Genomic DNA, 72089 nt, shown 5'->3' on the forward strand with positions numbered 1-72089 from the left:
GACAATAAGATTCTATGTCACTATTTATCAAGCAGTCACCTTACCTAAGGAGCAGTAGTCATTCTTTTTCCTAGTCTAGCTCTGGGACTGCTGGGACTCTAGACTGCCCTTTCCAAAACATAAAGCAGTAACCCTGCTGCCCAAACACTGGCTATGATGGGGCAGCTTGGGATTCAGTAAAATTCCTCTTGGGACCTGAACAACCTTTTGCAGGCAAAATTTCAGCAAAGTGAGTGCACTGCCATAGAAAGTGCTGTCTCATTTCCTAAATACAGGCTAAAGAAAAGAACCTAAGCCAGTCTAAACATCAATGCAACATCATTAAAGTGATGTAACAAAAATAACTCTGGCTTGAAGACACAGAGATTTAAGTGAGACTGGAATAGGCCTTTAATTACTTCCATTTTTACTCTTAGCAGCCTCAACAGGACTGAAATAGTTCCCTTCCTCCTCTTCCCACTGTGTCAGTAGGACAGCGCCATGCAGGAGGATTCACACGCTCCATAACGTTGTGCCTCCTTAGACAAAACAATACTTCCATTAGCTTTCTCTCCCCTCCCACAGCAGGCATTCAGCGTGGATCAGCCATACCACAGCCAAAACGAGAGGCAGGCAGGTGGGTTTCTTTTCTTGTCTCAGCTCTGTCCCTTTTCTCCCTTCCTTTTTCAGAGGAGATGCAGATGGCAGTCACTCCCTTTGCTGTGTGTGTGTCTAGACGAAAAAACTCCCCACAGCTTGTGCAATTTCCTGAGCTGCCTTCTGCTCACCTCCACCTCCTCATTTTCCTCTTTATCTCCTTCCCGTATTCTTCATGCTGCTATTGGTCCTGTGGAAATGAACACATCAAAGCCATAAGTAGTCTTTTCTTCACTGCCCCTGTGTCCTATCTCCCCCTTCTTCCTTTAACATTAATATTAATAGCTACTGTACCTTTCTTTACTGTTGCTTTCTTCTTGATCCTCAAAGGAGTAAGCCTTTTCTTGGACTTTCTGCTGCAGCGAACACTTGTTTGAAGGAATGCTGGGGCATGCTGGGAAGCACAACACCAGTGATGCCTGTGATACAATATTGGGCCAACCAGCAAAGATATTAAATGCTATTGTACTTATCGGAAGAGTCAAGCATGCTTTTATCCCTGCCACGTACAGCTGGATATTTTTTTCCTTGTTGCTTTCCTTGCAAAAAAATAGCTTTTTAATCGATCCGAAATCTACAAGGAGAAGAAAAAAGTAATTTCTTTCCTATGCCCTCCTTGATGCTATTCCTCAAGGCTGTTGCCTGAAGAGCAAAGAAAAAGCACTGGGTTTAAGCCTGTCGTCAAACCACATACACACAAATACACACATCACCAGCACCCCCACCACTGCCATTAGTTAAGGCACTGATTTAATGAGCTATCCTGCCCTACAAGGTTTGCTCGCCTGTTGCTGGTCCCTGGGGCTGAGGGCTGAACTCCTCACTGTGCGTCAGCCCGGCTCTCACATTTGTATTCTGTGATGTGGTTGCATGTCTGGAGTGCTGGGAAGAAATCCCCCAGGTTTGATTTCACTTACACACGTATAATGGAAAAACAGCAGCACACAGTGAGTATGACATTCCAGCTCCATGGGGGCTGCACGCAGTCCACGATGAAGGTTACTGCTTAGGATCACAGCGGTGCCCAAAAGGCAGAAGGTGAATTTCTTGATGTCATTGTCACAAGAAAGAGGTACCATGGTAATAACAAAACTCACTGTAACCCTCAGAGTGAGTTATTCCAAGCATGATTTCTGCCTGGACAGATGTAAAGGTTATTATTTGCTCCTGTCTTGACACTAGGGATCCACTCCCTTTGAAAGCAACTATTTCTTTACTGAGCAGAAGCAGACCGTACGTGTGGGGCAGGAGGAATTGAGGCACTCAAATAAGACTCTTCTTACACTTCTTTGGCAGCACATTCGGCAGCTGGACACAGCAAGTAACCCCCCTCCCCTCTCTCCAGAGCTCCTGCTGATGTGAAACCAGTTGTTACAACCAGTGGGAAGACATCCATGTATTAGCTGGAGAATGGACTGAGGGAGGTCCAGAGATGGACTGGTGCTGTCTTTCAGGTTATGGCCCCTTCCTACCTTTCCCCTTTCCTTCTCCAGCAAAGCCTTGTGCAGGCTGATAGGCAGAGACTAGCTGCCCCTTAGTCTTAGCATAGTCTGGGGAAATCTCCCTTACCCTGATAAAAGTCTGCAAGACTGAAATGCAGCACTTGCACCATAGCAACAACTTGAGAAGAAAATTGGTGGGGGGAGAAAAGCAATACACCGAGTTATGGACTGAAGTGATAGGACAAGGGGTAATGTGTTGAAACTTAGCAGAGGTTTAGATTGGATATAAGGAAGAAATTCTTTACTGTGAGGGTGCTGAGGCACTGGAATGGGTTGCCCAGGGAAGTTGTGAATACTCCATCCCTGGCAGTGTTCAAGGCCAGGTTGGACAGAGCCTTGGGTGATATGGTCTAATGTGAGCTGTCCCTGCCCACGGCAAGGGGGTTGGAACTAGATGATCTTAAGGTGCTTTCCAAACCTAACTGTTCTACGATTCTATGATTCTACGATTCTATGAACAGGAGAGAAACACCAAGTACTTGTGCAAAAGCCCACTGCAACCAAAGGAGCTACAGATTGCAGACCAATCAAAGGAGCTACAGATTGCAGACACACAGGTCAGGATCCTATTACCATGTTTTTGGAGAATAGAAAACCTCATGCAAGAGCAGCCTTATGTTCAGCAGCAGCAGTCTCAATCATTTCAGCTCCAGCCAGCAGCACCACAAGGCTCTAAAGGAAGAATGGGGAATTTTTTGCCACAAGAGTCACAAGAGTCATTAGTCTCAACAAGCAAAAGGATGTGGGGTGGGGGGATCTATTTGCTTGTCATAATCACCAGTGTAATGATATAAAGCATGTGCAGCAGCTTCTGAATCTAATGGAGATGCCTTGTGTTTGCAAACATGAAACCTAAATGAAGTTTGAGGTGATGATCAAGGGATACTTCTGGGATCTCTGCAGGAAACCTAATAGGAAAATTCAACAAAAGTCATATGCTTTGCTCCCTGCCTACAGGATTCAACCAAAGGTCTCTGAACTGCACCTCATTTCCACCATGGAATTTTAAGTAATTATGGGGATTTGTGGCTTCCTTACCAGCATGTCAAACACTTCACATCACACTCAGAGTGCTGGTATTTGCCTTGCACTTCATTCAGTGTTGCAGGGGTTGGTTGCTTATCCACACATACAGAACCTCAGTGGAAGGGATCAATTTACAGGCAGTTTTTGTCGCAAGGGGGATAAACATTTCTCTGGAGGGTCTTGCAGGTCTCTGCAGCACTCAGGAGCAGGAGGCTTTGAGTCTGAGTTGTCTTTAGATGTTCTAAACTACTTCACAGGCATTAACTATGCCTATTTCATACACACAATCCTACCTTAACCAGCTCCCCTGAGCGACACGCATGGTGTGTGAGCTTTTCTGCATATTCAGCTGGCAAGGGACAGCCTGAGGAATCTGCACTGCTCCCACAACTCTTTTCACATTCCTCATTAGAGAGCCTGGATTGACAGAATAAAAACAATAGCCAGGAAAAAAGTCTAGGAGCAGCAAGCAGAGCTCCAGGAATCAGACAGGAACTTTGGCACAGGCTGCTACAAAGGTTGCCCACTCTTGCCACTGCAGCAATGAATCCCTGGCTACCCTACAACTCGGTGATGAGAAGAGCGTGCCTTTTCTCACCCCATTGCTTTCTTAGACTCCATCATACCCTGACATTCAAGGCTTTGCCATGGAGTGCAGAAGTCACAGAGTCAAACCTCCTCAGGTGGAGGACTCCAAACCTTCAAATCCTACCTGCTGAGTGGGTGCTCTCACCACTACATCAGCAGGCAAAATAGGAGCAGAAGTATTGTAAGAGTCTTCAAATATATGACCTTAATTTAAGAGAGGTTTCAAAGTCACAGAGCAGACAAGCCCAGATGACATATCACACACTTCTCTCTTGCGTTGTATCTTGGTTGTGCATCAATGGTCAGCACATTAGATGTTGTAAATCACATAGTTAAACATCTATTTTCCCCACCATTCAATACACAAGGAATTGAGGAGTTGCTGAGTAATGTACTGAATTTACACAAATTTTACTCTACTGAATTTAAAACACTGTAAATTCCCAGAGCCTGAGGCAACTTGGAGAAGTTGCAGTTACCCCATTGTCATACAATTCTGACATGAAGCACTGCATAAACTTCTGTCCATCTTAAGGAGTACTTAGGTCCCTGTGTATAGCTGGTCATGATATAGTTTTTCATTTTAAGGGGAATCCTTATATATTGGAAATCCACCCTGGTTTCTACCAGAAAAAGGCATGCAAGTCTTTTACTCAAATGCACACTGCCTTGTATGATGCAAGGATTTCAGTGGCCTTTGTCACATCTATTCTGATCTAACTCCACTTTGCGTATATTGAGACAGCAGCAGATTTTTCTATGGCCAGTAGTGCACTGACAAAACAATAGAGTGTACTAGCACAATTTTCAAAATGATCAGAAATAAGCTGAATAAAAAGGATATTTTTGAGTAAAGACCTTAATAAATGGCATGCCAGTTTCTTCTTGGCAATTCAGGAGACAATGCCACAAATTCTGATAGAACACGAACTATGCAGAATCCTAAAGATGAACACTACAGCACAGTTAGTGCTATTCAATGTTGACAACCAATCATGGACACAAGTAACTATTCTAGATGTTTTTAAACATTATCCAAGAAGATATCACTGCCCTATTAAATTTTGTTTACACCAGTTGATTAAGCATTTATTCCAAGTTCTTATTAGTCCTGTGAGTTACTGAATAAAGCATTTACCTTGATTCAGGAACCTGCATCTACAAATCTTACTTACTGGGTGACTTTCCCTTCTCTGATTCAGTTTGTGCAGATATAAAACAGGGCTAATGATAATGACTTCCTTAGAAATGCCATTAGGGATTTACTAATAAGCTAATTATTACTGAGGAATAAAACTTTATGTGAGGAACCATTTATTAAAGCATCCCCATGGCTTATTCACACTCCATAAGCGATTTATGAATGGTGCCTTAGAGGAAAGGTTGATGAAAAGTGCACCAGTGCTAAAGCAGCAAAGATCCAATGCTCATGGGCACATGCCCAGCAAATAGGTGTGCATTGAGGCATTTTGTGCACAACTTCTCAGTTCTTCATCTTTTTGTGCCCCCTCAACCTTCCTCAGCTGTTGCTTTTGCTGAAAGAGGAGGTGGGGAATACTTTATGGAAGAAGGACTGGGATACTATGGGATACTAGATGGGATTCTTTCATGTTCAATCTTGTCACCAAATGAGTGACAAAACACTGCCCCTGCAGTTGTTTCTGCAGCATTATCCCTATCAGTAACAAGGGAAAGGATGAGGAGGAACTGTGCTTGGAACAAGTGTATTGCTTGTAGATGGAAGGATCTCTCTCATTTGGCCTGGAGCACACACCAGGATCTTTTAGACCATGACAGTGGTGAATACTATAGAAAAACCTCATCTTCCACCTTATTTTGCTTCTGCATGGGCAATATGAAATGTTAATAATGTATTTCTTTTTCCTTCTTCCTAGCAACCTCTTCAAAGGCTGCTCTTCATCACACACTCCCATTTAAGCCTCCGCAGAGCACTTCGCTTGCCCAGCTGCAAAATTTGCTTGGGCTGCAAAACTTTGAGATCTGACTGGGTGCCAAATGTGGCTCTTTGGCTCCCACCATCCCCTCAAATGAGGATTTTATCCTCCATATTTACTTCTAAAAATAGGAATTCATCACTGCAAATTACAGTAAAGTTGCAAGCTGAAAAACATTTGAAGCACAAGTAGTGTTCTCCTCTTCCAGTTGCAGGGAATGATGAGGAAAGAAACAGAAAGAGCCAGTAGATAAATATCTGGCTCCAAGGCTGGTGTCACTGGCAGAATTTTGGGGGTTTTGATCATGGGTCAATGTACCTGACAGCAGGCCTGCTGGTGATAGATGGCATATGCCTGTCCCAAAGAGGGAAAATGGCCTTTGCACAAGGGTCAGCAGGACTCACTGGAGGAGCTTTAACTACATTTGAAGGGGGACAGGAATAAAACTAGGCTTGCTTTGGAGCGACACGCCAGTGTTTGAGGGGAGGTGTGCTAGTGAGGTCTTTCAGTCTGCTTTCTCAGTGGAAGTGGGGATGGAGATCCAGGTGGCCGCAAAGACACAGGAGTTATTGATGTGCTATAAACCATGGAAGTACCTGACAGTTGTTCATGTAGGAACTGGAGCTTCTCTCCCCAGAAACTTAGCAGGATCAACTGAAGTGCATCTACAGCAATGCACACAGCTTGGGCAACAAACTTGAGGAGCTGGTAGCCATTGTGCAGCAGGAAAGCTACAACATAGTAGACATCATGGAAACATGGTGGGATGATTTGCACAACTGGAGTGCTGCGATGGATGGCTATATACTCTTCAGAGGGATAGGCAAGGAAGGAGAGGCGATAGGGTAGCCCTTTGTGTTAGGGAATGTTTTGACTGTCTAGAGCTTGATGATGGTGATGAAAGGGATGAGTGTTTATGGGTAAGAATCAGAGGGAAGGCCAACAAGTCAGGTATTATGGTGGGTGTCTGTTACAGGCCACACAACCAGGATGAAGAGAAAGCCAATGGCATACTGGCTTGTATCAGAAACAGTGCAGCCAGCAGGAATAATGAAGTGATTGCCCCCCTGTACTTGGCATTGGTGAGGCTGCACCGTGAATACTGTGTTCAGTTTTGGGCCACTAACTCCAAGGAAGACACTGAGAGTGTCCACAGAAGGTCAAAAAAGCTGGTGAAGGGTCTGGAGAACAAGAGCAGCTGAGGAAATTAGGGTTGTTTGCCTGGAGAAAAGGAGGCTCAAGGGAGATCTTATCACTCTCTACAACTACTTGAAGGAGATTGTAGTGAGGTGGGTGTCAGTCAGTCTCTTTTCCCAGCTAAAAAGTGAAAGAACAAAAGGAAATGGCCTCAAGTTGTGCCATGGGAGGTTTAGATTGGATATTTGGAAAAAAATCTTAATCGAAAGGGTTGTCAGGCATCGGAACAGGCAGCCTAAGGAATTGGTGGAGTAACCGTCCCTGGAGCTATTTAAAAGGCATGTAGATGTGGTGCTTAGGGAAACAGTTTAGTGATGGACTTGGCAGTGTTATGTTAGTAGTTGGACTCTATGATCTTAAAGGTCTTTTCTAACATAAATGATTCTATCATTCTATCATTCTTCTACAGTTCAGCTTTTTTAACTGTCAGAAAGGACTCTAAATAATGTTTGGTCATTGTCAGCAATGAGCAACAACACATGAATATAGCAAATAAAGACAAGGAGGAAGAGAATCATTATGTGCTTTGGGTAATGCCAACAAATGAAATTCTTATTCCTATGGCTAGGCAGGTTGTCAAGGTGTACTGTAGGCTTGGTCTCAACCAAATCTCTTGTTCATCCACAAGTCCGCCATTGACCATACCATACCCTAGGTGACACCGTTGGGAGGTTATTAGACATGTCTGTGCATGGCAGGTCTCCTTGGTATTACTCTAGGGATTTTCCAAAATGGTGAATGCAGGCTGGATAATGACAGGGAGCTACTGGGAAGCAAATCCTGCTGAACTCCCCTTTCTTGTGCAAAAATATAAACATAAAAAATAATCATAACATTTCAAACGCTGAAGGGCCTCTTCCCTTGCATACAGTAATCTGTTACTGCTCATTTAATGGCAATTGTGTTCAAGGGCTCCAGCTGACAAAAACTGCATAGCTGCAGCAATGAATGAAGCAGTGCCAACCACTACAGGATGCATTCTCAAGTCATACAGGATAAAGATGGTTGCGACACAAGGAACAAGTTCTTGTAGTCAGATAACTGATACATGAACATATGAAAGGTGCTATATGGCTTTCACCCATCTCTATCTTACAGCCAAAGGTCAGGGTCAAATTCCAGAATTAGTGGAACAAGAGGAAGAAAGCTAATGAAGTCAGTAGTCTTGTGTATTAAGTACTGAGTAAAGAACAATGCTTTCTTAGCTGAAGTGGGAAAAAGCATGTCAAGGGAAGAAGAAATCGAAGCTACTGAGGATCAGTATGTTCTAAGGGAGCTAATTCTTCCCAGTCTTGATCCTGGCCTTCTCTTCATAGCCAAAAACATTACCTCAAACTTTGTGCACTGAATCTTCACAAAGTGAAATCCATAGCATCGAACTGCAGGAATGATGAAGGTGGCTCAGATGTAACCATGATTCATTTCAAAGTGCTTACGTATTGAATAGAAACTGACACTCAGCTTCACTGTAAAACATCATCCTTTCAAAGCTCAGTGGTATGAGAAGTGCAAAGAGGGTCTGGCTTTTCACAGAGGCTTTATGTTTTAATTTGTTCAAAGATGAGCAGACTGCTTATTGGGAATGGCACTTTGAATGGGAGGTGGTTGGGCAGTGTGCAGGCAGGTTGGCTTTGCAGCCACACACTGGATAACTTCCTCCCAGCAAAAGAAAGAAAGGCTCTGATTCTCCTTTCATTTACATCAGTGTAAATAACACATGGACTATGCAAGTCAGCATAGAGAATCCAGCTTCAAGAACAGAAAGAGCTAGTCCAGAGAGAGAGAAAATGTGTCATCCTGAAACTCTGCTGTGCAGATGTTTCTGCTATTACAGATGTCTTGTACAAAGCCCCCAGTGGCATGCAATTTACATCTAATCCGGCCTAAGTAAGGACTGTTGTAAGAAACGCAACTGCCTTCTTCCTTAGCTCACTGATGTGGTGAGCCCCCATTGCACTGTCAGAAGTCCCCGCAGCACTCGTGGTAAATGACTGGGGAGGAATACTTCATACAAACACACAAGACAAATCATGTTAAATATTAAAAGTGAAGAAACAAACAGCTCGACTGGGACTTGAAAGAATAATAGCGGCACTCTGTGCTTTTCACTCACAGCTTACGTTCTCATGGCTGAATGACTGCTGAAAATACTGAGGGTTTGATTTGGCAAATCTCTCACATGCAGAATCCCTGGGAGTTAAGACCACTCTGTCCTAACTGTGCCATTCTTACTCTCTCTTTTCATTGTATTTCTGATTCCCTCTTACCACTGCAAGAATACAGACAAATAGCATCTGTGGACAAACCCTAGCTGGCATCTTTTCCACAATATAGCTGTTTACATTACACAAAAGAACTTGACTAAAAGTGCAAATTCCCTAAAGCTGGAAATCTGATTCAGGTTCCCATCCAGGTCTTCTTTTTTTTTTTTTTTTTTTTGAGAGAACTGGTTTTCTATGCTTTGTAGTCTGAAAGCAGTTGCAATGGTTTCTGCTTGAAGGTTTCCTGTCATGGGGAAATTACCTTTGGATAGCCATGGCCTTAGTCATGCATTCCTCTGACCATGAATAGTTTTCTTACGCTGTATTTACACTGTGCTAACCACAGTAAAGCTGGGGCCTCTGGTCTCTGCTGCAATGCACATCATCAATAATACCGAACACTCAAATCAGTTGCTAGGGAGCTAGGGCTTCCACAGCTATGAATGGTTACACCAGTGAGCCTTCAAGAACTGGCATCATCTCTCACGGAGGGGTGAGGCACAGGGAATGTGAAGCATAACTCATTTGCTAAGGTAACACCTGGATATACCAGAACCCAGCCTTTATAAGTATGCCAGGAGGTAAAACATTCTGCACAGACACAAACAGGTAATCAAAGTTGATATTATCACCAGACCTTCAGGAAATGTATGTCTAAAACCATTAGCTAAGGCTCCACCCTATCTCATTCCTCCCACTTTATTTGCTGTCCTCCACTATGATGACCACGGAGGCAGAGCTGAAAACCCACACAGAACCCCGTCCTGTGCAGATTGGCAGGGTTGGCATGTAATGTGCATGTTCTAGCCTGTTCCATGCTGACCTACCACTGTGATGAAACCTTGCATCCTGCCCCTTCTGGGTTTTGTAACTAAAGGGCCTAATTTCACTGTAGGTGTGGGATGATGTGGCACTACCAAAACGTACGAATAGGTGTTCCTTAGGCTCTTCCAACCTGAACATCAGAGCTCTGTGTAGTTTTGGGGAAAATAGGCACATCCTCCTGCAAGTGATGGTTATCCTCATTCCTCAATCCTTTTTCCTAGTGTTTGGGGAGTATCAAAATACTCCAGACCCTCAGTTCCCCTTACTGGTCCAGCTCCAGCCTTCAGCATCCAGTCTACATGTGCACTCAGCTCAGTGTCAGAATTGCCATCACCATTAGAGAAGTCTGCACCAGACAGACACTGAAGGCTTCTCCACTTATTTCTGTGCACTTACAAAATACACATTTAAAGTAGGTTACCCTAGCACTTCTTTTATTTAAAGACCAGACCTCCAGACTTGCACCCTGTGCTAGTTTCAGAAGCACAGAAACTGTGCTAGTTTCAGGGGGACTCCTCTGTGCTAATGAATGTACCAGGATCTAGCTGAAGGATTCTTGTTGTCAGAAAGTGCCTGCAGCAAGGTTCCCATGCTCTGTCCTTCCCATGGTTCCCTTCTTTCTCCAAAGGAGAGAAGCTGTCCTCTACCCACGGGATCCTGCTGCCACTCCTCCAGTCAAGAAAACTTCTGCAAGAGAAGTGCAAGAAAGTCACCTTGTACACCCTCTTTGCCACTTGCCACTGGGTACCTGAGTATCCTGCCTTGTATGAAATCCAAGGTCCTAATGCAACTTCAGGTTAAAGCCATAAGGGATTTTCTTAAACTGGTGACTAAGCATTCATCAGAAAATGAAATGATGCTGGGAGAAAGTGAGTGTAGGATCTATCCTTATTTTAAAATTCAATTAGCAGCACAGCCATGATGAACAGCCCTGTGGTTATGTAGATTTAGTAAAGTCATTAAGATCTCAGATTACATGTGGTGCTATTTCCCCTTACTCTCCCTTTTGCTGCCCCCAGCAATCCTGCCTGTTTTCAGCCTATCACAACACAAAAGGAAACAAATCACCAGGGGTTAAACAGCCTAAATTGGATTACAGTCATACTGTTCAGAAAATAGTGTATTGCTGGTAATTGCATTCCATTGAATAAATATCTCTACATTAGTTTACATAACATTGGTATTCTGATGATGATTATTCTCGTTGTAATTTGCCTGTCCAAGAATAAGTGTAACACAGGGCTCAGAATCCACGCAATTGATGTGTTCTGAGTGCTGGTGTTTGTTTTAAAGATTAAACAACATCCAGGTTGGACATTAATAAAATCTTAGATCAAAAATAAAATCCCAGACCTTTCTTATTTCAATCTTGCTGGAGAGTTATGAGCCAAATAACTCCAGGCCCAAACTTGTTACTGCTGAAGTCAGTAGGAGTTCTGCTAATCTTTCTTTCTCAAGGACCCTCGAAATTTCTTTTATTTATATCACAGTAGCCTCCTAAATTTCCTGGTTCCAAAATATTTATGGACAGTCTGTGATGTCGATTTTGATATCAAAGAATTTCAGTCTAAAAAGGGGCTGACACAGTGAGGGGTAAATTTTACCCATGATGACTTCTCAGATATTTTATTCCAGCTTCTAGATAACAGCCTCAGAAGTCTCCATACCTTCCTCCCTGCCAGCTTTACTGTGACCACTGATTGCAGTCTCCAAGCAGTTCACTGAGATGATCATCAACCACTCTGATTTTGTTCAGTGCCTGCTGTTCTTCACTTTCTCAGAGAGAGAGACAATGCCCTGACAGGCAGATAAAAAAGGATATAAAACAATAAAGGTAAAGAGAAATTTAGCCAGGCACTTCATGGGGTCATGCGAAACATCTTGAGTTTCTCAGTTTCTTTGGTCCTCCAGCTGACTTCGTCTCTGAGACTTCTGATGTTGCACAGAGGAGTTTAAGGACCTCTGCCTCAGTGGGCTGGCTGTCTATCAGCAAAGAGTATCACCAGTGTTCATGGGCCAGCAAGCTCTGGTGTGGAGCTGAGAAGGTAAGAGAAAGCAGGGGAAAACACTGGCAGTTAGACAGACAGAAATACCGCTTTGTTCCTTGCTGTCAGGCTCAAGAACAGCCACACTACCCCATTGAGCATGGTTCTTAAAGCAGCCAATAGTCCTCCCTGGAAAGAAATGCCCAGTGGCTGGATATCTTACATTGGGCATTTGTGCTAATTTTATTCCTTTCCCTTGCCATAGGTCCAGTAACGTCCCAAGAGAACTACAGCATCCTTTTCTCTCAGCCACCGAGCACAAGCTATAAATGATATGGAGATTCAATAGCACTGTGCAACTGTACCAAGTTCCTATCTCATCTGTCACATCAGAATGTTCTGGGCACTGACATTTCCATATTTCTAGGAGAACATCTTAGTGATGATGATTTCATATGGTAGTACTTAGGACGGAAAAAGGTTTTGGGAAGAGATGTCACCTTTCTTGTATAAATTCAATGAAACAAAGACTGTGAGGGCAAAGGAAGAGGGACTGACATGAAAGAACAGAGGTGAGTGTCATGATGAAGGCCTGAATTAGCTGCACCTCTATAAGTGTAAAGTTGAGAGGCTGGTCATTGTTTACAATCTGAACATAATATTTGAATAAGGCTATCAATAATGAACAGCCGCTGGGAGGCAAAACCTTCCATGGCTGGCATTTTCCAAAGAATTATGGGACCTCGGAGTCCAATTTCCACAGGCCTCCAGCCTGTAATCTTGTTGATAAATCACTTCCATATGTAGGACTTGATGCTAAACATTGAGAACAACTCCCATTTTACTGCCAGCACCAAATGCATGAGAGAGGAACAAAACACACTGCAAAGACTGTTATGAAACTGGAAACTGGGAGCATCACAAGGCTGCATGAAGACAACATTCAGAAAGGAGCTGAGCATTTTAGTCCTTTTCCTGGCACCTGACACCAAAGACAGAAAGTGGCTATAGGCAGTGGTGACTGAAAAGCAGACATGGGGCAGAGCACCACACATTTGCTCTCAGCAGTATCTTATTCCAGTGCTGGTGGTGGAAAGACCTTGTAAAAGTATTGCTATTTGCTGGCATCATGTGTGATCTGAAAAAGTCAGAGGGGAGAGGGATAGGCAGAGGCCATTACAGTAGGCTCCATCCAGGCACAGGCATCACAAGAGATGTTTTGCACTACAGAAACAGACTGTTTTGTTTGTAATCTGGTAGGCACAGGGAGGACTGGCCAAGAGGACTGAGGTCAGTACCCTAATGGTGACACTGCCTGAGGCATCAGCACTGCACCCTTGAACTTTTCAGAACATGAACATCCATTATTTATTGCACATTCTGTTTGTAAGTACATCTTCAGCTCAAGCCAGGCATATGTATTTGAGGCTGGGGTGAATGAGGATGGATCTATTTCCCACAGACAAAGTTCTACCTTCTGCCAGGTTTCCAAAGTGATAAAGCAATCCCAAAAGCAGCAGAAGACTCCTCTCATCATTTAAGCAAAAGATTGGATAACCCCTACTGCAGTAATTCCACCAATCTCCTTCTGCTGAAACTAGCGTAAGTCAGCCCAGCAATGATGATAAAGCTGGGGCCATGCTTCCCAGAATGGGGGATAATGCAGAACTAATTCATCCTGGTTTTTAAAGGGGAAAGATAATAACATTGGTCAGGATTTACGAAAAATGAACTTAGGGCACTGACCCAAGACACAGCAATTTGGAAGCTGGGGGAGAGATAAACAGAACCTATTACATGGCAGCAGCATTTAGCTATAGCGAGAATGCTGATATCTGACATCTGAGTCTTGGCTCAGTAGCTACAGATACCATAAAACCACCATGTGCAATTAGACACAATCTGTGATGTGTATTTCATACTAAGGCCAGGAGTACCACAGCACGGTTACTGACTTCATTCACAAACTACAAGCATGATCTTTCCAGGTCACCGTTAAGGTCATTGTCTAGCAACAGCAAAAAATCTTCTGTTTCCTGAGAGGTATTTACAATCTCCCCAAGGCTGAGTTAATTAGTCTGATTTTACTTATGACATTAATCTTGGTTTGGGGGGAGGGGGAACAACCCAGAAATAAAGTGGGAAAAAATCCTGTTCCAGAAAAACAAAACACATAAATCTGATCATGGTGCATTTTTTCATTACTGTGCAAAAATAAATCACAATCTAAATTTTTACTGAAACACTGTAGCTGGTTTTGCTGCCTGCATTTAAAACAGCCTAAACCCCCAATATGTTAGCGGTAAGGACTGTTCTTCTGTTATTTTCCATTGGAGTTGCAAATGTAGAAATTTAGATTTCACCTCTCCTTCCCCAAAGCCATTATTAAAATCACATGCAAAACTGATCCTACTGAAAGCACAATTTACTTGAAGCACCTTAGCTCCACTTGGCTAAAGGAGGAACTATAATCCATGTGCTGGTCTCTGCTTATAAGCCATTTCTAAGAAACAAATACCTTAATCTTAGCAACAGCAGGGTTTGGTATTTCCAACCCGAAGCATTTAACAGAGAAACCTTTCTGGAAAAGTTAAAACCTAAGTAATCAAATTTTCAAAGCCTCTTTTGGGGAATGAATAAGGCTAGCTTCAAGAGAGCTAAAGGACTCCGGGCATGCAGGGCACTCAGTGACTTCATTCCAGCATGGAAGACAACACCCAATTGGCCTTCCTTACAAGCACTGAATACACAAGTACCAAAGCAGCCATATCCCTTGAGAGCTGAGCTCTCACAGCCTTGCTTACAGGAGTAGCAGCTTCTCACAACCCTCTTTAGATCAGTAAAGAATGGAGGCAACTTCTGGCCATAAGGTATGCAGTTATTTGGTATTTGTAATGCATATCTTTCATAAAACCTAATGTTGCAGTCATTTTAGCACTGTGCTGAGCCTGGGTTTCAGATCAGTCCATCAGTATTAGTATGTCACAATTTCTAATGGGGAAGAGAACTTCATGAGACCCTTGACCAAAAGAAGAGCAATCACTGCTTGAGCCTGTCAGTCCCAGCATGGAGCAGTGACCAAGGTCCCCTGGGTACCACTGCAAAGTAACTAAGAGGGTACTATTCACCATGGATTGAGTGCACACACAGTCCTACAAAATACATACACCTTGGGAAGACTCAGGGAAGCAGCTCTGTGATTTGTCATTTCTTCAGATGACTGGTATATCTACAAGGATAAGAAAAGTTATTTTCTCAGGCCTCCATAGACAGAGACATTTCCAGGCAGAAAAGTGTTTCTGCCTTTGAAGTCCAGACAATCAGAACTCGAGTATTTAAGCAAGGAGAGACTCAAGGGGTTTTATCTCTTTATGGAGCTTCAAACCAAACAGAAGATTTTATCTAGTTCTTCCTGAATCAGACTCCAGGATGGAGTTGAAAGAAGCTGTAAAGTGGATTCACTGGATCTAGTAGGAGTTATTAGTGTGCAGATCTACTGTGCCCTGTGAGAACCATCAAATCATAATTTGGGCTGAAAGACACCTTGAGAGGTCATTTAATCCAACCCTCTGTGTAAAGCAGGTCTACTTAGATCAGGTTTCTTAGGGATGTGTCCAATACAGTCTTTAACACTTCTAAAGGTGATGATTACACAGTATCTCTGGGCAACTCATTCCAGTATTTGACCACCCTCTTGGTAAAAAACCCTCAACACCTTAATATTTTAAATGGGATTTTCCATATTCCAACTTACGTCTGTTGGCTCTGTCACTGTCCTTGCACTGGGGAGTCCAAAACTGAAGCAGCACTCCAGATGCAATCTCACAGGTGGTGAACAGAGGGGAAAGATCACCTCACTGGACCTGCTGTCTATGCTATTATTAATACAGCCAGGATGCAGCTGGACATGTTTGAAAGATGGCTATTATATGATTTTAATTATTCTGCACTACAAACTCAGAACTGGCAATGTTTCACTTTCATGCTTATGGAAGAAGATGCAACTGAGACTCTAAAAGGCCACAAACTGTTCAGAGTTCCTCATGGAAGAAGAGTGAAATGGAAAAAAAGAAAAAGGAAGAAGAAAAATAAGTGACGTTTCACAGGACTTGTGAATCTTGCTGAATTTCATTAATACACAAAACTGCCCCACGTAACACAGCCATGGAGGCACCTCTTTAGAGGACCAAAATCAGACTGATTTATCATTTTCCCTGTTGCAGTTGATGACATCTTATCCTGAAGACATTACCTTCACCTAGATTTTACTGTTAGACCTTTGAACAAAGAAAAAGTACAACTATGTAACTGTTTGTCCTGATCTTAAAGTCTATACCAGCAAAATAACACTGTCCTGCTTCTGAAATGCGAAACAGGGAACACCCAGTAGTATTCAGTAGAATTAGACTGTTGAGTTGAGCATTCCTAGAAGAGCACAGGGCATACAACTTCACTCATTTTCCCTTAAAGTCAGTTGGAGTCTTTCCTTCAACTTAACTACAAATTAGTTTATAACAACAAATGAAGGACATTTCAGGTGAAAAGTAGGAATCTACATCTTCCTTAGAAGAGTATATATTCTTATTCTAGTACATAAGCTGCACTGAAAAATGGTTTAACATTGAAATCACTTTGAATTTGAGGCAGTGGAGATTTAAGCAGATTGTTGCAGACACTTATATACAGAAAGTGCTTTGGTCCCTTGGCACTGTGGCCCCGCTGCTTTCCAAAAAAGAGAATGTTCATATTTTCCCCTACAGATGATTTATCTTTACCCACAGCTTTGCTCATGCTGTTATCTCCTTCATGTGCAACCATAAAACGCTTACATCAGAGCAAGAGAACACCATGCTGCACAGAAAGAGACACAAAAAGGGATTTGGTGTGGAGCTGACAACTTGAACATATACAGGGACTGTCTGAAGTTAAGCACTGCCTGTAAGAAGGAGTGTCAAGGCCAGTCTGCAGCTGGTCTCACATGTGAAGACAGAAAGCATCATCATGCTGCTTTGCGTGCTGCTGAGCTGAGACGTGTTCAGAGCCCTTCCCTGAGCCTCTGCTCTGACAGCCAGTGGAGGAGGATGTGCTGGGATGACCAAGGGGCTTCCCTGCAGCAGCTGATGTGATGGGTCAGACTCCTGCCTAACAGACAGCCTGAGGAAGGAAAGAGGGGAGGGAGAGAAAATGAAAGAGCATTGAAGAGCACATTGCTTCATGATGCCTTCTTTCCCTATTTCCCCAGCTGGAATCAACCCACATAACCGAGCAGAACATCTGTCTCCAGAAAGCCAAATGCATACAGTTGTCAGTTCTAACAGGAATTAAAGTCATTATTATGAGTGCACACATCATTATCCAGAAAGCACTTTATAAACCCAACCCAGCAGCACCATTCAGCAGGCCAGAAGCTTTCTCGACAGTAGATTCTACTAGGAATACGATTTTCATCTAAATAGTTCACAGGATTGAAGGAATAACCATCTGCTCCTTGCTCTCCTCCCACAGGTACTAATAGAAAGGGCTTATTCGAAGTCAAGGGTAATACTGATGCATTCTGAAACAAGAAGTACAGTAGCATTTCTGTATGCTCAGCACAGTGGCATTTCCTGACGCTCATGTGCCTTCTGCAAAAGGGCAGAAGTACCTGATGTTAGTCTGTGAAGCTGAGCAGGTTGTCTCCAGGTGTGCACTTAAACAAGGTAGAAATTGGTTCTTGGTTGCAGGCAGGAACAAATCCACAGGAGTGACTTCATTCTGCTTTAGCTTGGCTGGTCCCCTGTGGCCTCCAAGGTCTCAGCAGCATCACTGGTGAGTTATGGGAGAAGGATGCTTGCAGCCATGGAAGGTGTTTGGCATGTATGCTGCAGGCATTTGCTGTATGTTGTGTCCAGAGGCAAGCCTGGGTAAGGAGTTAAGAACCTCCCTGAGCACTGATTCAAACTTGGACACTCCTACTGCCTGGAAAAACAGCACCTACCTAGCTATGTCCTTCTCTGTCTCCATGGACCTTGTTAGCAGGCACTCTGAGCACCTCAGGACCTTAATGGGTTTATCTTTGCAGCACTTCAGTGCAACAGGTAGGAGTAGCTTCTACCCACAAATGGAGACCAGAGACCTGGAAGAATACATCCTCCTATTCAATTTCTTTCACCTCTCAAGGATGTCATACTGCTCTCATCCAACTTTGCTGTTGCCTCAGGCTGATGCAAACTCCATCCCACAAGCTTCCCAGAGCCCTGCCTCAACACTAACACCCCAGAGCAGATCCTTCAGCTGCTTGTTCCCTCCCTGTCTTGCTCAGCAAATCCCTGCCCCACAAGACATTCATAACACACCTGGGGCAGAAGCAGGTTCACTCTGTGCATTCATCTGTGGTGAGGGCTGCAAACAATAACTGTGACACAACATGAGAGCAGAGAGCAAGCTGTGCACTGTTTCCTTCCACCCTGCACTCACACATGGGGAACCAGGTTAGCCTCAGGTCTTCCCCAGTGAAGGTGGCTGTGCACAAACCCCACAGTGGCTCCCCTTGCAGCACTGCAGCCTCAGCAACTCAGACCAGCAAAGGATGAATGCTGCTCAGCTGGATTTGGAACAGGTCCAGCCTCAAACATCACTTTAGGAGGTGGTTTGAGGCTCTGTATCTCTGCTGCTTTCCATTGCCTGGGGAAGACATTAACCTGTTTCATCATCTAATGGGTGAATGAGAAGATTGATTACCCTCCCAGCTCCTGCTCCCCTACCCTGCCATAGGCCTGCAGAGATGGTTGTGGGGGTGGCTGTGGCCAGTACCTCTGGGTCAAATCAGCAAGCATCCAAAGATGTGATAAAGACAGCAGACCTCACAGATCCCCAGCTGTGTTACCGCTTTGTGCATCGCTACATGGTCTGACATGACCAACCCCATAATCTGGCACAGATACCACCAGTGTCACAGAAGGAGACACTTTGCTCAGTGGTTCCTCTGTTCCCACCAATTTAAAATGGAGGCATGAGCACATATTCACAGAATCCCAGAATGGTTTAGGTTCAAACAGACCTTAAAGCTCATCCAGTTCCACCCCCCTGCCATGGGCAGGAACATCTTCCACTAGGCAAGGTTGTTCCAAGCCCTGTCCAACCTCACCTTGAACACTGCCCGGGATGGGGCAGACACAGCTTCTCTGGGCAACCTATAACAACCTATAGTTACATCATAGATTTGCTGGAAGGAGTGATGTTCGTTACTTTCAATATTCAACTGTTTTATTAGCAGCATGGCAACAGCCAAAGGAAAGACTCCTTCCCTTTACTAATGGTATCTGCTTAGGTATTGCACACCAGGAGCAATAATCTCAAGTTTCTCCACTGAATGCAGCGGTCCCACCCTTTCCTAGCTACATACAGAAGGACGTGCTGTGCTACCAAGGCAGCCAGCAGTTCATTGATGTGCTAAAAGACACATTAAAGGAGGAGCTTCTTGGGCAGAAGCTCAGCGTGGGAGAGGGATGAGAGATGCAAGAGGCTAGCAGTTCTCATGCTGGAAAGATGCATGTGCAAGTACCTCCTTCCTTGTTAAGTTATGTTTGAAATACAGTTGCTATTTTCTGGGGGAGGAAAGAAAAAACAGACTGCATTTTAATTGAGCTCTGCCTGCTGTTTAAGTCAGTTTGGTAGCAATTCCTAAGAATCCAGGCCTCTACTGACATGTGAATTACTTCATTTTCATTTGCTGGAATGCACCAATTAAAATCTCACAGTGGAAGAGCTTCTTCTGAGATACCGCTTGGATGTCTCAGTCAAAAACTCTGTGGCTTTGGCAATCTCAGCAATTTATTTTGCAACAGATCCCATTTAGTCACAAATTACAATGTTGAAAGTAGTTAACAGAACCATAAGCTTCCAGCGAGAGTTTTAGGACAAACTGAGTTTGCTGATGTGATAAACAAGGCACTTAGAAATTCCCCTCTCAGTTCTCAACATGTGGGTCTCTCTCTGATCTGCAGCTTGCTTCACTTTCAGGTCTTGAATATATAGTGGGCCATGCTACACTATACTGAATATCAAAGGTCATATGTTTAAAAGCACATAGATGTCAATTTCTTTGTGTTTATAGGTTTATAGGCTAAATGCAGATAAAATCTTCCTGACACCAGAGGCTCATTATATCACTCGTATTGCGTCAGAATATCATGAATCTTAAGCTTCAGAAATACCAAGATTCATTTGTCAGCATTTTGAGATGCATAGATCTTATGGTTATCTGAATTCCCAGTATTTCTCCTGGAGTTACAAGCAGAGCCAGCAAGCAGTGACAGCTCCACACTTATTTCACACATGCGCCCAAAGTCACAAACTAGTTGTGCCCTGCCCAGGGTCCAGCAGAGGTATCCGTATGGCTCTAAGGCAACAGAAACCCAGAGGAGCTGATACGTAGCAGCATCTGGGTTACACCAGTCAATGTAGGGTATGAGACCCAGAGCCCCAGTCTCTTCCTGATAAAACATGAACAAAGCTCTTCCATGAGCACGTTCTGAAAGCAAATGTTCAGATCCTTCTGGTGGTTCTGACTGAATTACTCTTGATGAAGATACTGCATGATCGTGAGGTATCTGAATAGCCATTAGAAAGGATCTCGAAGCACTCTCAACTCCTTCCTGCATCCAAGAGCCGTTGTCATACTTTTATTTTTCCCAGCTGACTGAATGGGTATTTAATGAGCCCATACAAAGCTGAGCAGATTCAGTGGGACAGAGAGAGCTTGACTTGCTGCAAAATTGTCTACAGTCTGGTGGCTTTCAGTACTCTTTTGGGAGGTATCAGTTCAAGTTCCTTCAGAAAGATGAGAGACTTCAACCTTGGTCTTTCATACCCCAAGGAAGCAATCTGAAATATTCATGCTTTTTATTAACTGACGTGGCACCATTTCCTCTTGTGTGTGAGAAACAGCCAACCTCATTAAAGCACTTAACCTTGGGAGAGTAGTAGGCTGTGAACACAATGAATGAAAGGAAGTGCCAGATTCCAGCGGCTGTCAGGATGCTAACTCTGTCCTATTCCCCACCAGCTACCTCAGGCATACCAGCTTTGATGAATGTGATTTTAGTGTCATTCCTAGCTTTACAGGAACTTGGTGCCTGATTCAGGAATGCAGCTTCCACTGGTGGACAAAGAGCGAACAAATGAAATGTTACAATTCTGAATCCAAATTTCCATGACGGACTCAGCAATGGCTGCCATGGAAGGACATCCTCTATCAAGGACATGTCCATCAGGTCACACACCTCTCTCTATTAAGGGCAGGACTGGTTTCTACAGAGCTCTCTGGAAGAACATCCATGGACTTCACTAGAAAGCAGTTTATTCCGCCACTGCCCCTAATGCCACCATGGTGTTTAAGCACTCTGCTTTGCTAGGTTTATGATGTAGAGTGCTTACATGCCAAATGGAGCATAGCTTATCTCCGTTCTCATAAAACTCTACTGAAAAAAGAAATGGAAGCTATTAAATAATTCAAGGGTGTCATAGCCATCAACTGGCTGAATACCTGTGAAACACAACATGCTTACAAAACACTAAACCTTGTCTTACTCAGAAGCACTGCTAAGGAAAAAATATAAATGTAAAACAGAGTTATTTCTTCTCATAGCAGGGAACACAGGGATGAACTGTGATTTCAAATCAATATCACCCTTTTAGTCTCTGGATGTAAGATCTGTATTAACAACAAACATAAGATAGCTTTGGAACAACAAGATGACATAGCATTGGGGCAACAATATAACTTTGACACCTCAATTCTCAAAACTAAAGAGCTTAAGTTTAAAGCAGCCAGAGATAGCACCATAGAGATCCCTGGATTGTACAAGCTAAATAGTCAGATAGACTAATAATACTAATAAATATACTAATACTAATAAATATGCTAATACTAATAAAATGTACTTGTTCTATAGATGGTCCACAGTCTCTAAGCCAAGAGGCAGAGTCCCCTCTGTGCTCTGTATATGTCAATGCACTATGCAGCCATATGGTAGTGGCTGGCAGGTGCAGGGGAAAGAAGCTGGGTCCTGAGCCCATGGGGGTACATGATCATACCTGACCACAGCTCAGATCTGACCAGGGCAGCAATGGAACCCCTTGGGCAGCCACTTGGAGTCGGTCTTCCTTGAAGCAGCATCTGCAGTCAGGGACTCTCCCCTTGGGTCCGGATGTCGTCCAAGGGAACTCCTTGCTGATGTGATAAACAAGGCGCTTAGAATTTCCCCTCTCGGTTCTCAACATGTGGGTGTCTCTCTAATCTGCAGCTTGCTTCACTTTCAGGTCTTGAATATGTAGTGGGCCATGCAACACTATACTGAATACCAAAAATCACATGGTATTGAGGTTGAGCCCTCCTTTTTCAGGTGAGCAGTTGTGCATGTTGGATCATTGGCCATGAAGTTTAAGATTCAGCACTGTAGTGACAACTCTAAGTGACATCCTGAATATGTAGTTAATGTCGGTGAAGCTTTTACTGAGTTGGAACAATAAACTTAATTTAGCCTCAATTTATTGGTTCTGTAACACAAGTGCACAGAGCTGAGTATCTCAAAACTAGATAACAAATGCCAGCAGACTGAGCAAGAAGTCACCTAACCGAGGAGCCTCCAATAGCAAAGCCAGAGGTGTGACAAACTCTGCCCTGCTGCAGTTTGGGACCCCAGCTCAGCGACTGCGCAACCATTCCTCCCCCCACTCTGTACCCACACACTGTGTTATCTTTAGCAGATAAGCACCAAAGTCCATTTTGGTTTTTGAAAGCTATGCAAGAGGTCAATGTTCTTTCGAAAAGCAGTCACTAGGATAGCATGTCACTGCCACCAGCCCCTTCCCTTGTGCCTGTGATGCTGCTTTGGGGCTTAGAGGTTAAGCATGTAGAAGTTTGAAGCATCACCATTTTAGGCACCAGCCCAGGTGATATATAGGCACTGTAAGTTCTTTGTGGATTTGCCACCCAAGGCCTTTTCTGAATGCGCAGTATGACATTATGGATGTGTTCTATGACACAGCAATACTCACCAATAGTTTCTGATCCTAGAAAGCAGCGGATCGGTCAGAGAATGTGGATTCTGAAGACCAGACATTGAAAGAACACTCAGAGAGATCAGAGGTCAAAGAAACTGATAAGGTGCAAAAACTTAGGCACTGGGGTGAATTGCAACAGACAGCAAAAATGTGAGAACAAGACAGTGAGCTGCAAGTATGTGTGGATGTGCATGCACACAGGAGTGACTCCTCTGAGCAACAGTGAGTTTCTGCTCCTGCACAGACACAACTTTCTATACATTACAGCAGATTCAAAAGGAAGCTTGGCCTTCAACACAGGGCTGCCAAACGGCTTTAGTCAAGAAACAGAATGGCTCCAACAATGGTAAGGTATGGCGCTGGGACACAGCTTCCAGTACAAATGGGAGAACATGAAAACTTCACTGCTATGCTCGTCTAGCTCTTACTTTTAGGATAATCTCACCTTTACACATGCCCATGGATTACTGGGGCAATTTCATAAAGCTCTGACTGTGAAGCGGGGTCTTCTTTTGTCCAACAGCAGCTATAGAGCAAAGGAACTGTAGAGTGAACTGGGCAGTGCTGGAAAACCTACATTAAACACATTTTTGAGGTTTGCTCAACTAGCCTGGGTCCAATCCTGCACCTGGAGCACAACCAGTTTGGCTGAATGTGAAAGGAAGCTGTCAGCACTGTCTGAAACCACACTGGGATGCAAACTGAACTGCATGTGTGTGTTGGGGGTGGGCGTTTGGGAGATTCATTTCAAAAGCACACTCCTGGCATGCTTTTCAGCCTTCTAAAATGCTCCGTAGACATAGTCACCAGGTGAACTGAAAACAAAGGGTTCCTGGTCTGGCTGCCTGTCACCTGCTGCAATTGCTTGTGCCTGCCCCACTGTCCCAAGCAGAGCAGGGTGCACACTCCTCCAGCCCCAGCAGCAGCAATTCTTCCTACCCCAAAGGGGAGGTGTATATTCGAAACCACAGAGGCATATAATCTGATAGAAACAGCACCCTTTGAGTCTGTAGGCAGTGCTCAGCACTCCGGTAACATGACATTTGTCCCTTCATTCCCCTCAAAACAGCAGTGTGCAGTTGGGTTTATAAATTACAAGACAACAGACAAAGGGAATACATGAGACAAAATTAAAGACATTACTCCCAGCTCCCATAAATTATCTCTGTAGTCTGTTTTACCAGCATGCGTTTACCAGCGCTTGTTAAAACAGTACGAACAATAAACCCACCTAGCAGGCTAACTAGGCATTAATGAAAAAGCGGAATATTGGTTTGCGTTCTCCAAAACACAGAAAGAAAAAATATTCCCACCAGTTCTGATAATGCCTTTCCGGGGGGGGGGGGGGGGGGGGGGAGGGAATCATCATCTTCTATATTGGAAAAGAGCGATCTCCTAGTCGGGAAGAAATTAATAAAACTAATTGCGCCCTCCGCTCATGGAGGAACCGCGGGCACTGAATGAGCCCAGGAGAGCCGGGCTCTTCGATCCTTGCTCCCTTTACAACTTCCCTGCTATTGTTTGTGGCCCCCCAGAGGCACTTCCCGCACTCCCGGAAAGAGGCTGCGGGGCGGGCGCTGTTCCCGTGGGAGCTCCGCTCAGCGCCCCGGGGCTGCGGTGGGATGGGGGGGGGATTCCCACAGCCCCGCACTGAGCCCCCGCATCGCCTCCCTGCGCCGTCCCGGGCAAACTCCGGCTCCCGGTTACTCCCCCTGACCGAACTGGCGGGTTGGGCTCCCTCGTGGCACCGGTCCCTTAAAGGGGCCGCGTGTGAGGAGTTGGTGTTGGAGCGTGTTGCACACCCGCTGCCAAGCGCCGCGGAGAGCCTCGGCGTCCGATCTCCGCCTGCGCGCCGGCCTCGGCGGGGAGCGCGGTGCTTGGCATGTAGGGGAGAGGAAAGGGAGAGAGGTGCGGAAAAGAGGGAAGGGAAAAGGGTGGAAGGGAAGGGGAGGGGAGGGGGGAGAGGAGGAAAAAAAAAGGGAAAGAAAAAAAAGAGCTGCCTCTTTAAATGCTGGGGGCTGCGCGCTCGCCGGGGCGTCCGCAGCCGGATCCAACCTCCCTCCCCTCGGCCGTGCCTCTCCGGTGCTTGTGCACAGCCCCGGTGCCGGTGGCGCGGCGCACGGGTGCTGCTGCTGCGCGGGGAGCGCGGAACCGGAGCCATGATCGCGATCCAGGCGCGCCGTGCACCCAGCCCCAACCTCCGCCCCGCCGCCCGCTCGCCCTAGGGCTGCGCTCGGCGCCGCGCAGCCGTCCCCGCCGGGTAAGTTTGCAGCCGCCCGGTAGCGGGGAGGGTGCTGGGGACGGCGGCAGCCGGGCTCGGTCCAGCGCAGCCGGGCTCGGTCCAGCGCAGCCGGGCTCGGTTCAGCGCAGCCGTCCCCAACTCGCCCCTCCAGCCCTCCCGCGGCGCTCGCAGCCCCCCTCTAACAGGTGGCTCGGAGCCTTCCTCCTCTTCCTGCTCCTCGCTGCCGCCGCGCCTCCCTCCGCGCAGGTAGGGCGGTCTGCACCTCCTGCCGCCCCGAGGGGCTCCCGCAGGGGTTGCGGTGCAGCGGGGAGCCCCGGGGGTGTGCGTGTGTGGAGAGGGAGCCGTGGTTTGCCACCTAGCGCCTGCCTTCATGGTCCCGCTGTGTGTCTGTCGTTGCAGCGGGCATGGGGAACCAGGTGGAGAAGCTGACCCATCTGAACTACAAGGAAGTTCCCACGGCCGACCCGACAGGTCTGGACAGAGATGAAGGGCCCAGGATCGGGGTCTCCTACATCTTTTCGAATGACGATGATGAGCTGGAGCAGCAGCAGGATTCAGTGCACGACCTGGGGGGTGAGCACCCAGCCCTGCAGCCCTATGATCCCCAGCTGCATGAGGTGGAGTGCTCAGTCTATTATCGGGATGAGTGTATTTACCAGAAGAGCTTTGCAGAGGAGGACACGCTGCCAGAGGAGGGTGATGAAGGAGGTGGGGGGCATCTGAGCACCTACACCCCGGAGAACCTGCTGAATAGGTGCAAACCGGGTGACCTGGTGGAGTTTGTGTGCCAGGCCCAGTACCCACACTGGGTGGTTTACGTTGGAGATTTTCAAGTTGTGCATCTGCACAGGCTGGAGGTGGTGAACAGCTTCCTCACCGATGCCAGCCAGGGCAGACGGGGCCGCATTGCCAACCAGTTGTACCGTTACAAACCCCTCAGCCCAGCCGTGGTGGTGCGCAATGCCCTGGAGCAGGTGGGTTGCAAGGACCGGGACTTGAGTTGGAGAAACTCTGAGTGCTTTGCTGCCTGGTGCCGGTATGGCAAGCGGGAGTTTAAAATCGGGGGGGAGCTGCGCATAGGCAAGCAGCCCTACCGACTGCAGATCCGGCTGGGTGACAAGCGCAGCCACACACTGGAGTTCCAGAGCCTGGAGGATCTGATTATGGAGAAGAGGAGAAATGATCAGATTGGTAGAGCTGCTGTGATCCAGGAGCTCTCCAGCCACCTGCAGGCTGCAGAGGAGGAGGAAGAGGAGGATGAAGACCATCATCATCCAGGTGCTCAGACTGCTGTGGAGTAGCAGCCCCACACCACCATGCTTCTTAGCCTGGGTGATGGGGATTAAAACTGAAGGCTGCGAAATTGAGCTGTTATAAGCCCTTTGGGCCGCTTCGGTGCAGCTTCATTCCAATCACATGTGAAAGGAAGGGGGAAAGCTGATTACGTGTCTGTGCTTTAGTGCTTAACTCCTTCAGTGCTTGATGATAAAACCCCTGACTTATTTGTAGAGGATAAAACTCAGGGCAATTCTACACCTCTCTACTTCCAGTTCTTTCCCTTCCTTTCTGTGCATAGCCTTTCCCTCAGCCATCTGCCAGTAGGACTGACTCTGTAAGATGTTAAATGCCTTTGACATCTACTTATCAGCAGAAGTTAAGAGTATTTAATACTATTAAGAAGGAGTCATCTACTTTCAGGACATGTCCATGTAGCTCTGAATTGGTAGGTGAGAATCATGAGGGTATTGTTTTCCTTTCTCTGCCCCTGCTTCTGTTCAGTTGTGGCTCCTGCTGGTATTACAACAAGCTGCTTGCTTGCCTGTTGCAAGGTTACATGGATAGGTAGACAGCCCCCCAGAAGGTGTAAGGCAGAAATCTCCACCAGTGTTAATGAACTGGGTTTGACATGCCTGGTGCCTTTTTAGCTGATAGGAACTTGCAGGTGGGCTGGGGGACCTCCTCCATTGCTATTAGTGTGTGGTTTTGAGGACAGAATATGTATTTCTTGCTGACTGGTCCCAGGGGATGCTGATTAAGGAGGAGTCTGCACGCTGGTCTGTGCTGGTATTCTTTCAGGCAGATACTGAGCTATGCCACTGCTTATATAGGCTTCTTGGCTTTCCTAAAGCAAGTGGGAGAGCTCCTGGTTATGTCTGTGGTACACATCAAGGCAGCAGAAGCCAGTTGCTCCCTTGCAAGAGTATGTCTTGAGTAAGCTGTCCCTTGGAAGTGTGGCCTCTTGGCTGGGAGCTCTTGATTGTGGGCATGTTGCAGGTTCTGCAGCGCAGTAAACCCAGCTGAGATGGGAAATGATGGGAGGGAGCACAGGCTGGAAGGCACCACAGGCAGGGGGTTTGGGTGTTCCTTTTTTCCTTCCTTACCACAAAGCAATTTCCTTTTCATTAGGGCTTTCATGTTTCCTTTTTTGCTGTTATTTATGGTATGCAGCTGAGCTATAGCATTAGGGCAAAGGAGAGGACATGCCTCCAAAGTTGTTGTGCAAGTCCTCATTAAACAGGAGGGGAGGGAGATGCGGTGCTGTCTGCCTTGAATATTCCCAGAACTTGTGTTCAACTGTTGAACTGGTCTCCTGCACAGGCAGCACTGTCAGATCTTTGTCCTGGAATCTGAAGTGTGTGAGCAAACACAGATTGGAGGCAGTTTGTAGTGCAAAATTCTTTCCCCTTAAAGCACAATAGCAATGAGGTGAACTTGAGGATAAGCTTCAGTTCCTTTAAATAATGGCAACAAACAGTCTGATGTAAACTTGAAGCATAGTTAATACAGTCTTCCCTGCAGTTGTTTACAGTTATACCACAAACAGCAAAGTACTCTGTGTCCTTTCCACTCTTCAGATGGGAGCAAAGTTTGTCACTTAAAAATAGGTAGATACCAGCTTTTGATTAGTTAAGACTGTATGAAGCAATTTTGCCAGTGTGATCCAAATAGGTTGTGGTGTTGTATTTTCTGCCTAAAATACACAAGCTAGGAAAAAGCTGTGAAAGACTACTTCATCCTTGCTTCAGGAGGGAAAATAAGCTTAAGGTTATGCAAATACACCATACACTATTTCCTTAATGACTCCTGTGCCCTCATTTTTGAGCTGTGAAATACCCAAATGCAAAGGAGAGTTTGGCACCAAACTCCCTTAGAATGCTATAGCTCAAGTGTCTGAACTGAGTGTTTTTTTTTCCTCCAATATGCAACTGAGTTACACTCAAGTTACTGTGGTTGTCAAGCAGATGTACAACCTTGCTTTGATAGCATAGCTGCCCACATCTAAATGTAATAGGGTTAATATGTGGATGCACACAGATTTTTATAGAACTACTGGTAACTACTAAAAGTTGAAATGATCACTGAAATAATCTGAAAAAAGAGTGAAGGAAAGTCTCTTGTACTGACTGATAAGAGACAACAGATTATCTAGACCATGAGTAAATGTCTGGCTTTGGTTTCTTTCATACTGAAATGTGTACATAACAAAGTTTATTTCACTGTGTAATATAAGTATGTAAAATAATATTTTCTTACAGATATTTTTGAAAGTAAAAAAAAAAATCCCTTCATGACCTTGCATTTGAAAGTAAATTGTTATGCACATTATTTTCCAGTCCTCTGAATGGGTTTATTTTTCATTAGTGATCTAAAGTATATTCTAGGTCATAAAGTATAGAAACTGCTATAAATGTCAAATATTATGTATCTACAGGGTACTAAACAGTAAACTAGTTGTGAAAATATTTTTCCCTTGTGTCTGAAACATCAGAACTATGACACGTAGCTATTTCTCTTCTGAGATACCCTGCATAGTCTGGCTTTGTCTTCTGTTCTTATTTTTTACCCCCAGTTTTGCTTAATAAGGAAAAAGGACCAAATCTGCTTGGGAATGGAGAGCAAAGCTTCTTTAACCAGCTGAAATCGTGTCTGGTGCTGATCTTGGTGCTTCTCTGTACCAGTCATGCCTTTGGAGATAAATTCCCACACAGGCATAAGGCCTTAGCAAAGAATCCCAGAGCTTGCTTTGCCTTCTGAGCATGGAGAATGAAGGGGGGAGCTTGCCTCACAGCATAGTGCAGTCTGGCATACATTCTGCTGTGTTACAAAACCTGTATGCTCCTCTAACACCTGGGATACAGGTGTTCAGTATTTAAAGCATAGATATTTGGAATCTTTGAATTTCTCTGCAAGCTGTGTTTGGGAATTTATTCTGTCTCCTGGCATTCCATTCTGTGTAGAAGGAGGAGGGGGAAGCCTGGAATTTTTTATTTAATCTGGAAGAGGGCTGCCTCCATACAGGGATTTCTTATTCCAGCAGATAAAGATGCAACTGTTTAATCTTTAACAGGCAGGTCCGTTTTCCCTGCCGCAGGCACTGTTATTTAATAGGTGCTACTGAACACCACTGCAAACATTTCTAAGCAGTCTACTTTTTAAGCCATGGACCTGTAATGAGCTGGATGTGAGGACAGGAATTGCTGTAGAAGTACATCACAACTCCTTAATTTCTTGTCTTTGCTGTACTTTACTCAGCTGCTGTCTGCAGACAAGGCTGGGAAATCTAGAGCTGATTTTAAAGAAACAGATCTCCCAGGAAAACAGACTTTTTTATGTATGTGTCTACTTCAAGAGGTTTTTGTAGATCACAAAAGAGAGGAGAGAAGAATAGATAAAAGTGTTCTTCTCTGCAGCTTCTTCTTTAATATACAGAAATTCAGGTGTGATCCTTCTGCAGAACTTCTGGTCCTAAGCCTATACTGAAGTTTGAAGTTGTGAATAGACCCTACCTTGAGCCACTTGACAATAGTAAGACTATTCATGTGCTTGAAGTTAAGTGTGTATTTACTTTTCTTTGTGAATAAGGGCCTGGAATTTCAACCTGAGGTCTCTGGTGGGAGCGTGGAGGATCTGAGGTTGCATAATGACCAGGGGAGAACAAGCAGTGCTGTGAAAGCTGTTTCTCAAAGGGCCTCTTGTCCAAACAAGGCTCATGGAATCCAGCCCAAACTTTGGCCTCAGTTTCCCACTGGAAATCCAGGAGCTGCACTGATTCAGTGAGGATTGTGCTACACAGCAGTTGGAAACTAAGCTGGTGATTGTGCTGCAGACTGTTCTCTGGTATCTTTGTCTTGTCATGCTTTAAATTTCCCTTGCGTTTTTAACATTTAAAGTTAATATCATTTGTTTTAAAAGCCCTTTGATTGTGCAAACACTTAATCTTCTGTATGAATTTACTCATTTGGGCATACCTACTGCTACTGATAGGATGACTGCTGTGACTATCATTATGCACATGTTAAGGCTGGCAAGACTGAGCCCCAGATGTGTAAATGTAGCTCCAGCTAAGAAATGTAGATGAGCAGTCTTATTTCCCCAGAGTATTGGTGTGTTTGATGCAAATAATGTCTTGGAAAAGGCTTTGTAGTAAAACCTACAATTATCCCTTGATTGAGTAATTTTAAAAACACAATTCAGACATTCACCTTCCATGGCAGTGAGCAAGGACATAAACTGAAGACTATTTCAAGTTATCCCTGATTCTGTGTGAATGCAAAGTATTTGATTACAGCAGTGCTATAGAGCTCACCTGACCAGCATAGTAGACAGTTGTAGGGTAGGCAGGGAAAATACCCCAAAAGCTAATTCAAAACCTGTATTTTCTTACTTGGAAAAATATATTCTTCAGACTGAAGGACCCTAGACTATGGAATTGTTTTGTATAAATGAAACCCTAGGCAAACTTCTTAAGTTTTGTTCATTGAAATTCAAAGTTCCACTCTCAGTAGTAATGTAGGTAATATTATGTGATGAATATATTTCTGATTTTGAATGTAACGGTGGTTTTCTTTTTCTCTTCTCCTTTGGTGAAGTTTTACCAAAGGTCTGTCCTTGGGTGTGTGAAATGTGTTGTCGAGTGCTTTCCCACCTGTGCTTTTTGGACAAGTAACAGCACCAACCATCATTCTAACAGCCATGTAGGAACAAATACTGTTTTTTTTAAGCAAAACTTTGATTTTGTATAACTGATCAGAGACTAGTAACTGAGTAGAGGTAAGAAATACACTGTTTCCAGCAGCAGTTTCTATTTGTAAGAAATCTTCTGTTAATTCAGTATGTGTTGACTACTCGCATAAATCAACGTGCAGTGATAAGGCTGAGTGTAATGTATGATGGGCTTAGACTTTCAGATTAGACTTTTTGATTTAAAACTGGATAGGAAGAAATCGGTGTGGCTTCAAACACCAGTGGTTTAGAGGGTTCTTTTGCATTAATACTGAATTAGAAGCTTTCTTTAAATGCACACTTGAAATTCCTGACATTGTAACACTTCATGGAATCATCCACAATAACAAGTGTAATCACAGAATATGATTTTTTTCCCCCACCATGAGCATTTTCTGTACGCTGTCTTTTGTCAGTAAATGTTGAATTGTTAGTGCAAATATCTTCTTTTCCTGAGAAAGAAGTACAGATCATTGATTGTACCATTTCCTTCAAAATGAAGGGCATCGCATAGTAACTAAAAAGAAATAAAAGATTTATAGTATCTTTTAGAACCTTTCTTGTTTCCTTTGCTTTTGGAATGGGGTGGTTCTTTTCCAGCTTTCTGAAAACTAATGTTTTCTCATGATGGATGCGTCAGACACAAAACAATTGATGTTTTCACTGCCTTCATATGTCGGATCAAAATCTGAGTCTTGCTTCAAAGAAAGAGGAGGAATAATCTGCACAAGGCCAGACCATCATCTGCTTAATAGGCAATAGCTGTATTAAATCTGATGAGGATCTGGCCCATAATTTAATTTCAAAAGTGGAAAATGAATTCAGCAGAAGATCATATAGTATTAGTTGGCACCCAGGCTTGTCTTGTCTGCCAGCAGCTGCTAAAGGAACAGATGTAGTGTCTGCGAGAGGGAGAAAGGGGAGAACATCAGAACTCATGGGGAGTTTTTGGAAAATCTGTACAACTGTTCAGTTTGTGTGATGTTTTGTCTCGGGGAAGCTCCAGGGATGGAGTGGGATCTATGTTCTAGCCGCACCAGGAGCAGAGATGTTTCTTACTGAAGGTGACGAGGGTCATTCATTGTGGTGAGATGCTATATGCACAGGGTAATGGTTCTTAATTCATCACAGCCTTCCACTGTGTGCACATCCATGATGGCAAAACCAGCAATACAACAAACTGTACTTTTCCCTGAGATCCTGACCAGGAGGAGTTGTTTGAATCTTGCACAAAAGCATTGAGTCAATTGAAACAAGGATACTTTAAGTTACTCCATCCCAAGGAAATTTAGCTGTAGCAAGATAAGACTTCTGTTGTAAGTAATAGTGGAGATCTTGTCTCTTCTGTGGGTCACAACTGTCCTTCACAGCCTTGTCACAAGTGTGACAGTGAGACAAATCCTTCTAACAGACAGCAGCTTTTAAGGCCCAGGGCGGCAGGTGGTATCCCACCATAACATTTAATTTATAGCTCTGGCATGGACCTAGGTGACTTTGAACAAGATGTATGAGGTACCCAGCTGTGTTCTATGTGACTGGAAGAGTGCCTGTGTGCTCAGTCCTCTGATATTAGATCTGAAATAGAACATGAAGAACCAGAAACGTGAGTTGTGTAGCTGAATGAATACCTGAAATCCCTAATCAGCTGCCACCTAGCACTGAAATCTGGAGAGGGAGTGTAGGGACAGGACAAGGGGTAAGGGCTTTAAGCTGACAGAGGGAAGATTTAGATTAAACATGAGGAAGAAATTCTATACTATGAGGGTGGTGAGACATTAGAACAAGCGTTCCCCATCCCTACAAGTGTTCAAGGCCAGGCTGGATGGGGCTTTGAGCAGCCTGGTCCAGTGGAAGGTGTCTTGCCAGTGCAGGGGGTAGGAACTGGATGAGCTTTAAGGACCCTTCCAAACCAGACCTTTCAATGAATCTATGATGCTTCTATGGGATGCTGTGTCCCCAGCAGCAGGATGTCACTCCTGCTGTCATTCACTGCTCCCTCCTGGTGCTGCTTCATGGCTCATTGCACAGATCTCTCAGCCAGTCGTTTGCCACCAGAACACTAAACTTATTCAGTAGTTGCACATTTTCAGGAAAAGCAGAAGCCTTCCTTCCATTTCCAAAAGTAACAGGTTTCCAGCCTTCACCATCATTGGAGTCTCCATTTTGCAACCCAATAAGCATAGACTGTGCCTGTCCCTCCTTCAGTATAGCTAGAGAGTCAGGCTCCCTTTGTATCCAGGTATCAGAGAGGATCTGGACAATCTCCTGTTCACCATCCCTGGTGCTGCACTGTTTGCTGACTTCTGCAGTGACACTGGTCCTTCGTCAGCACACACCTGCAGACAGGGAGCTCATCTCTCCTGGACCCAGCAAGAAGCCCCAGGAACTTCTTGCTGTCTGAGACCTGCAGAGCTCCATCCTTCCTGTGGTGAGTTAACCTTGGCTAAGGGTCCAGACTCCCCGGTCACCCTGTCATCCTAGTGATGGAGAAAATGAAATGGAAGAGCTCATGGGTCAAGATAAAGACTAAGAGATCACTTACCAAATTGCTGTCATGGGCAAAACACACTCAACAGGGAAAGTTAAATTTACTGTCAATTAAAATGGATTTGAATGGTGAGTATGATAGAAAAAATGAATTGTTTCCCCCCCTCTCCCCATGCAGGGGTGCAGACGGGGTCACAGTCAGCCCACTATAGCCCCTCTTGGCCATTGCTCCCTCCTCAACTGTCCCCGTTCCAGTGCTGCTCCTTCCCCGACTGCATCCTTAAGGACAACCTGCTCCTGTAAGGTCTCTCTGGAACTAAGGGTATCCTTGCTCCGAGCCTGCAGCACATCCTGCCCTCCTCCTCCTCCTCTGCCCTCCCTTGGGGTCCCTCTGCTGCTGCTCCCTCCTTGACTTCTCCTCTCCTCTATAGAGCTTACTAGAAGGGTTTGGAGCTTGGTAGAAACTCATGCCAATGAGACTCATTTGTCTCACTCTGGGTCACTAAGAACTGGTCAGTCCCTGTCTTGGAACCAGAATTTGTTGCTTGTATCAAGTTCATCAGCAGAAATTAAGTGGGACTGTTGAGAATCAAGATAATTGGGGATCACATAAAAATCTGGCCTCTCTCTAATTTTTCCTTGCTCCTGAGCTGCTTCTGTCCTATTCAGAACAAGCATTCTGGGACAAGCTCTGTTCTTTCTGTACCGTAGTTAGTGCAATGAGGTCTCAAGTGTTTTTACAGAGTATTAATCAAGTCAATCACCAGAGGGCAGAGGAAATGAAATGAACATGTTCTGGACCATGAAGTAGATGACTCACGTCACTGGAAAAGGTTTAATTGAGCAAAACAGGTACACAAGTGTACCTGGCTCACACAGAAATTACGCAGAGGAAGATGAGCCTCTAGAGAGAAGGATCAAGGCACTTGACAGCAGGCAGACAAATGTGTGCAATGTCTGTAGAGAATAGGTCTCCATACACAACTCGTCCACCTCCCATGGAAGTCAGCTGGCAGCACTCTACAATGCTTTCACTAGACCTGCTGGCTGTGTTCGATGGGAGAAAGATACTCTGCTGTGAACCTCAGCACTGCTTACACAGTGAGGAGCATATCCTTGAAAGCCAAAGGTCTCTATGGAAACACCTTTGATGTTTTGTCCTCTTTGTGTTTTCTGTGCTCTTGTTCCTCAGCTCATTGAGAAAGCAACATACTTATGAAAAGAGAAATGTATTGTTATGGGGCAGACTGGTGCGCACACCTGGCTGTGGTGTTCTGTGCTACAACCTGCCTCCTGGAGCTGAGTTCTTCAGCCTTCGCTGCAAACTGAAGAAATGAGATATCTACACCCAGACTCTCACATTAGTGGGGAGCTCAAGCGTTTCCCTGGAAATTGGTTTCACACCTCTGCTCTGCCTAATCCAGAGCATGGTCTTGAGCACAGAATTTGAGCAAATGCTTTAAGCAGGTCTTTGGGCCAGAGCCATGTGTATTCTCTCAACCAATGAATATCTGACCCATCATAGCAGGAAAACACTACCAGCAGTGAGCAAGAAACCTCCACCTTCAAGTAGCTGACAGTCTTGAAGTTACAGTCTGTCCTCTAACTTCTCTGGAGGAGTAGGACACCAAGGCATCAGCTCTTCCAGCAATTGAGGATGTTCAATGCCAGCAAAAGGCCTTATCTCTTCTATGTGATATGCACAGCACCACAACTCTAAGTAAACTAAGGAAACCAAGTCTCCTCGGACTGTTGTCTCTGTAGTATCTGCTTAAGCTACTTTTTCAAGTGGCCAAAGTGCCCATAGCTCCCAGGCATGCATACATGCATGCAAGATGATGTTTGGAGATGTTTGAGCCAAAACTCTGAGTTCCAGGAAGCCTAGGGCTTAGCTACCTTAAATGTCAATGGACCAGAGTTTAGTTGTGATTATTTTCTGGTTATCTCTATGGATAAAATAGTTTATTCTTTCCATGCATAGCTCTGTATTTGCGCACCTTCAATAGGCCCTAATGCAGGTTTACGTGTTTACAGCTCTTGCATGCCCAGATGCATCTCAGATCCCCAAGTCTAATGAGTTCCCATCACATGAATTAATTATGCTACAATGCACAGGAAAAAAGCCATTAAATCTTAAGTTATTAAATTAAAATATTGCTGCAGAAATTCAGTAGCAGCTTATAGCCCATGAGAAGTGACTCTGAAGAGAAAAACCCCATTTGCAGGTGAGGTGGCACTTGGAGCACCTTATTGTATTCATGGGGCGGAGATGCTGACCCCCACAGAGAAGCTGCAATTACAATGAGTCTCTTTTCCAGGAAAAAGCAGTTATTCCAATACATTTGTGATGGAAGCTGAGGTACTAAATAAGATGCTAGCAGGGTATAAATAATGAGGTGGAACACGGCTGTGTGTTGGAACCGAGCCACTAGAGCAGGATAATGGCAAAGGCACAAGCTTAACTTACGTTGCACAGTTCCTGTGGGAAAAGGGGTGGGAGGATAATGCCACATGGAAAGCTGATTCCTCAACTTGTAGTGAGTAACATAACCCCGTAGCCCTGCTTCTCTTTGTTCAGAGCCGGAACAAGCAGAGTTGGATTATTGCGGAGGTCTAGCCCTAGGTGCAAGGCTAGATTCCAGCTGAATGTGCTCCCAAAGTCTAAACATACAAAGGCCGTTTCTGGCTTCACATAACTAAACCCATGCTGAGAAAGGGAAGAAGCTGCTGAATGCATGGGCCTAGATTCATCAAAGAATTTAATCAATGTCCCACTGAAAAGGGATTTGAACTTATGCATGACTGCTCTGATAGTATGAGACTATCAAGAGTATACATTATTTGATATTTATGGTGGTTTCCTGTTACTGTGTAAAGCATAACTCATATTTCTAATTAAACATCTTAATATAACACAGCTTGTAAGTGTCTCATGGTGCAGCCTGGTAAGGATACAAGATTGGGTTTTTAAAAGGAGCAGTGATTTTTTAAACACCAACACTAGTGGTTTTCAACATGATTCTGCTCTGCCTTTTCCCTCTGCTGCAAAACTTACAGCAAAATTCCTAACAGGAACATCAGTCAATTTATACGCCATTGTGCAGCAGTGTGTTTTGTGGCAGATTTGCTTAAATATCTTTCACTAAGATAAAGGAGCTGCAAAGAAAAATGGCACTATTGTGAATTTTCCCTGTTTTGTAACTCTGTGCGGCCAGATTTACAGATTGCTGAAATGCTTTACTCTTTTGATTAAAGGACAAAGAATTAAGTGAACTTTTCTGCTGAATTCAGTGGGGGAAAATAATCAGTAATAATCATGTTTCATTTTAAAGCACGTAATTAACTGGCCTGGTCTCTCACAAGCTAAATCTAAAGCCCAGTGACATCAAAAGAAGGCTTCCCATTGACAGTTGATCAGGGATGTATGACTGTGGGTAGCTGGTCATTGGTGAATTGCTGCAGAGAAATGACTTTTTGAAATCAGATGGCAGCTAATGCCTTATAACTACTACAGCAATATTGTATGGCATTTCCCTTACAACAAATTGGATACATGAGAACACTGGCTTTCTTTCTAACTGAAAGGCTGAGGGTTTTTTGAAGTCTCTGATGAGCCTGTCAGCTCCTCCCCAACCATGGTAAAAAGGGACATCCCTTCACAGCCTGCATTAGAAACCAGATATCCCACACAGTCACATTTATAGACCACAGCTCTCCATAATGAATGTAACATATTTAATGTTCCAGTTGTCCCATAATGTTCCATAATGAGGAATGAAGAGCTAGGGCTGGAAGGCAGCCCTGGCCACCAAGTGGCCCCTATATCCTAGGGATATTATTGGTTTCATCTTGAAAATTTTTCCTTTAGCTTGCATCCAAAGTGCCCCCAGACACTGAGGAATAAAAATAAACCCTCTGTTCTCCTCTCAATTATGGCTTTTCCTAGATTCATGTCTAATTACTCTGACCAGCAGGTTTCCTCAGGGTATCATTATTAGGTCTCCCTTAGCCTCCTTTTGCAGTCACTTCCTCTCTGCTGAGCCGATGGTTTCTGCAGCTTTAAAAGGTCTATCCAGAGGCTTTGCTTTAGCTCAGCAGCTTCCACCTTCTCCCGGGGCAACAGCAGGGTTAACTCACAGCTTGGTAGCTCTGACAGAGCTATTGGAATAGTAGCATTGTCACTGGAATAAAAAGCATGATGAAAAAAAAGAGGTTCTTCACATAATACAGAGATTATCAGAATGTCTCTATTCACCTTCTACATGGAGACCAAGAATATTTCTTTGCTGTTCTCTAGGGCTCTTTCACCCATAAGAGTCTTGAGCCTGCAGCACACAGTTCCTCTTCTGAGTCAAGCTGGTGCTGCTATAAAACTTCTAGTCCTCTCCCTGCCACCTTCTTGAACCACAACAAATCAATATGTTTCCTCTGGAACTAAAGTTTCTGATGTCTAGGAAACTGCAGTTCCTTTAGTGAATGTACTTCCTTGTTTGACCCATTTAACTGGGAATATAATTGGCAAGCAGAACCTGCCGAAGATATATAAATTCATAACATTTATGAACAGTCTGTAAATGCTGCAGATGCCCACAGCATCTGTCCCTTTGCATCTGATAGACCTTGAATAATCCATGACATTGCAACTGTCACAATTGGTCTCATGATGATTATTTTTAGCCTGATTTCTTAAAGGTATGAGGCTAAGCCACTCTGATGAGTGGAGCTGTTGTTGATGTATGTGCACTCTGCCTGGGATTTCAGCTCTGCTTTTGGGAGAGGGGTAGATGAGGAATCACCATATAGCACAAGCACTTACCTTGCTCACTGCTGAACTGGGGACTCTCAGCCTCACAGTCTTGCAGGTTCCCCCACACAGATACTACTGTTTGGGCATGGGGATCTGTGCCAGCATCCCACTCCTGCATTCCTCCTGTGTGAAATAGAGATGCTTGTTAGCTGTCGCTACATATTGCTGGAATAGACTGTAGTTAAAGTGACTATGAAGAACACTTCAGAGTTCTTGTTTTCTCATGAGAAATTGTCACTGAAGTTGTAAACACCTCTTGAAGATACTTGCAGGAATATGCCACAGGGAAATAACAGATGATAACATTGCAAAGCAGTGATATCATCTCTGTCAAGACCTTCAAAGCAGAAGATGTCCTTTCTTGGCCTTTTGGGCTGCTTTGTTCCAGAGATGGTAAGGGGTTGAAATAAGTTTTTTTTGCAAGCTTTTGAAGGCCTATTAAATAATCTTTTTTTGTCTTGAAGCAGCTGATATATCTCAATGTGTTAAGCTTGTGAACACTACTATTGGCCTGGCAGCTTGTAACTTTACGTTGCACAAGAATCAAGAAGCCAGCTGAATTTGTTCATTTTCATTGCTGGAAAGTACTTTGTGAGCCTAATGTTAGGCAGGGAACTGATAAACCTGTATGTCAGGGTTCCCTATCTATGCAAAAGTACAGACTTCTCTCAGAAAGAATCCACTCACCCAAATGAGACTCCCTGAAATCCAGCCTGTGTTTAGGGGCTTCAACCAGAAACAAACGCTAGTTTGCTAGACTTCAGCTTCCCACCCAGAGAAAACCTATGGCTCAGACATGGTGACCACTTACCCAGGAAAAGTTTTACGTTACCCTAACATGGTGTCATTTGACAAACTAGTATCACCTCTACTAAAATCACAAACACACTGCCAAAAACATAGACAACAGCAGGAGAAATTAGAGCTCAACACAAGGGTTATAAATGAAGTTTGCCAGGGCTGGATTTTTTTCTCTCTCCGATATAATGAGATCAGAGACCTCCATATTCTCTTCTGAATCAGGGATTTATGCACAAAAATGGTCTATGTGTCTATGTGATTTCTGTTTCTTATTATACCACACTGCTTCCCCCTCAAAATAATGCAACAATTCCTGCTTGTCTGCTAATTAAGTGTAAAGTTGTCTGAATCTCTTTATTAACACAATTTTAATGTGCTCATTGAATGGAATATATTATGTTTCCACTTGCTTCTGAATTTACCAGACAGATTTTGCTGTATTTGTACTGTAATCTCTCCTGCTCCTCTACAGATGAAAAGGAAAGGCCCAGCCTATTGCTTATACAGAACATCAGTTTGTCAAGCATTATGTGCATCCCCTGGGATCAGTGGAACTATGAAATTGTATCATTATCATTGACTGCTACACTACTGAACCACCAAGCAGGGCCTGCTAGAGTATGCATGCATGTTTGTGCAATGACATTTTTAAGCCATGGTTTGCCTTTTCATTTCTTTACTTCCTGCATACTAGGCCAGCCCCAAAGTATTCCAGGCTGGTGCCCAGAACCAGAAGTTCCTTCTCCTTTTTAAACAAGCATTTTTTCAGGTATTTGAGCTATTTCACCCAAGCCCATTATTTACAGATAGGAGAACTGTTGCTTTTTGCTTAGACACATTTACAGCTTCTGAAGAGAGAAGCAGACTTGCAGACTGCTGTGAAGTGATTTGGGTTTCAACCTTTGTCTCCACAGCACGCCTTTGAAAAACAGGTCTCTTGCAGATGCAGAGTTTGGCTCTGCAAACAACTGAAATGTGCATATAAAGATAAAGTGCAACAGAGCAGAGTCATGGCTTTACAGTATCAAGGTCTTACTTGAAAATGCGGATAAGCCTGGAAGCGCTTCATTTTAGGCAAATTTAATTCTTTCCACTTTGTTACAGGAAAACAAATTTCAACACTAAGTAGGCACCAATCTGACAGGAAATTCGTAAGCCTATTAGAGAAGGAAGTGCACTTGAAAGAGCACCCTTTGACACTGAGGAAGTTACTGCTCCTTTGTAAGCCTGCACCTTAAAATGCTCTGACATCAGAAGTAAATGAACGATCAAGAGATAAAGCCTTGTCTCAGTGTTTGCTGTTGCTCCAGCTCTGCCTCACCAGGCTATTTCACTCCCTGTTGGTCCTTAGGGGTTCCACAGAGAGCTGGCACCAAGGGAAGGCTGTTGACACTTGCAGCTCCTGACAGGGCGCGACTGCGCTTTTGGACTCAACCCTAAGCAAACAGTGGTGTCAAACTTTTCAGTCCTGCAGGGAAGTCACCATGACGCAGCCAGCCATGCTGGGCTAGGCAGGATTAACTCTTCCCAAGGCAAGGCATTTTCCTCTTCTTTGCTGTCCAAGTCTGAGCAGAGGGCTCATTCAGCCACCTTCCATTATCTTGGTAACAAGAAAAGCAAAGTGCACTGACATGATGTGGTTGTGGAGAATGTGAGAGGTTTCAAATCCCTCATGCACTTTTGCAGAAGCGTGAAGGTTAAAGCAATGTTAACATTTAAAGTGTAAGGAAGCAGACTGAGGAAGCACGGTCCCAGCAGCCTGGCAGCTCTATTGGTTTCCTATATATTCCATACAGGCACACATTGTGGCAGGCTGGAATGTTGTTATGAAATACAAAAACAGGGCAATTGATCACATTGTATTATGGAAAGTAATTTGAAAGAATTTAGTGAATTTGTACAAAACTTGTGGTTCATATTTTCAAAGTGTATTATTATTTAGCTCCCGAAAACCAAGAACTGTAATGACAGTAAGTGATGTGTAATGTTAGCATGGGAAACAGAGCTCTTGAATGGAAAAAAGGGGATGTGGTATTTTTTCAGAAACATTGTTTGAATTTGTGTATGGTTTTGCCATTTTTTCCAACGGGGGAATGACAGTTATTTCCCTGCTACTCTTAGAACTGTTATTGTAAGATACTGCAGTTAAGATTTTGTGATTTAATAAGGAAGCCAATCTACAGCTGGGGTGAAATATCTATTGCAGATTTTAAAGTTTTGTGTTAGCAAAAAATCTATTGCAAATTTGAGGAAAAGATGATGAAACTGAAGTGCAAGAATTTAATTTGCCATTTGCAGGTCTTTATTCTCTTTGGCTGCACATGAGCCATCTACTAAGGCTCATGCAAAACACAGAGATAGAGAATATGAGTCATTGTCTCTGGTATGCAGAAGGAAAATGAATGAAGTTTGCGGTCTGGACATTGATCTCTAGCAACCATTTTTGCCTTAGATAAATCTCCAGAAGTCTGATATCCTTTTAGACTCAGTGATAACTAGCACAAACTGTTTGGTTAACAAACAGAGCATTTTCCAAATAATGCTGAGTGGGATTTCCACTCAAGCACTGAAATACACTTCAGTATCTCTGGTGGGAAAACAAACTATAGCATAGCAAAACACCGGTGGTATGTTCTAATAGAGGCCAAAGAGAAGCTACCACTACAAGCAAAAGGCACTTGGAAGATACAGTTATTTATTGACAGCAGCATTCACTATTCCATCTCTGTGTGTCAAAAATTCTACAGTGATGTGAGCTAAATGCAATGCAATCTTGAAGTTGAGATTTTCTTCTTTCCAGTTCCCTGCAGAAGGAGCATCTGCAAATTGGAAAGTGGAATGGGGAGCAAATAAGAAACAGAACTGTACAAAGAAATAAAGGTTTGGTTTGAGGAAGTGTCAGGCCTGTTCTCCACAGCAGGCCAGTGGCTGCATGGAAGTGTCACCATGGATAACATAAGCAGCAGTGCCATTTGTACATAGAAATTACTTCTGTGTTGATGTGAGATCAAGAAGCAATTCCAACACTCAGATCTGAAAGGAATTGCGCTGTCTCAGCTGAGCATTAAAAGTTATGAAATTCAAAACAATTTGCATGACTGAAACTCGACAGAACTGAAATGCTCATCAGTAAGTATTTTCACAAAGGTAGCAGGTTCTGAATAACAAGCTGAGTGCTATAAATAAGGAGCAGAGAGGTAAGTGCTTTTTTCAACCTCTTGCACTGAACTCCTGTGGTTGTAGATAGCTGTGAGAGATTCTGCTTCAGGGACCAGGCAAAGGGAATGACAATAAACCCCTTATTTTCATGTGTCACTTGGTCACTGAATACAGTTATGCTTTTCCTGTTCTTTTACAGAGATATACTGTCACAACAGCTTTACCAACAGGTAGGCACTGCCATTGGTTTAGGCAATGTTTTTTCAATACAGTCTTCCTATATTAAATAACAGCCACTGACAGAACTGGGAAAATGTTCCTCCTTCTCGAAAAAGCAGTAATCTCAGAGGCAGCCTTTGAATTAAGAAAATGTTACAACTAAGTAGAAAGAGCATTTATGTGCTCCATTCTGTACCCAGGGTCACTGTGCCTGGATGGAGAGAAACCACCTTCTGCAGCTCGGCTTTGCCAAAGTGGGCAATCACTAGTGGACTGGCTGGAGCTGAAAGGAGGTTTGGGTAGGGTGAATTCAACTGTTTGACTCAGATATGCAGCCTGAACCCACAGACATGAGAGCCACTTTAGTGGAGAAGATAAGGAGTGTTCTGTGTGGACCTCAGTCTAGCGTCTCCTCCTGTCACAACACCCCCAGATTAAGTCCAGGAATATCTTAAACAGTTTTAAAGGCAGAACTGAACTGGAATATTTTGAATTATGATAAAAAATACAGTATACAATATATGATTTTATGAAGCAAAAAGTTTTCCTGAATTTATTTTTTTATTTCTGCTGGCAAAAAGAGTTGTTGACTTGAGGAGAAATGTGTATTCTCACACAGCGGTACTGTGTATGCATCTGAGACTGTAAAAGTGAAAGCGATGGGACACTGATTGGTAATAAAGGTGAAAGTACACAGTTCATTTTGTTGCTCACAGTGGAAGAAAGAACAAAGCAAACAGGATTAGAAGCCAAAATAATTAAATTCCAAATACCTTTCAGTGTAATAAGTTACAACGGTATTAGTAACACAAGCTAAGAAATTTATTACTAAAAATAGCATTTTTTCAGTGTCCTTAGGTTTCCTCTGTACTTTGTAAAGAGGGGAAAGCACATCCAGAGGGCATTTCAGACCCTAGAACTGAATTATTTTCTTATATGTACTCAATCTCTTTCTTTCTCTCTCTATAAATACATACGTACACAGACACACAGAAACACACACACACAAGGGAAGATTTATATGTGCCTATACACATATGTCTCTGTGAGTATCTAGGTTAAACACACATTTGCCTGTGTACACAAGCATGTGTGCAGCTGTCATCAGTCCCCAGCAAGCTGCACTCTGAACACAGGACCCTTCCCTATATTTACACAGGATAAATCCAAGCATGGAAGTTTGACAGAGCAAATTATGATTCTAAGTTTCCACTGTTTTTACAACTATGTTGCACAAAGGAGTTTGTTCTGACTTACATTGATTTACTTCTTATCAGCGTAAGGCTTTGAGAACAAAGCATATCAGAATAATATATGCATGGCTTTAAACAGAAGCTGCTAGTTAAAGAATGAAAACATGGTTCAGCAAACTAAATATCATACCTGAGAGATATGTAGTCACATCTTCAGCTCATGTAACGTGCAGAGCTCCCAAGACCTCAGCCCTCCACAGACCAGTTGAGGAACCTGTCCTTGATCAGAATTCAGATCAACCAGTGTGCCCCTGTGGGACCATTTTGTATGGGTTGTTCTGCAATGCCCTGAGACCAGACAGATCCCTCTGGGAACTAGATGATCTTAAGGTCCTTTCCAGCCCTAACTATTCTATGATTCTATGACCTGGAGGTGGCTGCATTTCAGCTCTGAGCATGCTGGAGAAACTAAACTCTGCAGCAACCAATGTAAAATGCATGAATCTTACTGAGCCGCATGCACCCTGCTCAGTGCTCAGGGAAGAAGGCTTGGCCTCCCACATGCAGGAGAACAGTATTTTAACTCTTGTTTGGAGGTCACTGCAAGAGCTATGACAGAAAGTAACTGTATATCCTTCTAAATGCTGATTACACAGAAGATTGGGCAGAAGCTACTTCATCTCAGTCAAACACAAAACATTTTACCTTGCAGTAGCATTGTGGTTATATCATAGTGTGACTGTTACCATTGTGTTCCATGATCTTTCAAGATTATTAAATATAACTGGAGATAAACAGGTAAACTCTGTGTCTGCAGTTCTTCCCCTTGTAAGAAATACCACGAACATCAACAATTGCTGGGCTTATCTTACTGCAAATACTTATTCAGTCACCTAATGAAGCTCGCAGGTTTTACAATGCTGGCTGAGATTCTTGAGTAAAAAGGTCTTTAACTGCATAATGTTTTACCCCAATAAGAGTGATTAATACTGTTATTAACGATTGCTGTCTTCCCCTCATGTTCTAACTAAAAATCTAAAGCAGGCTGGCTAAAGGAGAACACCAAATATTAGGTGACGCACATATCACTGAACTGCCGGCTTCACATCCTAAGCATGGTCCCTAGTTCACATGTGGCAGCCAGTCATTTTTATGCATCTCTGACTACATTTGCTGTGACTGTAACAAAGAGCCTGAATACAAGAAATCTGCAGCAGCACTGGCCAAATCAACCCCTCATCCTTTCATATGAATATGACTGCTGGACCCCACAGATGATGTCCAGTCCTCCATTTAGTAAGTCACTTAACAAAGGTGACTTTCTAATGCCTTCTATCTACCAAATATTGGACCTTAGGTAAATATTATCTCCACTAATTGTAGTTGCAGTGCTCTTCATTCCTAAAATACACTCCAACAGAAGGAGACAGCTCTAAGTTATTAAGCACATACTCGCTTTGGTTTACTGCAGGGTAAGCCTATATGGAAACCTATAAACATCACAACAACTTTCACCCTAGTGTGTATACATAGTCCTGCACTCTAATAGATGTGCTTGGATGTGGGTGGTGAGGTGCTGGAATGGGTTGCCCAAGGAGGTTGTGAATGCTTCATCCCTGGCAATATTCAAGGCCAGGTTGGATGAAGCCTTGGGTGATATGGTCTAATGCGAGTTGTCCCTGCCCATGGCAGGGGGGTTGGAACTAGATGATCTTAAGATCCTTTCCAGCCGTAACTATTCTATGATTCTATGATTTTATGATTCTATGATTCTATGATTCTATGATTCTATTTTTAAAGAGCCATCACTACTATTACCACTGAGTGGTGCTGGTTACTTCCAATGACCATAAACAAAGTGGGGTTCTAGTTGTGGGGAAAAATAGATATGACACATTTTTCTTCCTTGTATGCTGCCCATTATATCATTCCCCTCAATATGAACTTTAAATTCAGGTTGTCTTATCATGCCAAAGCTTTGATGACTGAGAAAAAAAGAGCATTTAGCTCAATAAGGGTGCTGTTCAAGTATAAAGGTGACATCTAGCTATGAAATAACCAGCCAGTTCACAGACTGGAGTAGCTTCTTCTTTCTTAGAATAATGAAATAGTTAGGGTTGGAAAGGACCTTAAGATCATCCAGTTCCAACCCCCCTGCCAAGGGCAGGGACACCCCACACTAAACCATATCACCCAAGGCTTCATCCAACCAAGCCTTGAACACTGCCAGGGATGGAGCATTCACAGCTTCCCTGGGCAAACCATTCCAGTGTCTCACCACCCTTACAGTAAAGAATTTCTTCCTTATATGCAATCTAAACTTCCCCTGTTTAAGTTTCAACCCATTACCCCTTGTTCTGTCACTACAGTCCCTAATGAATAGTTCCTCACCAGCATCCCTGTAGGCCCCCTTCAGATACTGGAAGGCTGCTATGAGGTCTCCACGCAGCCTTCTCTTCTCCAGGCTGAACAGCCCCAACTTTCTCAGCCTGTCTTCGTATGGGAGGTGCTCCAGTCCCCTGATCATCCTTGTGGCCTCCTCTGGACTTGTTCCAACAGTTCCATGTCCTTTTTATGTTGAGGACACCAGAACTGCACACAATACTCCAGGTGAGGTCTCACAAGAGCAGAGTAGAGGGGCAGGATCACCTCCTTTGACCTGCTGGTCATGCTCCTTTTGATGCAGCCCAGGATACGGTTGGCTTTCTGGGCTGTGAGTGCACACTGAAGCCATCTCATGTTCATTTTCTCATCAACCAACACCTCCAAGTTCTTCTCCACAGGGCTGCTCTGAATCTCTTCTCTGCCCAACCTGTAGCTGTGCCTGGGATTGCTCCCACCCAGGTGTAGGACCTTGCACTTGTCATGGTTAAACTTCATGAGGTTGGCATCAGCCCACCTCACAAGTGTGTCAAGGTCCCTCTGGATGGCATTCCTTCCCTACAGTGTATCAACCAAACCACACAGCTTGGTGTCATCGGCAAACTTGCTGAGGGTGCACTCAATCCCACTGTCCATGTCACTGACAAAGATGCTGAACACGACCGGTCCCAACACCGATCCCTGAGAGACACTACTCGTTACTGATCTCTAGCTGGACATTGAACTGTTGACCACAACTCTTTGTGTGCGGCCATCCTGCCAGTTCTTTATCCACCGAATGGTCCACCTATCAAACAGATGTCTCTCCAATTTAGAGACAAGGATTTCTTGTGGGACAGTGTCAAATGCTTTGCACAAGTCCAGGTACATGATATCAACTGCTCCACCCCTGTCCATCAGTTCTGTAGCCCCATCATAGAAGGCCACCAAATTGGTCAGGCAGGATTTCCCCCTAGTAAAGCCATGCTGGCTGTCACCAAGCACCTTGTTGTTTTTCGTGTGCCTTAGCATGCCTTCCAGGAGAATCTGCTCCCAGATTTTGCGAGGCACAGAGGTGAGACTGACTGGTCTGTAATTCCCTGGGTCATCCTTTTTCCCCTTCTTGAAAATGGGGGTTATATTTCCCTTTTTCCAGTCATCAGGAACTTCACCTGACTGCCGTGATTTTTCAGATATGATGGCCAGTGGCTTTGCAACTTCATTTGCCAGCTCCTTCAGGACCTGTGGATGGATTTCATCAGGTGTCATGGTTCAGGTTCTTAAGATGGGCTCGAACCAGATCCTCTCCTACAGTGGGCCTCATTCACACAGTTCCTGTGTCTGCCTTCCAAGACTTGGGTAGTGTGGTCAGAGCCTTTGCCAGTGAAAACTGAAGCAAAGAAGTCATTAAGAACCTCAGCCTTCTCCATATCCAGGGTAGCCAGTTCTCTTGATAGCTTCCAGAGAGGGCACACATTGTCCATATTTGTCTTTTATTCACAGCGTACCTGTAGATGCCTCTGAAATCAGGCAGAGCTTTAAAAATTACCAAAATATACTGCATAGATGGTAAAAACTCTAAGAAAGCAAAGGTTTACTGAACATAACTAAGCTGATATGGCTTGATGAATATATCATGAGCTGACAGCCTAAGTGGTTTATCTCTGTGTCACTAGTGAGTTACTTGTCTGTTAACTCCTGCACTCTGTAGAGCTGGTTTCATGTGTTTCCCTTTGTCTTCATTAGTGTTCCAAACTCATTGCTGGAGTATTTCAGTTTGTCCAAACTTCACCCATTTTCATTCTATTGACATTAATTTATTCCTGTATCTCATTAACACCTTTGCATTGTTGATGATCTTTTTTCTTCTCCCTCTGCAGGTAAATCAGTTTCTAGGGGACATGGAGATGTTAGTCCAGCACATAAACATGATGTGGCATGCAGTGGTGCTCAGTGGCTGTAACCCATGAAATCTAGCAGTGGAGATACTGAACTGGATGTTCTAGCCAGGCAGCAGCAATGGGTAGTCATAATAAGCCGAAATAAAACAATATAGGCACTCACCAACCATGTAGGTGACCTTTAAAGGTCCCTTCTAACCCATACCACTTAATGATTCTATGTTGTAAGATGGCCTTTCTTTGTGCTACCTCATCTTTCTTCTTTAAACTGCTCATAACCTACTGTATCACTCATCAGCCCATCTCAAAACCTGCCTTTCCTTTTGATTTAGACATCAGTTCTTGATTCTTCCACCCACGTCTGTGTTAATTTTCCTCCCTCATGTTGAACTGAGAGGAGATCAAGGGCTGTCATTCTGCTCAGCTTAATCGCTGAGCAGAAAATGTACAGAAAAAACAATTCCAGAAACTCACTGATTAGTCAGCGGAACCACAGTCTTGGTAACTGCCAGGCAGAAAACACCTATAGAACTGCACCCACACATGCCAAGCAATGACAGTAGCCGCAAACAGAACCTGTAACCAAGAAACTTTTCAGCCCAGCAGGTAAAGTTTGAGTTGTGGTAGTTTCAAAATGGCTATGTAATTTTCTCAGTATCATGTTAAGCAGCACCATAAAAGAGGGCTGCGAAGCTATAGCTGTGTCTGTAGCAGGCTGTGATGAATGCACTTTACTGGGTGTCTTTAAATTCGGTGCCCCAATCTCATCTCCTCCACTTCCATGCACTGCCTTGGTGGGCTGGGGGGGAGACAGGGGACAGGACTATAAGTATCTTTGCATATAACAAATGTTAAAGACTTATAACAAAGTCCATATTTGCTTTGGGTAAATAATCAGGATCCATACAGTAATTTTTTGTCATGCATTCTAAATTACAGGTGATATCCTCCAATATATATAAGCTGTGGCATATTTTATAGAGCTGGCTGATGGTTTCAGAAAGGAAGCTGAAGGGCACATTGCATTTAGCATGAAATGCCTTGCAAAAGTCCTGGCAAGGTGAAGGATTAAACTGAATGAAGTATTTGGCCAGAGACGTTTTTGAGGCATCAAATGACTGCTTAGTGCAAGTACTGTGCTGCGTGGAAAAGTGCCAGATTTCAACACATGCACAATTTTATAACACACTGAAGCACAGGCATCACCAACCTCTCTTTTTAAAGAGCACATTCATGTTGAATCCTCATGAGGGATTTATATGCCTTCCTTTTTAATAATGCACAACCTTGTAGCTTGTGCAGTCTCTAGGAAACACTGGCAGCCTGCAGTCAGGAGAGGCAAGGGATTTTTTGGAGACAGCTGTATTCACACATTTTTCTGCTCCTGTTCATGATCCCCATACAGCTTCTGCTGTATGGGAAGCTGATACTCTAACTGATATTATGTGTATATTGCATAGGGCATGTGTACATTCTATAGACATTTACATGCATACACATGCTCATACACACATGTGCACAGACTAAAAGAATAGGCTAGACTAGACCAGAATAGAATGGAATAGAACGGAACAGAACATAACAGAACATAGTTGTGTTTTTTTCCTGTCAGAATCAGTATTGAACTTTTTGTGGAGCAGGATCTTGTCTTATTTCATTGATCTGTGGTGTAAAGTAAAAGCACATAATCACCCAAACTCTCATCATGCCTCATCTATCAACTCTCCTTTTCAAGCGTAAGGAACTTAACGACCATAGGTATGCAGGATATGTAGGGGATACCTATAGTTCTTGTATGTATGAATGTATGTCTACATATAAAGTGACAGATCTCCAAGTGATATATTGATTAATAAACCAATACTGCTGTCTGTGATGAGGATAATGTCAACCCAAGTAAAATTGCAATGAATCTTGTAATTGTAATGAAAAACCAATAAACCATCTACTCTGTAGATGCCACTGAATGTCTCTTGATTCACTGAATCTCTCGTCTGGTCTGTGATATAGTATGATATACACAAGCCACAGTAGCATGGTGCATCATTAGTTAACATTTTAGGTATAACTGTATAAACAGACAGAGTGGAAAAACAGGCTAACAAAAGCTGGACACTAAAAGAACTAGCCTACTATAAATTCTGTGAATGACCAGCAGTGCCTTGCTTTTTGCATTTCTACTGGTATTTCTATCATTCCATCTGTGAAGCTGACTTACCATGAGCCCAATCAGAAGTTCATACTGAGAAGAAAATAACACATATTTCACATTCCCCAAGCTGGATCCATTGTTTAAAAGAAACCCTCACGATGCATATCCAGTGCTCACTTTGACCAGTGATAGATGAATACTCTGTTATTCATACAGAAAGAGATTAAATATTATCTCTTTTACATTCAGTCCAAGTAATTTAAGGAATGAAGTTCTGTTTGGGAATAGAAGATAACACTTCATGAACAGGTTGATTGGAAAAAAGGAAGATAGTGAAACATAGCAGCTGTCTGAAAGCATACAGAAAGTTCAGAAGGTTAAAAAGGTTGAGCCCTTATTTTCTTGCAAATAGGATTATAGATAAAGATAAACAGAAAGCAATTTTCTCACTATGTGTGGCGGTAAAAGTTAACGCCCTATGATGTGCCTTGTTGCAATCGCAGAAACCAGGAACCATATGTCCACAAGACTTGTAAAGGATCTTAGCAGAGTACTGAAAGCTCAAAGCTAGACAGCATTGTAGACACCTTCAAATTTCATAACAGAATAAGGAAGTTAAACAGGAGATTAATGCCAGAGATAAAAACCAAAATGAACCTGTACTTAGAAATGTCTTGGAGACCAATCATGCTTCAGTGCAGCTGTATGGTATTAGTGATGAAAGACTTCAAAGGCTTTATGTGACAGAGGGAAACAGAACTTGACTGAAAGATGCTGGATTAGCAATTCCATAAGCAGTAGTCAGAATTCACGGACACACAGTCTGACTCAATAAACAAAGCAGAACATAAAACCATCTCTGAAGATCATGACTTCTGCCCTGGGTTCATTTTATAGGAACCTGTAGATGCGAATTATCTACATGTAATTCATCAGTATCAAGAGCAGGACCATAGCTGGTAGATGCTAACTACCTTGAAGATGCTAACTCCACCCTCAGAGAACACAGGGAAAGGCAAAAAGTCAAGTTCTGTTTTCTGTGAGGAGGAAAGGCAGAAGGGTCATATTGTACATGTACAATTTATTGTACATAAAAGCAACTGCAACCAACAAAACAATGGTGAAACTACTTAGTTCTAATGGAGGCTCTAAAGGAGCTGCAGCTCCTTTCACCAGTAAGCATTCAGATAAGAAGTGCCAAGCTGAACCAGGCACCTATAGACACAGGCTTGTTTCTACCTAGGTGGAACCTATCCATGTGAATGCGTTGGTGTTCATTCCATCACAACAAAAAAAGCCAAAATCATACTGTATCTGTTAATGGTGTCCACAAGAAATCACAAACACGGCAAAAAAGGAAGAAACCAATTTACAAACCATTTCCATGTACCAAGCCTGGAGAATGCATGAAGAGAACAACTATGACCATCCAGTTCTGTGAGAATTACAGAGGTACAAGTCCCTAAATCTGATAAACACTGCAGTCCCCTGGAAATGGAAGGTAAACACCAAAAAAATAAAGATGTAGTTGGGTGGATTTGATAACTGGGATGAAGGAACCTCCTGTGCAAATGCTACGTGGGGGTTGTACCACTGGGCATTGTAAGAACCTGAAATTCTCCAGTGAAACAGGAAAGATTCATTACAATTTTACTTGGGTTGAGATTATCCTCATCACAGACAGGATCCCCTCAGGCACCACACTACAGGTTCAACAAAGGGGCACACGCATCAGCTCCCTGCCCATCTCACTCCCACCACAGCAAAGTTGCCTATATTAAATTATTACCGCAGGTTCATCAACATCTGAGGGAATATTTGCCTCTGATATGGATACACAAGGCGAGTTTAAACCAACCCATACAAAAGTGGAGCAGGCTATACAGAGGTGAGTGCAGGAAATTATGTAAATCTTTCACTCAGGTGAACTCCTAGAAGATTTACATGAAGCACCAATCTCATAGGAAAAATCTAGTTCACTCTTTTGTGATTGCTGGGAAAAGAAAACAAGGTTTCAATCTAGATGTGGCTTTGAGTAAACTGGTCTAGTGGAAGGCCTGTGGCAGGGGGTTGAACTGGATAATCTTTAAGGTCCCTTCCAACCTAAACCATTCTATGATTTTATGATCAAACAAAGAATCCAAACTTTTAAAGCCAGGGCAACAAGGTTATCTGTAGAGCTCAAACATAACAGGCAGAAGTGAGAAAAATGTGCTTTCACATTTGAAATGAGGAGAAAGGGTGATGGTTTCAACGACCTCCATGACCTGTGCAAGCTCAGACAGATCTATGCTGCTGGAGACCAACCATGGCACTTGACACTAGCGGTCTGTGAGCATAAAGACTTTTTGAACAACATGGCACGTTCACATTTCCCAGTATTTTCCTAGAGCTGAAAATGATTAGTGAAACCCTGGCAACAAAACTAGTTCATTAGCTGTGCTCATTCCAAACTGCAGAACAGTTCCTTGAATTATGATTGGAGCGAGCACAGCTCAAGTGTTAATGTGAAAGAAGGTAAGAGTTCATTTGGATTTATCCATGCTGGGGAGGAGGGGTAATATTATAGGAGCAAAATGCCAACTTTCTTGTTTAAAGTGAGTTTTAAAGTGTCAAGGCTTAGTGATGCAGAAGCTGCATATAAAAAAGCTGGCCTCACATCTTTCAGAACATGTCTTTGAGTAAGACAGGCTAGGGACCATTCTCTGATCCTAGGAAGTAGAATAACTAGTATTATAGAGTCTATATCTATATAGCTAATTCCCCCATTCCGAGCCCCTGACCCCAGCACAAGATCTTCAAGCCCACAACAACTGGTCTATGTTGGCCCCAAATCAGGCCAGAGAAATCTTCAGGTGACCACTAATTAATGTTGGCAAAAGCTATGCTAAGAAGCATACTGATCATATAGAGTATGGGTATCTGCAGGACAGAGCACAGCCTTGTGTCATGCCTGTTTTCCTTCTGAACATCGAGGTAACTTTGGATCCTCTTCAAGCTGTGATCACATTACAAGGAAATCAGGTTAGGGTTCATTCACTACATGGTATTTGAGGCCTCTGCAGAATGACTGTGGGCAAGTGCCAGAAGACTAGTGGAAGTATCTTGGGACCTGATTCTTGACTGCGGGATGGCACCTGGGTTCTACATTGAATCTTTCAGAGCCATTACCAGGGTTATCAGGATTAGTCAGCTGTTTGGTGGAACAGAGCCTCCACCTTTGTTATTTCCTGTGTTTAGTATAATAGGAATTGCTCCCTACGTGCACAAGCCCACACGTATCCACACACACCAGCCACATGTGGTGATGCAGCTAAGTAATTCAGCATATTCTGCTGTGTTATACTGGAACTCTGGTCATTTCAGGAGCTCTTTTAAAGAAATTTCTGGATAGGGATGCAAACATTGACATGCAAGCACTAGTCCTGCAAATATTTAATTCACGTTGATTTCTTTGTGTTCATATTTCCAGAAAAAAAATACAAAGCTTGCTTCAGCTAAGCAGATGGCTATAAAATTTAGCATAACTGTGTACGGTATTTTAGAACATCACTGATAATGTCTGGGTATGAAAGGAACTAGTTAGCAGGAAGCAGTTTCTTGTATTTGATCAGAAGTTCCCTGAATCAAATGCAATGATGTATTTGCCTTTGTAGGACTGATTTTTGCTTTGGGAAAACTTTTGATTTTAAATTAATCCTTGATTTAGGGAATCTGCAATGAATGCTGCAAACGGAAGCATCAGTGCTTGTACAGCCTCATTTCAGCAATGCTGGGGAAGGGAGCTGAATTAGGCTGTTCATATAGAATGTCTACTCCCTCTTTCCAGGAAAAGAGGAAATTATACTTTAGTGTGATTACTGACATCTTGAGTGAACTTCCTATTGAAGTAAGTTGTCCAGGAATGCGTAGAACAAATAAATGTTCTTACCTGCAACACATGCAGTAGAAAGCATATTTTAGATAACCCAGATGATAACAACCTGCATAGAAGCAGTTGGCTGTTTCCTAAGGTGCTGTGGGTACTCACTATTTGTAAACAAAATGGTTCCAGTTGCTTATTCAGACAGTACCTGATCCACATGTGCCATTGCTTGCATAACCGTCATTTGCAAGCCGAGGTTGCTGGAATACATAGCATTTCATTTCAGTCACCGTTTCTTTTAGGAAACGTTCTGTTCTTGAAAATGGAAAGGACTCCATTTAATGATTAACCATCAAAATAGATTCCCACTTTATAATCTCCTAGGGAAAGGGCAAATCACTTTGACCAGTACACTCTCAGAAGAGCTCATTTCAAGAAAGGAGAGGAATAAAGAGAATTCTAATACTGCCATAGAAAATACAACCTGGAATATTTTACAGAAAGCCTCTGTAGTGTCAGAAATCTTTCTGTCCTCTGTATCTCAGGGTGTATCGCTTCCTACACAACAGCAGCTCTTTGCCTCCAGCAATTCCCTTCGTGGTTCTTTCAGTACTGGGAAACCTTGCCTGGCGAGATTGGTTTTCTTCCTCTAGGACGTTTTGATATAGGAGTGTTGGTTTATGCATCTTTATTTCAATAAATAAAGTTGATTGCTGCTGTGTTTGCTTTTCTGGTTTCAGTATTTTTACTGTGTATAACAGATGGAGCTGCTAGCAGCACAGAGAGATAAGGTTGCTTAACGTTTTTCATGATAAATCTCTGTGTTCAGTTGCTTATATCTCATTTTATCCATTTGGGTTAAAGCATTTCACGCTCACTTCTTGCCCCAGATTGTTTTTTTTCTCCCTGGTTTTCAGCAAAAACTATTCTGTTATTTTCAAAAAAGAAATAAATGTATTTCCTAATGTTAATTTTTGTTTTGTAGGGCTGTTGAATCTGGGACAAGGGTCTTGCATGTTGGTAGGAAGGTTGTGGTGAAGTGAATTAACAGGTTCACTGTTTTTAATCCATGTGCCAATCTCACGAACAATAAAACCATTGTGAACAATGCATGAGCTTTCCTTGTGTAGCACTGGCTTTTGAGCTCCGTGTTTTTAGAACAATTCATCTAAAGAAATAACTTTGAACTACTACGACTGCAGAAAATACAAACCAGAAACTTTCATATCCTTCCTCTGGAAGTTTCAGCTCACGCACACTCATGGAGCAGATATGCAGCCTTATTATATAAAGATATGCAAACCCAAAGATTTCAGTCAAAATGTTTCCTCCTCTGAAATAGCTGGAATATTTTCCTGTTGACTTTGCTGGGAAAAGCATTGTTTCCTTGGTGAAGCTCTCTGCAACCTTCATTTTAAGTAAAGTTATGCAGCTCAGGCTGCTCCTACGCAGAAAATGCAGCTCTTGCTTTCCCTGCTACCACATCCTCTGCACACACACCCGTGTGGCGGCAGCTCCTGCTCTTTGCTCAGCCATTTTCAGGCCCACATGGGCTCTTGGATCTTTGAGAATTACTCACTGCAGGAGTAGGTCTTTACCACACTGTTCAGCTGAGCACCTTTAGCACTGGCTGGTGAGAAAGCCTCCCTGGGCTGGCAGCACTTTGTCCCTGAACAGCATGAACTGCCATAGTGCCTGGGACATTAGCTCTATATGATATATATTTCTCTTGGAAATGAAGTTCCCCACAGGCAATGGTCGCTTTAATAACGCCTTCCAAAAAAAGTAAACTAATCAATTAAGATTTGTCAAGCAATTACTCCAAGAATTGTTCTGTACAACTGAAATGAATGAATTAAAATAATTAGCCTTATAGTTTGCGTGTCTGCCTAATTGTATAAACATTTACCATGTGCATTTTCAAGCTAAACTTAACTCGCTTCCACATAGAAACTCCTCCAGTGTAGGAGATTGTACTGCAAATTACAGAGTTCACATGTTTAATATATGTCAATATATTTTCAAGGGCATTTACATAATATATGCAAATCTATTGAAGAGTCTTAGCTGCTGTAAAATCCCATCCCACCCTGAACATCCAAATCATACACAGCAATATGTGTTGTGGGTGTTGTGGGGTTTTTGTTTTAACTGACCAGCTCCTCCAGCAGTTTAACTAAATTAGTGAGGTTGCTGAAATACACTCCACGTGAGGCCCTGCTCTGGGACTGCTCAGGCACTGGAGCGAAGGCGGCATGCAGCTTGATTATTAAATGTAGTGGTTCACTGGAGAGACACTAAGATTAGAAATCCACAGTCCTTACTGCTTGCCATTTAACTTCCAGTTAGAAACCGAGGTGCTGGTCTTCTCCTATAAAATCTTGGATCGTTTGAGCTTGGTAAAAAAAGGTAATGTTATTCTCCTCATAATAAACAGCCAGAGCAATGCCCAGAGAGCAAGCAAAATGTGCAAGATTAATTATATTATATGAACTAAAAGGGATACTAGATTCCAGGCAGGCTACTATGCTTCCACCGCCCATATTCCAAGAACTGCTGTAAAATATATTATTAGCACATAAATTTTTCCTTTCTTTAGAGTGTGAGTATTATAGTTCAATGTTTGGATTTCCAGCCCTGAGTCAGCCCTTGATAGTCATGGCACAGTGTCACAGGATCATACAAGTGTAGAACAGAATCCTGGAATCATTTAGGTTGGAAAAACACTCAAAGATCATCAAGTCCAACCATTAACCTAGCACTGCTGAGTTCACCACTAAACCATATCCCTAAGTACCACATCTACAATAATACCTTTAGGGATTCAACCATTTTCCTGGCCAGCCTGTTCCACTGAAGAAATTTTTCCTAATATCCAATCTAAACTTGCTCTGGCACAACTTGAACCTGCTTTGTCTCATCCTATCACTTGCTACTTGGGAAAAGAGATCAACACCCACCTCTCTACAATCTCCATTCAGGTCCAGTGTGCAGGGTCAGATAGGAGCATCTCACCCTGTCTTCACACAAAATTCAATTCAGGGAGTTCAAACTGTGCAAACAAACCAGCTCAACTGCCCCAATGCACTCACTTTTCTCAGTGTATAATGGCCAAGCTCTCAACCTCACTTTCAGATCTTTGTGTATTTTGTTATTGCCCTTGATCAGTCGGTCTCTATGATGGAAAGACTGTTACTAAGTAATTAAATAGAACAAAAATATTCCAAATGGAAACCAAAAACTTCAAAATATCCCTGACACATTTCCCAAATCTCAGACCTTTCACTAAAACACATTTTTTCCCCCTTTCATTAGTGTTATATATGTGTTGGGAGTGATCAAAAGGAGAAAGCAGCTCTCCCAGATGCCCCGAGGGGTGCCCACTGGACATATCACAGGTCACAACTGATTATTCTCAAGGCATTTGATACAGAGACATAATCTGTGGCATGCTACAGGGAAGAGAGCTGAGGCACAGGCCCTTCCCCAGCCTGCATCCTTCAGGAACAACCTGCTTCTGGGGACAACAGCTGTAGCTCCTGCAGGAAATACTCCCTATTACAGAGTAGGGCCCTCTTCAGGCTATGGGGTCTCTCTAGGCACCAGTTGTGACCATTTCTGCTGTACCACAAAGCCATTGCAGAACCTTTCTGAATAACACAGGGGAAGTGCAGCTGCTTATGGAATAGGCATTTGTATCTGGATCCAGCTCCACAGGAAAGCTGGGGTAAGTGCCATTTGGCTGGGGACAAGTGGTGCTTGAGTCCTGCAGCAGCTCTGTTCCTCACCTGCAACCAGGAGGTGGCTGTAGCTGTGTGGTCAGAGAGTGAGCAGGAACCAGCAGCACCAGAGAACTGGGGGAAGCAGTTAGGAAGCACTGAGACCAAGGAAACAGTAATGAAACATGGTTATGGTTCCAGGCTGCAAAAATGCCACAAATCAGATACATTTGTATGAATTCTTTACACCAAACTGCACTTCGTTACCCACGCAGGAGCAGCCATGACTTATATTGTTTCCAGCTTACGTAGCATCAGTCACAGATTCCTTATTACACAGTTATTTTCCTTATCATATCTGCCACACACGATAAAACTAAACAAATGGGTGAATATAATTCATTCACTGGTTTATGAACCTGCAGTCCCACAGAGACAGTAGGAGATGGCAATGCAAACTGCAGTGATGCTAAAACTGAGGGACAAAAAGCAACACAAGATCACAGTGCTACCAGCTTATAAGGATTTATTCTAAGAAACCAAATGTGTTCTGGGATTGATGTTGCTCCCCTCCTGGGTTCATTATCCTTACTGTAAAGCATTTACCTACAAACATCAAACCAAGGCACCGTGATTTCAAGAGAACACCTATGGATCACCTCAGGGATGAAAATGGAAATGGGTTTGTTCAGGGGCTTGGAAGGTTTTGGAGTGTCAAGGTCAATGATTCCTTTTAATGAAAAAGCATTGTTTGCCCCTTTAAAAACAGTAACGGTGCAATAGATGTACCTACATAACATTTGTTTCCCTCTGTATTGTTCCACCTGTTTTGGTGCTCTGTAATGTAAGAGAGCAATCCAAAACTATCAGGTGGACTGCAGATTTGCTGCCCAGTTGAGATAATTTTTAACTTGACCTTGACTTTGCACAAAAGCAGTAACAGAAAGATTGCTGAATTACATAGACATGATTCGGGTTGATATTTTCAATGTAAAAAACAGGAGAAAGAAGAGAAAGTACCAAACAGTGCTCAGGCAGAAATCATGGATACTGTGAAATGCCAAGAAAGGGAGCTCAGCGTGTAACTATCTTGAGGACATCGGGAATACCCAGACTTGCCCTGAGGACATTTGCAAATACAAGCTAATGCCTTTCAGGATTAGTTTTTAAGCACACAACGATGCAAATGTGGGGGGTTTTATCCGCAGTGTACCAGATTGTTAGTATTGCGTATGCCAAAATATGCTTTGGCCACAATCCGATGACAAAGCCTTGTCTGAGAGATACTGATCAGTCTGGGGAGCTGAAGTGGCACAGAAGAGATTTAAAAATAAGGGGGTCTGTTCTCTGAGTCATACACAAAGTATTCATTAACTGTTACCAGCACATAATTCTCTCCATTGTCTCTCCTGCACTGCAACCAGATGGGAGGAAAGCATATATTGGGGAAACAGATATATTGATTACCCTACCCCTGGCAAAAGGGTTCAGAACTGACTGAACTATTTGCCTGAGTATTTTTCTGTGTAAAGATTTAGGATTTAAGAAGCAGATCAATGCTTCATCTTTAATTACACACTTTCAAAAGCAACACAGCACTCCTCACCTGCACATATGTGCATTTTACATCGTGACGCCTGCATCTAACGAATGAGACAGAGGTCCCTGCAAAAATTAGGTGGTGTTGTGAGGAGTCTGTCGTTGTCCTGCCAAGCTGAGTGAAAGTGCTCCCCTGGCTGGAGCACCTTGCATTATGTTTAGCCAAATAGAGAGGAAATGCAACTGATGCACAGATCCTTGCAAACCAGTCCTCTGTCTGCCACAGCTTTCAAGGCTAGTTTTAATACTTTTGCTAGTTACAGTGAGGCCTGCTCACTTATGTGTTTATTAGTCATCAGCAGGGGTCTTAATTAAACATAACACTGATGCAGATACTGTTAAAAAAGCCTTCACCAGCCCTTTACTCTGGACTACTGAAAGGGTGTAAGTCTGCTTAGTTAGTCATACTTAGTATGGTCCCCACAAGTGTGCCAGAGAGTTTATGGCTCATCACTAAGAGACCAAATTACCATCATACACTCCCCAAAGGTGTCATTAGCAGGTTTCCTATTTGAGTTTTGCCACTGCTTGAAAGCCCAAGAGGTTTTCCCATATGCTGAGGAACAGTTCTGCAGCTGATGACAGACTAGAGAGCGTAAAGGAGTACAGGTGACATGGCAGAAAAATGTCATTCATGAAAAGAAACTTTGTTTTCATACATTTAGATTTGGCTTTGGTTATTTAACCTTTGTTTAAAAAGTCATTATAGCTTCTTCTTTAATAGGAAGAATATACTTACAAAACCCCAAACTATTTGCTTTATTAATGTGTTATCGTAATAGAAAACACCAACCACAAAAATGAGTGCAGATATTAGCAGGGAGCATAATACTGTAAAATGGCAAAACTTATTTAAAGTTATCAAATCTGTGAAATTAGTTATAGTGTTATCTGTCTGAAATTATTTTAAATCAAGAAACTCCACATTTCTCCTGCTAAGTACTCCCCCATCATCACACTGCAATAGAAAGAAGAATGCTGGAGGAGACCAAATTCAGCTGCTGGAGATCAGACGGAGTAGGGAGGACTGGTGTGCACAGAAAACTCTCTATACATGGCTTCATCATTAAAATTTCCCTAGCATGAGCAGAAAAGTTATTAAATTCCCAATAAAAAATGTTTAAATGTCATTAAAAAGTTTCAGTTCTATCATAATTCTCCTTAATGGTAAAAATTTCAGTGCTGGTTCTCAGTCCCGAAATTGCATTTTCAAAAAACCCTGTGCTTTAAGTCTCAAATTGCCTAATTACCATATTTATTGCTGGATTCTGTTTTCTAATCCCTGATGACTTTGTCAGATATATTTATGTTCCCTTCATTTTACTCGCATGCAAGAAGGACATGCAGGAGTTAGTAAGGATGGCATGTTGCAACCTGGGTTGTAGAGTTAGCTATTATCACACGATATTAATATACCTCATTAGCTACCCAGTATTAAAGACTCTGCAAACTGTACACACCTGTGCATGGGAAATCATAGCAGTATTTTCTGCTTAACATTTACCCATGCTATTCTTTCAGGATGGTCATTATAACTGATACAAATTAAACCTCAAGCATGAACCATCCAGTCTCAAAGTTAACAGCACCAAAAGCACTTTCATTTCAATTGAAGATTTGAAGAACAATTCTTCTACTCCTCAGCTTCCTTTAATTAAAGCATTGCCACAGAAAAAAAAACAAAACTGTAATGCAAGGGAGGAGGTGGGATAAAATATTAATAAAAGCAAGTATCCAAGCAGCCCAAGAGTAGTAAAATCTTTAAAATGTTCAAAGAAAGGCTCTATTTTATTTAGCCCCTGAAAAATTAGGAAGGGAAGAATAAGAAGAGGAATTCATTGCATCCTGTCTAAATTATGATCACATCAAATTACAGTTCTCATTTTAAACTGAGTGCATAAAGATGCCACAATAACATAACACATTTATTGTCCTTTCATAGAATAAGTACATTTAATCAACAACTCTCACCCAGCCAACTTTCATAGCTTCCTTTTCAGCTTAACCTGTTTTTCCCAGTTTGTAACTGATTGTTGAGATTCTGATGTATTTTCCCCATTGCATATTGATAATGAAATGGAACTTTTGCAGATTAAAAATGTTAAGAAGGTTGACAGCCAGCCTCAATTAAGCATGTCTTGTTTCAACTTCACTCTCATGTTTCAACTTCACCCTCATTACATTAAAACCACAAACATTATTTATATTATTTTGATCAGAAAAGGAGAAATATTCTCTTTTAAAAACATCAAAATGTTGAAATATCAAATATCATTTTTGGCAGTTTAAAATGCATCTCTGAAAGTAGATGTTGAAAGAAAACTATTTGAAAATTGCCCTCTCTTACCCAATGCTAGGATCTGGGGGCTTAAAGAGATACCTCAAAGGAAGTGCTGACAGATCTGGCTGTTAAAAGCTATCCTATCACTATCATAAAACAACAGACTTTACAGAGCACATTATGACAATAGTGGCCATTACAAGCTACACCATGTTGGCAGTGGTACTTAGTAAAGAGTAAAATTAATAAGAAGAGTACAAGATCCATCATTTATTCATGTTGAAACACTAAAGCTATAAGTTTGAAAGAAGCTAAAATCTACTGTAGTCATTATAAGAACAGATTTAACACTGAGTAAACAAGAGCAGGTCTCAAACCATAGATTTCATTTCTGCTTCTTATTTCAGAGGGAAGATTTTTAAAACTCGAAGGGAAGTTCAGCTGTGGTATTTTAATATCATAAATTAATGGATTCTAAAATATTCCAAATTTTGGGTTGGTCTTATGGAGCAAAAGGACAGGATCCATGCTGTGCCTGAAGATGGTAGTGATAATAAGGTGGTTAGTGTCTTCTTTAGTTAAAAATTTATATGAACATAAATGTGCTTCTAATAAATACTGAATTAGAAACTGTATGCCAAAGAACACTTTCTAAAATAATAGAGAAGTATAAGACAAAGTAGGAACTGTAGGACATCAAATAAATTTTTGCTGTATCAAAGAGAGGTTTTATTTCTTGCCTTCCATTCCAGCAGAAATCTACCTCATGCAGGTATTTAAGTGTCTTCAAATTTGAATCATATGTGCATGAAAATATTTTGTTTGTTTTGTTTCAAATATAGTAGAAGCTTCAGGTACTTTTTAAATATTATTTGCAAGCATACTTTAAAGAATGCGAAAAGGTAAAGGCTGTGAGCCCTCATTGTGCCAAAAACAAGCTAATGGGCATTAGTTGGACCTTAAATAAAAATATTTGAATGCATCCTATCCAGGTTATAATGGTATGAATGACACATCACTTTTTAACAGATCAAATCTCCTGTTTCTCAATGATAGTAAAATGACTGAGTTCAAGAGCAATGTTCTTGTTTCATTTCCCAGGGAAATAGCTAGCACAAGGTAGAAGGTTGTTCCTTCTGGAAAGGACAGTCCTAATAAGAGAACAGATCAGTTGGTAACTCTAATTACAAAAACCTTTTCGATGTCAAGCACTTTAGGCATTTGCTGCTCTTCAGGTTGAATTGATAGTCACTAATTTCAGGAGCTGCACATAATGTATGACAACAGCTTAGCTTCACTGTGTACAAAATGACTGCTTAATGCCAAAAAAAACCCTAAACACGGGCTTATGTCCAGAAAGCCATAACTAAAATACATGGACAAAACTCATTAAAAATAACTAGTGTATAAAACCAAACAATTTTCCACTATGCTAAGAAAGCTGGGAGGATTTATCTTATACAAGTTTGAAAAGTCAAGCAGACCAGAAGTTGGGGACAGCTTTGGCAAATAAAGAATCATGTAAAATTCTGTCTGCAGAAACTTTGCTGACCAGACAGCAAACAAGAAATGGGATGTGCTGGATCTCCGGTCAGTGAAGCTCCCACAGCATTTTTATAAGCAAAGACGAGCTAATACTATTCCCTCAGATTAGCTTTAATTATGACTTCACTTTCTCAGCAATCTCAGCTTAAACCCATTTCTTACTCTGGTGATGTTTTTTAAGTTGGCAGAGCTATTCCATGATTCTATGACTTCAGTGAAATTGTAGCTTCACAGTGTTGTAATTTAACAGACAACACTTTCCATCTCAGATGTAGATAATTGCAGTGGGATGTCTGTGTTGGTCTTATGGGTTCCCTTCCTACTTCATAGGCGCCTTGAAGGATGTGCTTAACAGCAGCTTAGAAAGTGGATTGGAACTGCAGATGAAGGCTCTCTGATGTGAATTATTATTAGAATAAGAAAACTAACCTATATGGCCAAGGTAGAACACCTAAAACTGCATCTTGCTATCAAGAAGAGAGGTCATAGAAACAACAAAAACAATAACTGAAATTATTAAAGCTGTAAATAAAGCTGGAAGCTAAAAAAAAAAAGCAGACTGTAATCATGATAGCACACAAAGCCAATTTAGAGTCATCTGATGTTAGATGCCTAAGGCAGGACATAGGTCTCATGAGGCTCTCAGTGTGGTCAATGGAGAGAGAAGGCAATCCAGCCAAGAGCTCAATGTGTGTGCCTAAATAAGCCTAGAAAGGCAAGAGTTCCTCTTCCTTCTCTGACTGCTGACACAGCAAGGGAAAAAAACTTTCAGATATAAGCATCCAAGCTGGATGCTTTAAGTCATGCAGTGTAGATCCCCCAAAGAGACTTCAGGCTCTGGAAGAGTCCAGGTACATTGTAAATGATACAATGATGTAGGAAATGACTCTTCCACAGGACATGCAAACCAGAAAGAAGAAAAAGAGGACATGACAGAAGTGGGAGAGCAGAGGTGGTGATCCCAGCATGTACAAAGACCCGGAATGGCTTCACAGCTAGCTGCTGTTCTGTGCTCCATTGCACATCTGAACTTCAAAAGTCTAAAACAATCACTTCCACACTAATTTAAATTCCCCCACAATCCCACACTAACTGAATTTATGCCACAAAGTCCGTATTTTGTAGCCTAAAATCAAAACCTTCATGTTTTCAGAATTTTCCTGTTACTCCCTAGCCCATAGAGAGTGATGTTATCTCAAGGAATGCTGATTAAAACAATCATGCAGATCTTCTCAAGACTTAATCTGAAACAGCTACAATACTTCAAATACAAGCAGAGTACTTTCATATACATACATATACGCATACACTGCTTCAGTGCTTGCTTTGTGCAATGAATTACTTTTCAGGATATTATAATGTATTCTATCTTCAAATTCCGTGCTGCAGCTTTTTGCTGAGTCAAAACATCCAGATTTTCCTCAAGTCAAGCTTTTGATTATTACTTCCCCTATTGATATTTAATCTTCACAGTGATACTATGGATCATCTTAAGACTCATACTTTTACCAGGATGGTTAAATGTACCTCAAAGCCCAGAAGAAAATAATTATAAGAAGTATAAATCCTTGCCATAAACACTTATTTTTCTTTTCAGTTATAATCTACAGCTGATTTTGAAACACAGACTGAATGATGCAGTGAAAAAACATTAAAACATCATTTTACACATGTTCCCACAATCACAGCTTTTTTAAACAGAGCGTAATTTACACTAAATGGGCTATGCCATCCACCTAAGAAATATTCTAATAAAATTAGTGAAAAGAGCATAATTAAATGACAGCCAATTTGATCATAGTTTTAGTCTCATCAGATTAAGCAGGTTAATTAGGTAATTATTGAGGTATGATGTAGCTTTTTCAGAATGTTTTTGTCTCTCCTCTTTTCCTGGTAATATGCTGAACATCCTGGTCTTTACATTGGCCTGGGGAAAAGAGAGGTAATGAACTTTATCACAGTCTATTACAATAGTTACCTGTCAGACATATAAACATTTCTTAGCATGGGTTTACATGAATTATGTATTCAGTGATGAGTAAAGGGATAATTGCACTTTAATTTCTTTGCTATTCCTTTCTGTCCTCGAATCATTCCTCAGGCTGTGCCTGTGCAAGACCCTTTGGTGGTCCATCAGACTGAGGAACTGATCTGTCTGGAAAACACCTAAAGAGAAAAAGTTTCAGCTTTCAAGTGGTTTATTTCATCCGTATGGCTCACAACACAACTGTACAATTTCCTATGACGAAAGGCTGAGAGAGTTGGTGTTGTTCAGCCTGGAGAACAGAAGACTCTGGGGAGACCTTATTCTGAGTGGCCTTTCAGTTCTTAAAAGGGGCCTGTAAGAAAGATAGAATTATAGATTCACAGAATAATATAAGTTTGGAAAGGACATTTAGGAGGGCCTGTTGAGATAGATAGAATCACAGAATCATAGAATAGTTAGGGTTGGAAAGGACATTAAGATATCTAGCTCCAGCTCCCCTGCCATGGGCAGGGACACCTCACACTAAACCATGTCACCCAAAGCTCTATCCAACCAAGCCTTGAATACTACCAGGGATGGAGCATTCACAGCCTCCCTGGGCAACCCATTCCAGTGCCTCAACACCCTTACAGTAAAGAATTTCTTCATATCCAATCTAAACTTTCCTTGTTTAAGTATGAACTCATTACCCTTTGTCCTATCCCTACAGTCCCTAATGAAGAGTGCCTCACCAGCATCCTTATAGTCCCCCTTCAGATACAGGAAGGCTTCTATGAGGTCTCCACGCAGCCTTTTCTTCTCCAGGCTGAACAGCCCCAACTTTCTCAGCCTGTCTTCATATGGGAGGTGCTCCAGTCCCCTGATCATCCTCGTGGCCTCCTCTGGACTTGTTCTAACAGTTCCATGTCCTTTTTATGTTGAGGACATCAGAACTGCACACAATACTCCAAGTGAGGTCTCACGAGAGCAGAGTAGAGGGGCAGGATCACCTCCTTTGACCTGCTGGTCATGCTCCTTTTGATGCAGCACAGGATACGGTTGGCTTTCTGGGCTGTAAGCACACACTGCAGCCGGCTCATGTTCATTTTCTCATTGACCAACACCCCCAAGTCCTCCTCCTCAGGGCTGTTCTGAATCTGTTCTCTGCCCAACCTGTAGCTGTGCCTGGGATTGCTCTGACCCAGGTGTAGGACCTTGCACTTGGCATGGTTAAACTTCATGAGGTTGGCATCAGCCCACCTCACAAGCGTGTCAAGGTCCCTCTGGATGGCATTCCTTCCCTCCAGTGTATCAAACGAGTCACACAGCTTGGTGTCATCGGCAAACTTGCTGAGGGCGCACTCAATTCCATTGTCCATGTCACTGACAAAGATGCTGAACAAGACTGGTCCCAGCACCGATCCCTGAGGGACACCACTTGTTACTGATCTCCAGCCGGACACTGAGCCATTGACCACAACTCTTTGCGTGTGGCCATCCAGCCAGTTCTTTATCCACCGAGTGGTCCAATAGGATGAGGAGTGAGAGAGGACTCGAGCTGGATGTGTGGAAAAATTTCTTTACAATGAGGTTGGTAAAACACTGGCACAGGTTGGCCAAAGAGGTGGTGGATGCATCATCTCTGGAGACATTCAAGACCAGGCTGGATGTGGTTCTGGGCAATGTGATCTATCTGAAGATGTCCCTGATCAATGCAGGGAGGTTGGACTAGATGACTGTTGAAGGTCCCTCCCAACCCAAACTATTCTACTATTCTGTGATTCTACCAAAGCTTTTATTTAGCACATCATAAGAAGAACAAGCAAGCTTGAAAGCTTGAGTAATAGACACAGCAACTGTAGCTGCCTGTTTAAGCAGCCTTCCTTCTCAGGTTCTTGCTTTTTTTTTCTCTCTCAGAATATTCCCAAAGCACATACGAATTTTGGACACCTTCCCTCTTGGAACCTATATTCAGACATCTCTGATTAGATCTCAAGCAATTAGCCCCTTCACTACCATAGATTTCAGGTCTCAGGAGATGCCCCCTACTGCACCAGTTTAAATAAGGTCAACTCATTGTCTAGACAGGATGCTGAGGGCAGGGCCTTCGCCTTTTGTTCTATAAACCTACTTACACGTTTTCTCAGCTGATGATCAGCAAGAGGGTTGAGGTTTTTTAATTATCCACTGAATCCCAGACAGCAAAAAATGTGGCAACTTTTGAAGCATATTCCTTTACATGTGAATTTAGTTAATTTGTGCATTTGCTTTTAAATGAGTCATTATGTAGAATCCCTTGATAACTTAAGCAGAATAAGCTCTGCTATGCTTAACTTCAAATTGTTTTGTGAGACTCAGGAAATGGAACAATCATAAAAGAATACTCACAAGAGTGTGTCTGATAAAGGGGTAGCCAATATGTTTTAGGCTTTGTTTTTAGATAATAAGCAGCCACTGATATACAGTCATTATTTCTCTCTGATCTTATGAGCTGCTGTCTTTGATATCAAGCACTGAACTTCAATCAGAAACCCATCGGTTGTCATTTAAAAGAGAAAACTAAGGTATGACACGGAAGAACATAATTTTCCATGCATCTTACAGCCTTGTTTTGCTTTTATGCATTGCTTGTTCAGCGGAAATCTCCGCTAAGTCAGGATGTTTTCTTTTCACTGAACTGGAAAATGGAATGACACTGTGCAGATAAAAATGTTTGGTAAGTTCATTTTTCTCTTAGCGTAAATCCTATAGGTAAAGCTGAAGGGTGTGCAGCTCACTGAAGTTGGTGGACTAGCTGTGCCCTTACAGTTCGGCTTCTGTTCAGTACTCGTATAAAGACTGTAATCATCTTCTTTCAAATCAAAGGCCTGATTTTGTGCAAGGTGATTTCTATGAGCAGATCTGGCTCTACTAAAGCCAAGGGTGGTGCTGCACCTACATCCAGAGCTCTGCCATGTCTCATATGAGGCAGCGCCTGACCTCTCTGAAAGCCCTTGCAGAATGCAGGGTTTGCATATCCCCAGTCTGAATTATTCCTTAGTGATATTTCTCTCCAGGATTAATCCTGTGACTCCAGGTCTCACGATTTATTGCCATTCTTTAGGTTTACTTCAAGCCCTGGCACACCAAATTTCCTCTGGGAGAAGGACGAGGCTTAACCAATGATAATTCTGTTTAGCACAGCAAAGTGCTGCTTATTTAAAGGAAAAGTGTTCTCTTTGGAAAATATATAACAAACCAACAAAGAAAAGCTTTAAACTCAAGCTGCTTTTGCCCACACTGCTTCATAGCTCCTTGCAAGACCTGCCAAGGTACAAGATAAAGTGCCTCATTCTAGCACAAAACCATCTTTTGTCTCAATTTTTTACTAGTTGTCATGAACCAAACCAAACCAGAATATGGCTCCTGACAGGGTGCAAACCTCCAGTGAGCTGATTACCAGCACTGGGAATTGACAAGAATTATTCCTCACTGACTGCTATGCCCAGTGGATACCTTGAGCAATCTCTAATTCCCTTTCAAATGTACATTAACACTCTAAGCAGTTCTCTAGTTCAAAACCTTCTCTGAAAATCCCAGGTTTCCAAATTTCTACTCTTCCCACTGGAACTGTTCATGTAGTTTAAAGGAAGAGGGTAAGAAGGATGTTTTTCCATTTCTCATGAATGGAAATACTCTGTCACAACAGTTAGAGAGGCAATTAAACCAACTGTAGTTATAAGTAGATACTACAGAATACTTTATCCAAAGAACTGCTTTTTAGGTGACTTTACAGGTCACTATATTTGTTCGGAATGAGAATCTGGTACATGCAAAAAGCCATATATATAAAAACTTCCAAATTAAGCCCTCTCAGAATACAGTGGCAAGAAATATTTCTAAACAGCACACAGTTGAAATCAGAAATCGAAAACAGGAAGAAAATTATCATATGTAATGTAAATTAGATGATAACTTCCAAGACTAATGAGCTGGACACTGCTTTGTCTCCAAGAGGACAATAGTGAAAGGATTAGGGCTACATTTCTTGCATCACTTGTCATGATCCCAGCTTCCCTGGACCTCGCAAAGGCCTCTCTCAGCAGAGTTCTGCAATCTGCTTCCCTGTTGCCCTATATTCTTATGGTAAAAGTAGCTAATAAAATAGCCAGCTGTGTTGATTTTGTCAGAAAAAGCAAATTCCTTTATCAGGATCAGCACACCAAAGGAGGTAGTGAGTATCCTAAAGAGCATAAACTCACAGGCGAAGGATATAGATGTTAAAGACAGGGACAGAAACCCATGTTTCTGTAGCGCTGTGATGTACTGTTACAGATAGCAGCACAGGGCAGAAATTGCCTAACCCTTTGTCTTGAATTGCTGAAGTGTAGAAGAGTTTTTAAGGTGGCTTCTCTTTTCTGACACTTCCATTCCCCACTCTGCATGCCTTCCCTTGTCTGATAGCTTTTATTTTTTAAAATTTCCATGAAGAAAATATGCAAAATTTATTTGAGGGCTTCAGAAATACAAATGAACTGTCCCATAATAATTTTTGGCATTCAATAGATTTATGGTATTTTATTTAATCCAAATGAAGCAAAATTTTTAAGTGCTCTTAATATGGGCCCCAAAAACCTCAGAGTTGAGACTGAAACTAAGCCTTTTCTTTAACAACAAGACAATATGGCCCCACCCCAACCCTCTACCTCTCCCCCAGTTCCCAGGCTTGCTCATATTCAACTGCAATTATTCCATTAGTGACCGGCTGGGATGCAGACACAAGTGATCACATAGGCAAGGACAAACACACTGCGTGATACAGCTGAGAAACAGCATGAACATGATACACAGGAGCAGTGTTCCAAGTAACCTGCCCAGTAATGCTCCTGTACTTTCAGACTGTGGAGCTCCCTCTCTGTGTTGTCAAATACTATCTCTAGAGATATACCCACCGTAGTGAAAACATGGAATAAATATCCTATATGACACATACAAGTTTCAAACCAGTTATGGGTGGTGGGAAAATACTTTTTATGATGTTTCCCTGAAGGTATTTAATGCTAGGAGAATGAAGGCTGAAATCTCTTCTTCTAGGGCACAATTCATATGAGGAATGGCTGGGGGAAATGGGGTTGTTTAGCCTGAAGAAAAGGAGGCTCAGGGGAGATCTTTTCAGTTTCTACAACTACCTGAAAGGAGGTTGTAGTGAGGTGGGAGTTGGTCTCTTTTGCCCAAATGACAAGTGATAGTACAAGAGGAAATGGCCTCAATTTATACCAGGGAAGGTTTATATTAGATATTCATAAAAATGTCTTCCCCAAAGGGTCATCAAGCATTGGAACAGGCTGTCCAGGGAAGTGGTGGAGTTACTGCCCATGGAGGTATTTAAAAGACGTGTAGATGTGGTGCTTAGGAACATGGTTTAGTGGTGGAATTGGCAGTGTTAAGTTAATAATTTGATTTGATGACCTTAAAGCTCCTTTACAACCTAAATTATTCCATGATTCAATGATTCTTCACAGCCTAGCCCAGGTGGAGGTCCACTGTTTTATTCCAGGCTGCATTATTCTACTTGAGCATAGAAGATTCTAAAGGGGGACCAAAACCCTTTTCTTCCTACAGAATTGGCTCAGAAAACAATCAACTTGACAGTGAAAGGCAACCCCTTTACCTAGTATTCCCTACACAGTTAAAATAAGATGCCACATTATCAGTCTTTCAGTGCAGAGATGGATGCTAACTCTTGCTGTCTGGCTGGAGACTTTACAGAATGATGGGAGCTGCACATCCAGTGGCTGTCAGTGGAGCAATGATGCTAAGCAGGAGAGAAGATGGACAAGTCCAAAGCAATCTGAGAAACAGAGCTGTCAGAGTGTGGACAAGCAGTCCTTGCAGCTACATGAGATTACACTGCAGCAGTTTTGAAGCAACACAGCAATTTACTCCCAGGTTTCTATTAAGACTGTGGGGTTTAATGCATAGTTCTAATGAACAAAACCAGGGTCCTAATAAAAATAAGACACCAAACTACTTCTCAGCATCTGCTTAGACCTAAGGCCTAACACCCATAAGGATTAATTCAGCTGCAATTTCCAAAGCTCCTCAAATACATTACAAACACATTGATACAGCACAAGGGACAGGTCTTCAGTATATAGTCACATTTATATAGAAATAAAGTGAACAATAGTCATGAAGGTGAATAAAGCCACTTCTGAATATCTGGATGACTCCTTGTTAGTGGTCATAATCTTGCAAAATTCTTTTTTTCTGCATTATAGGATACCAAAAATTTCTTGTTTGCAATTCTCAGGTTACAAACACATGAATCCTCCACTAGCAGAAATGTTTGCCCATCACTGTTCTGGCACCATTTGTATTCTGACCTTGTTTGGTGCTTTCTAGCAGAAGCCCTGTCTCCTGGAGTCCTGTGCGTTTCTGAGAATAACAAGTTTTGCTTGATGTGGGAAAACTTAAACACTGAATACAAAAGAATCAAAATCCTAAACTCTAAAAGTTCAAAAAGCAGCTAAAGGGAATATGCATTTAAAACCTTCATCATCTTCAAACCACCTGAGGAATTTCAAGATACAGCTTTTGGTTTTTGACCATACCTTGGCAACAAACTCGGAAGAAACATGATGTTACAAAACAAAAAACAATTTAGAGAAACAACTGAAGGCCTTGCATTTTGCTTTAATTGACTTTATGGATAGATCGCAAATACTTTTGCTACTGTGCTGAAAAATGATTTAGTACTGCAGAGTCCCCTCTGGAGCACTAGCTTTA

General features: G+C 42.7%; 1 protein-coding gene across 2 annotated transcripts; it reads left to right on the forward strand.

The window, feature by feature from the left end:
- The first annotated feature begins 24842 nt into the window (after positions 1-24842).
- LRATD2 (LRAT domain containing 2) lies at positions 24843-31774 on the forward strand. 2 transcript variants are annotated; one of them, XM_034067570.1, is made up of 2 exons: positions 24843-24929; positions 25663-31774. In XM_034067570.1, exon 2 carries the CDS (start codon positions 25668-25670, stop codon positions 26562-26564), a length of 897 nt encoding a protein of 298 aa, XP_033923461.1. In that variant the 5' UTR covers positions 24843-24929; positions 25663-25667; the 3' UTR covers positions 26565-31774. The 2 variants fall into 2 exon arrangements, with proteins under 2 accessions (XP_033923461.1, XP_030900308.1); XM_031044448.2 differs by lacking the exon at positions 24843-24929 and adding an exon at positions 25091-25281.
- Positions 31775-72089: the final 40315 nt, after the last annotated feature.

This window comes from Melopsittacus undulatus, chromosome 1 (genome assembly GCF_012275295.1).
Source record: "Melopsittacus undulatus isolate bMelUnd1 chromosome 1, bMelUnd1.mat.Z, whole genome shotgun sequence".
NCBI lineage: Eukaryota > Metazoa > Chordata > Aves > Psittaciformes > Psittaculidae > Melopsittacus > Melopsittacus undulatus.

What these genes read in the sequence shown, in the direction of transcription:
- LRATD2 (XM_034067570.1), top strand. Translation starts at nt 25,668, where the DNA reads ATGGGGAACCAGGTGGAGAAGCTGACCCATCTGAACTACAAGGAAGTT.